The sequence below is a fragment of the Sphaerodactylus townsendi genome, linkage group LG06, assembly GCF_021028975.2.
Source record: "Sphaerodactylus townsendi isolate TG3544 linkage group LG06, MPM_Stown_v2.3, whole genome shotgun sequence".
NCBI lineage: Eukaryota > Metazoa > Chordata > Lepidosauria > Squamata > Sphaerodactylidae > Sphaerodactylus > Sphaerodactylus townsendi.
This window is the reverse complement of record NC_059430.1, coordinates 14,476,873-14,537,820: the sequence shown is the minus strand read 5'-3', so window position 1 is coordinate 14,537,820 and position 60,948 is coordinate 14,476,873. Positions and strand designations below refer to the sequence as shown.

At 47.5% G+C, this 60,948-nt stretch overlaps 1 protein-coding gene across 4 annotated transcripts; it reads left to right on the top strand.

Moving 5' to 3' along the window:
- Positions 1-802: 802 nt before the first annotated feature.
- PROSER2 (proline and serine rich 2) lies at positions 803-55,228 on the top strand. Of its 4 annotated transcripts, none has more exons than XM_048499529.1 (4): positions 803-819; positions 41,146-41,361; positions 51,484-51,724; positions 53,039-55,228. In XM_048499529.1, exons 2-4 carry the CDS (start codon positions 41,227-41,229, stop codon positions 54,064-54,066), a joined length of 1,404 nt encoding a protein of 467 aa, XP_048355486.1. In that variant the 5' UTR covers positions 803-819; positions 41,146-41,226; the 3' UTR covers positions 54,067-55,228. The 4 variants fall into 4 exon arrangements, with proteins under 4 accessions (XP_048355486.1, XP_048355483.1, XP_048355484.1 ...); XM_048499526.1 differs by lacking the exon at positions 803-819 and adding an exon at positions 15,488-15,718; XM_048499527.1 differs by lacking the exon at positions 803-819 and adding an exon at positions 15,976-16,317.
- The last annotated feature ends 5,720 nt before the right edge of the window (positions 55,229-60,948 follow it).

Genomic DNA, 60,948 nt, shown 5'->3' with positions numbered 1-60,948 from the left:
CACTGCTCCTAACCACTACCCAACACCGTCCCCTGATACTTTTCATGAGCCATCTTGAGTCGGGTAGCGCCAGGAAGCAGGGTGCGAGTACTACGGCTGCTGGTTTGATCTGACTAATGTCCCAGGAACAAAAACCGTGGAAAGCAAATTGCTCTACATTGTGAAAGGAGAATCTCGTGAAAATTACACAGTTCATACACCAAAATAATGCAAGATTTGAACAATTATAGGGTTTCTTTTCTCCCTGGTCTCTCTCTGTCTCTCTCTCTCATTTGGTCTCCCTAGCCAGAGGCTCCGCTGGGAAGGGCTTCTTTTACAAAGGCTTTTAATTTGCTGCTGCAGTCTTGTCATCATTTTCCCTCATTCTCCTGACAACTTTCTGACATCTCAGTTGTCATTTCCAGAAAGGGGAGTGGATGCTCTTTAAGAGGGAACCGGGTTACATGTCTCTCGCCCTGGGTCTTGGCCAACCTTCCTGAGCAGATTACCACTGTGCTGCATGCCGTCCTAAAACAAAAAAAAAAAGGACAACAACCCACCCCCACCCCACCCCCCACATAGCTTTCGAGACTGGTTCAGCCGGTTTCTGCAAGCATCTAGAAGTATCTTTTTTCCTGCAATCCGACGGTTTGCCAGCAGGCATTTTGGGGCGATGGTTGGCGGTTGCTTAACCACTCATTATGGGATTTGGCATGTGATGGCGAGCAGGTGGCTCCTTTCAAAAAAAGAAATAAGAAAGCAAGGCGGTTGCTCCAGTTGTCTCAAGGCGGTCCATTCGAGGAAGATGCTGCGATGTGAAAGTGTCTCCCAGGTCTGGAGGTAAGTCGGCTTCGTCTGAGCTGGTCAGTCATAGGTGTTTCGGGAGCGGCATATGGAACTGAAGTTTCTACAGTTCGGGAGGAGGGATATTTTTCTGCAGTTGTCTAAGGCCCCTTCCGCACGCAAATAATAATGTGTTTTCAAACCACTTTCACAACTGTTTGCAAGTGGATTTTTGCTGGCCCGCGACAGCTTCAAAGAGCACTGAAAGCAGTTTGAAAGTGCATTATTCTGCATAGCGGAATGAGGCTAATATTACTGCTTTGTGGAGATCACCCTACACTGCAAATGGAGCAAGAGCTGGATTTATTCACAAGCTCAGAAGTTGCGATTTAGGGCTCTACATTACGATAGAGCTCCAATGCATTTTTTTCGCTAAATTTCAGGGTTAGAAAAATACAATATTGTGATGATGATGCTATGAGATCACAGCCACCAGAGACCAGATATTCAGCTGGGGTTGACCTTCATACGCATCAGGCTCTTCCCAAAATCCTAGGTTGACACTAATGTATCGGCATAATATATGTGTGGATCCGGGCATTTTGTAATTGACAGATGGAGACTTTTATCAACGTGTGGGTAGTTCAAGTGCGTCCCAGGTTTTCAAACCGGATAATCTAGCCTGGCGCTGTAATTACTACTCACCCAGATAGAACTCCACACTCCTGCTACAAAATTTTAATTATTACTGCCACTATTATTTCTATTATTATTAGATTTATAAACCACTCTCCCGTCCACTAAGAGCTCAGAGTGGTGAATGCAAATAAAATGACAAAATTAAAACATAGTTTCTTCCCAAGACATATAGAATAATGCACTTTCAGTCCGCTTCTTCATAATTGTTTGCAAGTGGGATTTTGCTGTCCACACTGTAAAATCCAGCTGCAAAGTGTACTGAAAGTGGATTGAAAAGATACATTATTCTGCATGTATGTACGGAAGGGGCCATATACATTTCTTAAAACTTCGCTTCCTACAGGATAGGCGCCTTTCCTTTGTATCCATGAGGGAAGAGCTGATTACAAACATGGAAGATCTAAAAAGAACAGGAAGGATGTGAACAGGAGCAGCCGTTTTGATGGGCTGTTGCTGTTTAACTCTCAAAGACGGCTGAAGTGGAATGGCAACTCTGTCTTAACCCTTCCGCATTACGCAGAATAATGCACTTTCAATCCACTTTCAATGCACTTTGCAACTGGATCTTCACGGGTGCAGAATAGCAAAATCCACTTTTAAACAATTGTGACAGTGGATTTGCGCATTATTCTGCATGTGCAGAAGAGGCCCTAGTGGCCCTGTGTAACTGTGATAATGTTGAGGGGCAATGTTGGAGGACACTCTAAAATTCTAGTGTAGGAGTAAGGTGACCAACTTTACCTTTTTTTTAATGTGGGGCGCGACGTGCTGCACGCGTGACCATTGAAAGATTGCTTTGGGCGCCTCGTTTCAACCTGTGACTGGGCAGGGAACGCCCCAGAAGGCAGTAATAATGCAGCTTTCCAAAATGCGATAATTAAAAAAAAACCCTCGACGCTGAGACAAATTGCTTCAAAGAGTGACTGTCCCGGGCCAAAAGCGGGACGCTCATCACCTTGGTTTTAGGGTAGAATTGAAGACTGGAGATCTCCCAGAACTACCACTGGGTTTGCAACTGGCATAAGAATCAGGCCCCTTCCAATCCCACTTTCAATGCACTTTGCAGCTGGATTTTACTGTCTTGGGAATAACAAAATCCACTTGCAAACAATTGTGAAAGTGGATTGAAAGTGAGTTATTCTGCATGTGTGGAAGGGACTTCTGTGCCACATGGCCCCTTTTTATTTTATTCCCTCCCTCCCTCGGGCCGCTTCTGAATCCCAATGGGATTTGGGGGTGCGGAATCCCTCATCTTAGCTCGGAAAGTTATAAGTGTCCATTGGCCTGACAATGAAGGTCTCATTTTCTGTCAATCCCATAGAACTGCAGCAAGATCTCTTTAGATCTTGGATGCAGTGGTTGTAAAGGGCCCCACACAGAGGTGGGATCCAGCAGGTTCTCACCAGTTCCCGAGAGTGGGTTACTAACTATTTGTGTGTGCCGAGAGAGGGTTACTAATTGGGTCTGCTTTTCCGTTAGAAATTCCATTAGGTCCAAAAATCATAAAGTCCTGTTGTTTCCTATGTGGCTGGTTAGCGAAGGTAGAAAACCGGATAATTCTCCCTGTGGGGCTGTTTTAAAAACATGTTTTAGAAATATGGTAAAGTTCCTTGTTTAAGGAAAGTATCCTTCTTTTGATTTCTAGAAACAAAATTAAGTATTTGAAAGTATTAAGTATTTGACAGGCAGTCAATTAGAGGAGAAGTAGTTGTTTCTGTTGGCAGTAGACGATAGGACTTGCTATAATGAGTTTAAATTATGGACAGAAAGATACCAGCTGGAAATTAGGAACTTTTTTTTTACAGTAAGAGTTTTTTACAGTAACAGAGAAATTATTAATGCCCCGCCCCTGGAATGTCCGGCCACGCCCCCGTCGTGCCCCGCCCAGCCCCATTGGTACTACGTCACTGTTTGAATCCCACCACCATGGGAACCTGTTACTAAAATTTTTGGATCCCACCACTGGCCCCACATTTATTTTATTTTCTAATATAGTAGACTGCTTTAGTGGCACCCTGCTGAGTTCAGGCTCTCGAGAGCAAGAGATGAGATGCTGCAGACTCCCACAGATGACAATACATGCACTGGCTTTAATGCATATTGAGGGCATTCGGGCATAAAGCACACTGGCCCCCCACCAATGTACAATCACTGGCTCATAAGCATGACATCGATTCACATACAGAACATGTGCGCATAAGCTCCAACCTGTTGATCGTAAACATGGCCTTTTCTTGGGTTCCCAATTATGAGGAGGGAGGCCCCTTCCGCACATGCAGAATAGTGCACATTCAATTCCCAGATGACACCAAATTAGGAGGGGTCGCTAATACCCCAGAGGACAGAGTCAGAATTCAAAATGACCTAGACCAGTGGTGGCAAACCTTTGGCACTCCAGATGTTATGGACTACAATTCCCATCAGCCCCTGTCAGCATGGCCAATTGGCCATGCTGGAAGGGGCTGATGGGAATTGTAGTCCATAACATCTGGAGTGCCAAAGGTTCGCCACCACGGACCTAGACAGATTAGACAGCTGGGCCAAAACAAACAAAATGAGTTTCAACAGAGATAAATGTAAGATACTAGACATCGGCAGAAAAAAAGGAAATGCACAGATATAGATGGGTGACACCTGGCTTGACAAAACTACATGTGAAAGAGATCTGGGAGTCTTAGCAGACCATAAGCTAAATATGAGTCAGCAGTGTGATGTGGCGGCCAAGAAAGCCAATGCGATTCTGGGTTGCATCAATAGGAGTATAGTGTCAAGATCGAGGGATGTAATTGTACCTCTCTATTCTGCATTGGTTAGACCTCCCCTGGAATATTGTGTACAGTTCTGGGCACCGCAGTTCAGGAGGGATATTGAAAGACTGGAGAGGGTCCGGAGGAGGGCAACCAAAATGGTGAAGGGTCTTGAGTCCATGCCCTACGAAGAGAGGTTTAGGGAGCTGGGGAAGTTTAGTCTGGAGAAGCGTAGGTTAGGGGGTGACATGATAGCCACGTTTAAATATTTGAAGGGATGTCATGTCGAAGAGGGAGCAAGCTGGTTTTCTGCTGCCTCAGAGACTGGGACCAGGAGTAATGGATTCAAGGTGAAGGAAAAGAGATTCCACCTAAACATTAGGAAGAACTTCCTGACAGTCAGGGCTGTTCGACAGTGGAATGCACTACCTCAGAGTGTGGTGGAGTCTCCTTCTTTGGAGGTTTTTAAACAAAGGCTGGATCAGCAGATGCCAGGAGTGCTTTGATTGTGTGTCCCTGCATTGCAGGGGGTTGGACTTGATGGCCCTTGGGGTCTCTTCCATCCCTATGATTTTAATCCACTTTCACAATTGTTTGCAAGTGGATCTGGCTATTTCGCACAGTGAAAACCAGCTGCAAAGTGGATTGAAAATGCCTCATTCTGCATGTGCCGAAGGGGCCATAAACAACATGCATACACTTTTAACACGTGTAGACACCATGTTCACAAGCCAAGGATCGCACATAGGCTGGGGGCAACAGCGTGCATGTGCCAGCGTCCCACTCCGCATGATTACAATGCGTACATCGTCGTGTTGTTTGTAGAGGGCTTAAGGCAGTTGCGACTGGGTGCATCCGCTGATTTTTCAATAATCTCTGTGGCACCCTGAATCGGCTCAAGGCCATACAGGTCATGGGGAAAAGGCAGACCTTTTCCTCTCATTATGGCCCCTTCCGCACATGCAAAATAATGCGTTTTCAAACCACTTTCACAACTGTTTGCAAGTGGATTTTGCCATTCCGCACAGCTTCAAAGAGCACTGAAAGCAGTTTGAAAGTGCATTATTCTGCATGTGCGTAATGAGCCTATGTTTGCCAACCCAAATCATCCCCTTTCATGCTTTTATGGTGTGGGGAATGAGCACCACTCTTTTGATCAACTTAATATTGCAGAGAGATCTTAACAGGGCAATTTTCCCAGTTTCAGTTAAAAGGACTCAGGTAGAGGTTATGGGGGGGAGAAGCTTTCTTTGCTCAAGAGTCACTGGAAGGCAAACAAACAAGTAGGGTTACCAACAACTTGCGGGAGCGGGCGGGGTGGGGGGAGATCTGTTTCTTGACAAAGGCTCAATCTATAGAAATGGGCAGTAGAAGCTTTGGAGGTAAATAATATCACCGGACAAATAATATTCAAGTCCGCCTCTGTTAAAGGGACAGGACAATTTTTCTTCTATGGCAACCCTTTAAAATATGGAGCTAAACAGACCAGTGAGTTGACACAGTATAAGGCACCTTTGTTATGTTTAGTTGCTTCTGATATTGCAGGCACCAGAGCTACAAAAAAGTCTAGAGTACCTTTGTACGGCATGACTAAGTATCCCTCTCCTGGCACAAAGAAATCTCCTTTGCATGTTCTTAAAAACTTGGATGTAACTCCCATAAAATTATTTTAATAATGGGGCGGCCAGTCTGTTGTGCCTCTCTGTGGAAACTCTCCAGAAATCCCAAACATTGCTCAGGTACATTCAGATAAATGTAGCAAGGTTTAATGATGTACAGGATATCTTCACATAATGGTATATAGAAATGCTCAGGCCCTTCCGCACATGCAGAATAACGCACTTTCAATCCATTTTCACAATTGTTTGCAAGTGGATTCTGCTATTCTGCACAGTAAAATCCAGCTTCAAAGTGCATTGAAAGTGGATCGATAGTGCATTATTCTGCATGTGTGGAAGGGGCCTTATCCTTCCCGCTCAAATCCCCCATTTCTAAAACTGGCTGTGGTGGGTTTTCTGGGCTGTGTGGCCATGGTCTGGTGGATCCTGGGAATGTTTAGTCTGGAAAAGCGAAGATGGGGGGAGGGGGACATGATAGCTATGTTTAAATATTTGACGGGATGCCATGTCAAAGAGGGAGCAAGCTTGTTTTCTGCTGCCTCAGAGACTAGGACACAAAGTAATGGATTCAAGGTGAAGGAAAAGAGAGTCCACCTAAACATTAGGAAGAACTTCCTGACTGTCAGGGCTGTTAGACAGTGGAATGCACTACCTCAGAGTGTGGTGGAGTCTCCTTCTTTGGAGGTTTTTAAAGAAAGGCTGGATAATCATATGTCAGGAGTGCTTTGATTGTGTGTCCCTGCATTGCAGGGGGTTGGACTCGATGCCCCTTGTGGACTCTTCCAACTCTCTGATTCTATGATTCTAAGACCCCATCCTTAGGATCTTGCCATGCCACCCGGGGGACTCTAAAAGACAGTGGCATCCAAGTATCCCTGCCTGTGATGGAGCTTGGCTTGTTTAGAAACTTGTAGGGCAGTGATGGCGAACCTCTGGCATGGGTGCCAGAGGTGGCACTCGGAGCCCTCTCTGTGGGCACGTGCACACAGAGTTCATCATGTGGGGGGTGGAAAATCACCCCCCTCACACACACACACATCTAGGCTGGCCTGGGCCACTGAACACGACGTGCACGCACCGCGGTGAGCAGGGAGGGCTCGGCTGAAGTGCCTGGTGCCTGTGCTCCAGGTGGCTGCTGCCCAAGGGTAGGGGGGCGCAGAGGAGTCAGAGATGCTAGAGAGCACAGAGTGGTGCACGCGGGACTTGCGGGAGGCTAGAGCAGGCTGGCCCCTGCTCGAGCGGGTGGGGCGGAGGAAGAGGGAGCCAACCGTTTTTTTCTAAATGAAAACCTCAGCTTTTAGGTTAAATTGCCGGGTTGGCACTTTGCGATAAATAAGTGGGGTTTGGGTTGCAATTTGGGCACTCGGTCTCAAAAAGGTTCGCCATCACTGTTGTAGGGAGATTTTCCCTCCCTAGCCGGACAGCTTCTGGCCCTCAATAGGGCTCTAATCTTGGCAGAACTGTACACCCTGTGAACCCTTTTGCTTTCCAGGAAACCATTAGGGGAAGAGGGTGCCTAGTGGGGGATCTAAACAGCTGCTTATTGTGGGAATGTTCAATCCACCAAAAACCTCTTGCATGTACCTGTTGGTTCACTCTGACGCAATAAACTGGTTTCAGTCTGGTTATTGGGAGGAGGTTGACAGCCGGCCATGACAATATCTTAGTCAGAAGGCGAGAGAGATGTCGTAAAGATTCTTGTAAAGGATGCAGAGGTACGGCGCATATTTGATCCCGATTAGCTTGCTGCTCCGTGAGGGAATTGCGCTCGGGGCAGAATGCGCGCTGGAATCTCTGGCCACATTTGGAATGACGGGCTGTGTTTTCTGAGCTGCTACTTGTTGGAATGGTCATCACTCCTTATGCGAACCCAGATGCCAACGAAGTTCTCCTCCTCTGGCCCTTCTGATGAGGCCTTCTCATTTGCAGTAGCTGAGATCATGGATCTTCCCCCAGTCCTTTAGGGAGGGATTCCAGCCTCCAGGTGAGACCCAGGGTTCCCCGGGAACAGTGGTTCTCAACCTTCCTAATGCCGCAACCCTTTAATACAGTTCCTCATGTTGTGGTGACCCCCCACCCTAACATTTATCCATTTTACAGATGGAGAACACTGATGCAGAGAGTCTTAGGCGACCCCTGTGAAAGGGTCGTTCGACCCCCAAAGGGGTCGCGACCAGAGGTGGGATCCAGCAGGTTCTCACAGGTTCCCGAGAGTAGGTTACTAATTGTTTGTGTGTGCCAAGAGGGGGTTACTAATTGGTGATTTTGCCACGTGATTTTGGCCTTAGTTACGCCCCTCCTCTCAGCAGTAGCACGCAGAACTTGAAGCAGCCTAGCAGGAGGTGCACCGGCGTGCGTGACAGCCTGCGCCTGCGTGCATTCGTTTCCTGCCCAAGGACCGGCGCAGCGACTACGTCCATAGCCACAGCCCCACCCAGGAATGCCCCGCCCCCAGATTGCCTGGCCACACCCCCATCATGCCCTGCCCAGCCCCATTGGCGCTACGCCACAGTTTGAATCCCACCACCATGGGAACCTGTTACTAACATTTTTGGATCCCACCACTGCCCCCAACCCTAACATTTATCCATTTTACAGATGGCGAATACTGATGCAGAGAGTCTTAGGCGACCCCTGTGAAAGGGCCGTTTGACCCCCAAAGGGGTCGCGACCCACAGGTTGAGAACCACTGCCCTGGAATGACGGCTCATCTCTAGACTATAGATATCAGTTCCCCTGGAGAAAATGGCACTTTCCCTTCCCACCCGTCTAGAGCCAATTTTATTGCCTCTTAAAAAGGGGCTTTTACTGCTAGTTAAAATACATATATTGAAAAGCAAATAATTGTCACTGAATCAACTCTGTCCTTAAATCTACTTTGGCCGCTGCAGAAAATATGGCAACTCTATATGACAGTGGTGGCGAACCAATTAGCCATGCTGGCAAGGGCTGATGGGAATTGTAGTCCATAACATCTGGAGTGCCAAAGGTTCGCCACCAAGGCTATATGAGGTTTCAGATTGAAGGTCTGCAAGAAGAAAAGAGGTCTGCTATTGGTCCGTGTTTCCCCGGATTTTTTGAGGGATGGGATTTTGAGTAATCGTCAAATTCCAATTTCAACCCGAGCGTTCCTGATTGTGTCTGCATACCCCATTTTGGCCTGTGATGAATATGCTTCAGGGTGTGGGGTTGTAATTGATTACATGACGTTTTTAACTATGGAAAAGGGCTGTCTACATTTTTAACAGGTTTTCCAGGCTGTGTGGCTGTGGTCTGCGTCTATGGCTGGCATTTTCAGGGGCCCCTTCCACACATGCAGAATAACGCACTTTCAATCCACTTTCACAATTGTTTGCAAGTGGGTTTTGCTATTTCGCACAGTAAAATCCAGCTGCAAAGTGGATGGAAATTGCTACCTTCTGAAACTATCTTCGGTCCCTTCCGCACATGCAGAACAATGCACTTTCAGTCCACTTCCAATGCACTTTGCAGCTGTGCGGAACAGCAAAATACACTTGCAAACAATTGTGAAAGTGGATTGAAAGTGCATTATTTTGCATGTACGGAAGGGGCCTTTGAGAGTAGGAGGAGAAGAGTTTGGATTTATACCATTCTTTTCTCAACCGTAAGGAGTCTCAAAGAGGCATACAAACTCCTTCCCTTCCTCTCCCTACAACAGACCACCTGAAGAGGTAGGTGGGGCTGAGAGAGTTCCGAGAGAACTGTGACAGGCCCAACATCACCCAGCAGGCTTCATGTGGAGGAGCGGGGAAACATCCCGATTAGAGTCTGCCGCTCTTAACCACTGCACGATGCTGAACGTTTTGTGGTTCTCAACTGTATTGTCTCCAGCCGTCCCGAAGGCAGGTACATCACAAGAGCTGCCGCAACACCACATCCCTGTGATGTAACACCCTGTGATCCTGACGCCCGCCCTGCCGCAGTGTCCCAGTGACTCACATTGGCAACTCACCTCAGAACAGAGGCCGAATGAATCCTCCCGTCTTTCTTTAACATTAAATGGGAGATTCATCACTCGCGTCTGGCAGCTAGGGCATTCTTCGCCTCTGAGTGGCTAACAACGTTTGCCCTTCTCAAAGGCACTGTGGGGCACATGTGTTCAATGTTCACGCTGCACACACCCACGTGGAATATGCCAAACATTCAGTGGCTACCTTTTTGACTCAGAATCAAATGAGTACACCAGGGATTAAACCAAACGGAGCGTTTCCATTCCAGATGTTAGTTAGGTGAGCCTCATGAGAGGGATTACGAGATTCTAATCCTAAACATGATTGCTTTGGGAGCCAATTCCAACAAAGAATGGACTTCCAGGTAAACATGATTAGGACCACGATGGTAGTTCATTAACTGTCATTACCATTGCTTACTAATAGTCAGGGTTGTCAGATTTTTCCTGCCAGACACAAGTCCTTCGTTGTCATTTAGTGAGCCAGCGTGGTGTCGCAGTTAAGAGCAGTGGACTCTAATCTGGAGGACTCGTTTTGATTCCCCACTCCTCCACATGAGCGGCAGACTCTTATCAGGGGAACAAGATTTGTTTCCCCGCTCCTACACATGAAGCCTGCTGGACGACTTTGGGGCCAGTCGCAGTTCTCTCTGAACTCTCTCAGCCTGATTTACCTCAGCAGTGGCGTAGGAGCAGCAGCGGCGTAGGAGGTTAAGAGCTCGTGTATCTAATCTGGAGGAACCGGGTTTGATTCCCAGCTCTGCCGCCTGAGCTGTGGAGGCTTCTCCGGGGAATTCAGATGAGCCTGTACACTCCCACACACACCAGCTGGGTGACCTTGGGCTAGTCACAGCTTCTCGGAGCTCTCTCAGCCCCACCTACCTCACAGGGTGTTTGTTGTGAGGGGGGAAGGGCAAGGAGATTGTCAGCCCCTTAGAGTCTCCTGCAGGAAAGAAAGGGGGGATATAAATTCAAACTCTTCTTCTCCTCCTCACAGGGCTGTTGTGAGGATACAGAGAGGGGAACGGTGTAATCCAATTGGAGTCCCTGTCAAGGGAAAGGCAAAGTACAAATGAAGTAAATAAATAAACAAGTATGTATAGGACCAGAAGATCATTATGGTTGCCTTCTGGATTGTTGATGTCCCTTTTGCAAAAGGAAAAACAGAGCACGTGTGGGGGAGCGGTTAAGAGTGGTGCACTCTAATCTGAAGAACTGAGTTTGATTCCTTACTCCTCCACATGAGTAGAAGACTCTAATCTGGGGAACCAGATTCGTTTCCCTACTCCTCCACATGAAGCCTGCTGGCTGTTCTTGGGGTAGTCACAGAACTCCCTCATCCCCATCTGCCTCACAAGGTGCCTGTTGTGGGGAGTGGAAGGGAAAGGCGTTCGTAAGCTGCTTTGAGGCTCCTTACAGGTGGAGCAAAAGAAAGAGAAGAGTTTGGATTTATCCTCCGCTTTTTTTCTCCTGTAGGATGAGGCCTTTCGGTGGCATGACCGTCAAAATGCTCTTCCCCCTGGAGACTCACCTGGCACCTTCCTTGCTGCCTTTTAGGCAACAGGCCAAAACGTTTCTTTCTCCCCAGGTTTTTAACCAGAGGCGTATCAAGGGAAAATGTAGCCCAGTGCAAAATCGAAGTTTTCCACCCCAGCCCTATATGGGCAGCTGCCCTCCCGTACCATGGCCAAACAAATTGTTTTGCACCAGGTCTTGAAGTCAGTGTATGGACCTGGGGGGAAGAGGTGTGGGGGCGCCCCCCACATGACTAAATGGCTGCAGCCCGGGGACATTTGACCCCATATGTCCCCCTGGGCGGTACACCCCTGTTTTTAACTGAGAGTGCCATGTTTTTTTCAGCTACTTGGAAGGTCTGCTTCTAGCCTGAGGGCTATTTTAAGGTATCAGTTTAGACTGCTGAATGTCGCTTCATCCCATTTAACAGCTTGTTTTAATGTTATTTTTAACATTTTATTGTACTTTTTTAACTTTGCGAGACACTTGGAATGGGTCTCTGAAGAGGCAGCTTCTACATTTTCCAGGGAAATAAATCCGCCAGTGTTTAGGATTCCACAGGCCTTTTCTCTTAGTTTTCTCCTATTCTCATGGCCTGACAACCCACTGACTCTATTTGTATCCCACCTCTACTCCAAGGAGTTCCGGAATGCCCCTTGGCCCTCCCCTCTTCCTCCCCTCCCAAACAACCCTGCGAGGTAGGCTAGTCTGAGAGTGACAGGCCCAAAGTCGGCCTGCCAACTTGAGGACTGAACAGGGATTCTCCCCTCCTCCACTTGTACCCTCACAACAGCTAAGGCCCCTTCCGCACATGCCGAATAATGCACATTCAATCCACTTTCACGACTGTTTGCAAGTGGATTTTGCTATTCCGCACAGCTGCAAAGTGCATTGAAAGTGGATTGAAAGTGCATAATTCAGCATGTGCGGAAGGGACCCTACTGAAGCATTTATCACATTTACTTTAGATATTTATACCCCTGTCTGTTAGCGAGTAGACCCGTGGCACAGCGGAAGGCCAGTTACTGAGAGCAGGAGTAAGCAGCCTTGGCACTCAACGGCAACACCACAATAGCAAGACACACCACAAGAAGCAGTTATCCTTCAGTGAAGTGCAGTTTATGTATAGTGCAGCTATATACAAGTATTTACAGAAGCAAGGAACAAACGGACAGCCAGACATAGAATTCCCTAACCAGCAGCATTCAGTCACATCTGTTCAGTATATATACAAGCATAGACCAATCAGTGTAAAGGTCACAGAGTCCTCTACAGGCACCCAAAGATACTTATATCATTGTTTTTCTTCACTCCAATGTTTTTATTCACTTTAGGCTCACAGCCTCCACAGTAAAGCGGGGACTGGAATCCAGATCTTTTAACCCAACACTCCAAGCACTGTGCAGAGGGTCGTCAACATCCCGGAGGTGGCTGGGGATCTCCTGGGATCACAAGTGATCTCTGGATGACATAGATCAGTTCCCCTGGAGAAAATGGCTGCTTTGGTGGGTGGACTCTGTGGCCACATAACTCTTCGATCCCCTCCCTCCCCAAACTCCATGCCCAAAATCTCCAGGAATTTCTCAACCTGGAGCTGGCAACCCTATATTATTATTGTTAGTGTTGTTAATAATAATAATAAAAAAATTAAAGGCCAACATCCAGCTAAAGAACTGGCAGCTGTGATACTAAACAAAATTAAATAGTAATATCAACAACGTTAGGCAGTGGTGGGATCCAAAATTTTTAGTAACAGGTTCCCTCGCCAGCCCCCACTCAGCAAAGGGGGCAGAGGCAAATCTGAGCCCTGGGCAAAACCTGAGTTGGATGCCCCTCCCCATGGGCAGCCACCCCACCACAACCCAAAATTTTTTTTTTGCACCAGGTCATTTCTAAATCATCATCACATTATAGAAAATGCCCCAACTCACAAATCTGAACACAGCAATGGTGAAACACACAGGTTCTTTGATAGAGACTGGTGAGATAAAAGGTACGAAAGGCTGAAAATCAATGAATTGCAGGACCTGAAAGGGATTAACCCAGTTCAGGGGGTTACATTATTAGCCGCAATTGCTATATGGAACCTTCACGTTCGAAGGCTGTATGCCTCTCGGGGAGGCGAGGGCGTGGAGGTGGAAGACCGGACCCAATTAGTAACCCCCTCTCGGCACACACAAATAATTAGTAACCCACTCTCGGGAACTGGTGAGAACCTGCTGGATCCCACCTCTGACGTGAGGGCGAAATGTCTTCAAATGGACAAAATCAACATCTGTCAGATTCAGAAGGCAGCCCTGCTGGGATCCGCAGGAATACGATGCCAATACATGGCAACACCCTAGGCCTCTGGGCGAGGCTCGAGTTCTAATGAAAGGCCAACAACCAGCTAAAGAACTGGCAGCTGTGTTAGTAAACAAAATTAAATAATAATAATAATACTTCCCCCTTCCACACCTTACACAGAGGACTCCAGGTGACTCACAATAAAAAATCAGAATGATACAGCATGCCACATAATTACTGTGATGTCCACTGTATTATGTGCCAGTGCTTTGAATCCATATGGACAAAGTGTTGGGCATAATATACCAGACATCACAGTGATTGAGGACGAGAAAGTGGCAGCAGGGTTGTTGAAAAAGAACACGAGAAGGTCACTAAATATCATGATTTGAAAAATGAGATTCAGCGACTATGGCACAAAACAGCTGAGGTCTTTCTGCCTACTACTCCGATACATTACACTTCCTAGACCTCTGAGTGAGGCTTGAATTGTAATGAAAAGCCAATAGCCAGCTAAAGGTTTTTGTGCTTGGAATGCCGAGATTCAGCCCATTGGGTTCATTGGTTGCTTCACTTCCAAGGAAGTGCATTTGGGGATGCCTCACCCTCCAGTCCGGCTGGGAATTTAAGGGCACAGGCGCCGGCTTAAGTGGCAGCTGTGATAGTAAACAAAATTAAATAACGACAACAACAATTTCGAATCCAAATGGACAAAGTGTTGAAACACAATACACCAGACATCACCGTGATCGAGGACAAGAAAGTGATCATCATCGACATAGCAGTCCCCGGTGACAGCTCGCCCCGTCGTTGAAAAAGAACACGAGAAGGTCACTAGATACCGCGATTTGAAAATCGAGCTTCAGCGTCTATGGCACAAACCGGCTGAGGTCGTCCCAGTGGTCATCGGCACGCTGGGCGCCATCCCAAAAACACTAGGGCAGCACTTGAAACATCTTCGAATTGACAACATTAACATCTGTCAAATTCAGAAGGCAGCCCTGCTGGGATCCGCACGAATACTACGCCGATACATTACAACTTCCTAGGCCTCTGGGTGAGGCTCGAATTGCAATGAAGGCCAACAACCAGCTAGAGATCTGGCAGCTGTGAAATCTACAATAATAATAATAATAACAACAACAACAACAACAGTAACCCACCCTAGGGAGGATTTTCAAAAGTGGGGTTGCTGGACGCCTCTTATTATTATCGCTGCTTTAAATTGTTTTAACTAGTGTTTTGGCTGTATTAAATAAATAAATAAATTATTATTATTATTATTATTTATTAAACTTGCTATACCGCCCTATCCCCGGAGGGCTCAGGGCGGTGAACAACATAAAATCATACAAAAAACATAAAAATCTTAAAACAGGTACATTCTACAATAGGGCCCGCGAGACCCATATACCACCCTCTTCCAAAAATGAGGAGGGGTCCCAATAATAATAATAATAATAATAATAATTATTATTATTATTATTATTATTATTATTATTATTATTATTATTATTCCCCCCTCCACACCTTACACTAAGGACTCCAGGTGACTCACAATAAAAAACAGAATAATACAGCATACCAATACAAACAACGCTAAAACCCAACCATAAAAAACATCATAAAGTTAAATCCAACACCCTCTCCTTCCGACCAGCAGCTTATAGGGGGGTTCCCAAGGAGGATAGCTATGCAACCCCCACTGGATGTCGTTGCCAACCGCCAGAAGGGAGGAAAAAGCTGCCCTGTCTCTTTAAGAGCGAACTCCCCGGGATGTTAACTTGGCAGCAGGTGATGTTATTGGAAAAGGTTTCCCCGCCCCTTTTTACGCAGGCAGCCACTATTAAAGGCACAGGACAACTTTGTCGTCCAGGGTACCTGTTGGGGCCGCAGGTGGTCCGACTCCAAGCCGGGGACCCAGCTGGAAGGGCTGGACCGAGAGGGCGGCGGCGGCGGCGGCGGCGAAGGAAACCGGGGCCGGGCCGGCTTGGGCGGGGCGAGCCGGGCTGTTTGGCCGCACCTGTCCCCGCCCTCGCTGGCGCCGGCTCAAGGGGCTCGGGATCCGGCCGCCGCTGCCAGATCGCTCGGCCGGCACCGGAGGGCAGGCGGCCCAGGAGGTGAGTCCCACCGCGGGGGCCTTTTGGGCACGCCGCTCTCCTTCTGCGCGCGCCGAGAAGTTGGCGGGGAGGGAAGAAGGCGCGGCGCGCGGGGTTTGGGGACCGCGAGATGGGGAAGCCCAACTGGGGGTCGGCGGCAAGGACTCCTTGTTGCCGCCGCTCCCCAGTTGGGCTTCCCCGTCGCGCGATCCCCAAACCCCGTGCGCCGTGGCGGGCGGAACCGGTTTAGTCGCTCCAGGCTTTGCGTTTGGGACGGCTCCGTTTAGACGCAGAGATCCAGCTCGTTGGCTGCTTTGCTTCCAAAGAAGCGCATTTGGGGATGCCTCCCCTTTTCCTTCGTCCGGCCGGGAATCTAACAGGCATCGGCTTAAGTGGTTGGGGGACGGCTCGGGGGGTGCATTTTGGGGACAGGCAGCCGCAAACCGGTTTGACTTGGGAGGCTCGTCACTCGGACTGGTTTCGCCTCTTGCGCTTTAGGTTCTGCTCCCCGGTCCGCCTCCCGGTAGATTCCAGTGGATCCCAAGGCGCCGGGGCTGCGTCTGTTTTTTGACACGCGGCGGCACCGCGATCCCTTTCCAGAGCGAGCTCACCCAAGCCAGGTAGAGACTTTTATGGACTTTTCCGGATGGGGTGCTGTGGGATTTACTAATTTGGCGTCGGTGACCGTGGTTGAAATCTGACGAGCCTCAGGCAGGGCATGTTTACTCAGAAGTAAACCTGCCTTCCGTGTGGATGTGAAGTCGATTTGCTGGGCTCAGTTGCTTTACTTGCTGGTTTGGGAGTCAACCCCAATGGCCAGGAACTGTGACTCAGGGGAAGAGCATCCGCTGGCGTGCAGAAGGCCCTGAGTTCGATTTCTGACATCTCCTGAGTTCAATTTCTGGCATCTCCGACTGAAAAGACCAAGCGGTAGCTGGTGCGAAAGGCACTTACCTGAGACTTTTGGAGAGCAGCTGCCAGCCGGAGTAGGCAATACCGACTGCGACAGACCAAGAGATCTGGTTCAGTATGGCCCTTTCCGAACACGCAAAATAATGCGTTTTCAAACCACTTTCACAACTGTTTGCAAGTGGATTTTGCCATTCCGCACAGCTTCAAAGAGAGAAAGTTTGAAAGTGCATTATTCTGCATGTGCGGAATTAGCCTATGAGATAGCGTTCAGCCGGGAATCCAGTAGGAGTCATGTTTAGGTTTTGAAGGGGATTGCTGTAGTTTCAGTCCGGGGGACCCCAGTGACTTAAACGCAGCTAGAAAAAGAAATATGTCCAAAAGGTGGTTAAGGCGAATTTCCGTCCTGAGAGGAGATTTGCTGGAAACGTCCCCAGGGTTTGAAGATCTGCGCATCCCATTAGCCTCTCCCAAGGATGCTGTGGGCTGATGCGCAAAAAGCTATTGAGGAGCTGGAAAAAACGCTTTATGTTATGGGTGTATTTGTGTGTGAGGTGGAAAAGAACTCCTACCGGACGTACATAGCCAGTCCTTTAAGGGTAGCCCTATCAGACTTCGTTTAGCCACCGTGGGGCTTTTATAGGCACCATGAGAAGAGGGCAGTTTAAAATCAAACCTGCGTTATAAATCAAACCTGCAAACAGTTTTATTATTGTCGAAGGCTTTCATGGCTGGAATCACTAGTGGGTTTTCCAGGCTGTATGGCCGTGTTCCAGTAGCATTTTCTCCTGACGTTTCGCCTGCATCTGTGGCTGGCATCTTCAGAGGAGCGAAGATCTGGGCCAGCCACAGATGCAGGTGAAACGTCAGGAGAAAACGCTACTGGAACACGGCCATACAACCCGGAAAACCTGCAACACACTAAAGTTTTATTATTGTTAATAATATTTCCAGCAATATTGGCAAGTCTGCGGATAAACTTCTATAGAAGGTTTCCAAATATCTAAAAAAAAGGTCAGCGGGCAACTGTCGTTCATATGCCGTATGTGAAAATGTCGATAAGGTTATAAGGTCCTTCTGTTACCTTACTGAAGGTGTGTCTCTTTCCAGTATTGCGATGTAAGTCTTTTACCAACAATAATGGCTTGGAGGGCTCATTTTAGTTGCCTGTTAGACTCTAGAAAGCAGCCCAGTAGCTTAAACGTACACAATTATCCTCAAAGATCAACGAATATTCTAATACAAAATTGATACAGGTAATTAATTCTTCCCCCGAAAGACCGCGTAGCCGGGCAGAGCCGAAATGTATGCTTCAGAGATGTGTCACGTGAGTTACAAGCCAGCATATAGACACAGGTAGCCCAGTCCAAAGTGGTGTGTGTGAATGGGCTGACAGAGTTGGCACAGGGCCGTGCCAACGTGTTTGCCAACCGCACCACACTTATGCCATCAGGGGGGGCAGTCTGGGAGGTGGGCTTGCACTGTAGAGCTTAGCAGCGCCCAACCTGGAAATGCCGGCCCCCTGAAGAGCTGCACGTGTGTAAACCTGGCGGCTGGCGCAGCTGGGGGCGGACTAGGAGCATTCCTGGGGGTGGAGCCGACTTTAGACGGTTTCCACCGACCTTTCAGGCTGGAAACACCCCCAGCGTAGCCCTCAGACTTGTGTTGTCCTTCGGAGGACTTTCTAGGCTGCCAGGTTTTGTTCGTTTGTTTGTTTGCTGCCGCCCTGCCACCCCTAGCCACTGTGGCCTCTGAATTGGGTCATTAGGCTTTTATTAAAAAGGCACTGTGCTTTCTAGTATATCCTAAACTTTTTTGTTGTAGTTGAATAACTCTCAGCCTCTAGTCCCGTGGTGGCGAACCTTTGGCACTCCAGATGTTATGGACTACAGTTACCATCAGCCCCTGCCAGCATGGCCAATTGGCCATGCCAGCATGGGCTGATGGGAATTGTAGTCCATAACATCTGGAGTGCCAAAGGTTCGCCACCACTGCACAGCAGGGATAAAAAGAGTTTGAAGAAGAAGAGTTTGGATTTATATCCCCCTTTCTCTCCTGTAGGAGACTCAAAGGGGCTTACAATCTCCTTGCCCTTCCCCACTCACAACAAACACCCTGTGAGGTAGGTGGGGCTGAGAGAGCTCCGAGAAGCTGTGACTAGCCCAAGGTCACCCAGCTGGCGTGTGTGGGAGTGTACAGGCTAATCTGAACTCAAGTGGCAGAGCTGGGAATCAAACCCGGTTCCTCCAGATCAGAGTGCACCTGCTCTTAGCCACTACGCCACTGCTGCTCTTTAGAGTCATATCCCATATCCCATTGTATTGTCGAAGGCTTTCACGGCCAAAATCAATGGGCTGTTGTGGGTTGTTAAGGCTGTGAGGCTGTGGTCTGGTCGTTATTGCTGCCAACGTTTCGCCTGCATCTACGGCTGGCATCTTCGGAGGCTTGTCACAGTAAAATGCGTGTTTCTCCATGGTGTGTTCCTCTCCAGTGCCACGGAGAGAAAGTCATTTCACCGGGCCATGCCTTTGAAGATGCCAGCCACAGATGCGGGTCAAACTTTGGGAGGAAAAACTACCAGACCACGGCCACCCAGCCCAGAAATCCCATAACATCCACATCCCATAGCTTTCGCAAAACAGACGACATGGCCCTTTATACGTTCACTTCTCAGTCTGTGTGAAGAGTGCAGTTGAACCAACAAATATATCTTTTTAAAATTTGCATCATTTTTATCCTGTATTTCCCTGAGTTGCTCAAGGCTGGGAACATCTGTTCTCCCTTCCTGTGTTTTGTCCCGCACAACACGCCTTCGAGGTAGGTCCCTCCGAGAGAGAGTGACTGGCTAAAGCTCGGTGGCAGAGAGGGATTCGAACCCGGTTCTCCTGGTCACAGTCGAACACAATAATCGCTGTGCCCAGCTGATCGTTTCGCTCTTTTGCTGCAGGGAATGTTTCAGCCAACCAGGAAACTGGGTTTTCAAACTTAGTGCTCCGCTCTTAAAACAATTATTTCTTTGTGCTGGATTGATTTCACTTCTGGCTGCAGCTGCAGTCTTTATGCACGGTAGATCTTTGCTGGATGGAGGAAGGGGTGGCTATTAATTGATGCCCTGGATCTACCCTCTAGCATTCCTTTACGGATTGTCCTTCTAGCTGGTGTAACCTCTGCTGCGGTTGGCGACCTGTTTACCTTCTGCCGCACTTGGGGCTTTTTGAGAAAGATTATTGAAATTCCAGCATAAAACATGTAATTTGTTGCCCTGCCTCTGAGATCTGTAGTTGGATCTAGCAATTTGGGCTGCTCAGAGCACTTCCTGCAAAGTATTGGTGACCTTAGCGACAAGCCTGGAAGGTAGGCCAGATTCTGACATCCACCTGCTATTATTTTTTATTCCGACCAGTCAGAGGAACGCAAGTCAGCCTGCCAGCTGTCAAGTTCGGCTGAACTCTTCGTAGGTTGGATGTTAAGAAAGGAGAAAGGGGAGCTGTGTGTGGCTCACTGGAAGAGGTTCTGCTCTGCGTACTGAAGATTCCAGGTTTGATCCCTGATACCTCCAGTTAAAAGGTGAAGTAGCAGGTGACGCGAAAGGCAGCTGCCAATCAGAGTAGACAATGCTTGATGGACCAATGGCCGGATTTAGTTTAAGGCTACTTCAGAAGAAGAAGAAGAGTTTGGATTTATATCCCCCCTTTTCTCTCCTGTAGGAGACTCAAAGGGGCTTACAATCTCCTTGCCCTTCCCCCCTCACAACAAACACCCTGTGAGGTAGGTGGGGCTGAGAGAGCTCCGAGAAGCTGTGACTAGCCCAAGGTCACCCAGCTGGCGTGTGTGGGAGTGCACAGGCTAATCTGAATTCCCCAGATAAGCCTCCACAGCTCAGGCGGCAGAGCTGGGAATCAAACCCGGTTCCTCCAGATTAGATACACGAGCTCTTAACCTCCTACGCCACTGCTGCTTAGGATATCAAAAAGATTCTTTAGCCCTGATCTGGGGGTCTGATCTCTCCGACCTGCATTGAGCGCCAGACAGTCCAGTATAGATCTGTCGATGCTGGGGTGGAGATGGTGCCAGGGTGCGCCATTGGCCTTCTGGGATGAAGATGCCACCAACTGCAACTTCCAGTGGAAAAATAAAATCCCGGCAATCGCGGAACAGTAGGAAGAATTTGAAATAGAGTTGCCAAGAGCAGTTTATGTACGAACGGAGAAAATTATAAGGATCTAGAATAAGCCCTGTTAGAAATTGCACACGATGAAAATGTGAGACTTAGTAGGAAGTGAACGAGATGTGTGTGGTTTTTTGTTCATTTTGTTGTTTTTTCGTGGTTGTGTCAATTGTGTATAATGGTTTTATGAGTGGTATACAGGGTTGCTTGGTGTTTGGTAATGGATCTGGGATATATTGTGATATGTTGGTGGAAATTTAATAAAGATTTATTACTAAAAAATTTTTTTAAATCCTGGCAATGGATCAAATGTCCCTTTAGCACTGAATGAAATACAGATGGTCGGCGTGTGGGGTAAGGGTTAAGAGCAGTGGATTCTAATCTGAAGAACCGGGTTTGATTCCTCATTCCTCCACTTGAGCGGTGGACTCTTATCTGGTGAACTGGATTTGTTGCCCCACTCCTCCACGTGAAGCCTGCTGAGTGACCTTGGGCCAGTCCCAGTTCTCTCAGAACTCTCTCAGCCCCACCTACCTCACAAGGTGTCTGTTGTAGGGACAGGAAGGGAAAGGAGTTTGTAAACCTCTTTGAGATTCCTTACAGTTGAGAACAGCAGGGTATCAATCCAAACTTTTAAAATAAACCCTTCTTTTTAAATGTCCCCATAATGCAAATGTTGGGCATCAGTCGAGAGTTCGTGGCTGAGGTGAGATTCGAACTGGGGATTTTCCAGCTTACTGTTAAAATGGCCATAGCTGATTGGGAGAGAGCAGCCTTTGAATTGAGGAAGGTCTTAGTTTCAGTTCCTGACATCCTCAGTCACGGGGATAGTGAGGCTAGGAAGGTTTGTGGCTTGTGGAGTGTTAAATTCCAGTCAGAATGGGCAATATAGAATAGTGATCAAAACTGGCAAAAGGCAGTTTTATATGTTTTGCTTTACGTCTATTGTTAATTTAGTCTGTGTTTATGGAAAGGACAGTGACCCAAATACTAATGCAAGTAATACAAGTTGTCAAAGACAGAAGTTGGTTTAGAAGCATGCAAGGTTGTGAATGCTACAGAACTCTTGATCAGGCAGGGAAATCACATTTACCTGATGAAGAGTTCTGTGTAGCACACGTGCTTGTACAGTTTTTCTTTCAAAGGTGCAGCTTTTCTTTCCCACCTCTTTCCTTTTGGTGCGGGGAGCTCTCGCGAATGCTGTTCAGATTGTCAGACTTGTGTCTATTCAGCATTCACAAGTTGCAAAAGGGAGGCATAACTGGCGCAACGGTGAATGCAAACATCCGTTGAGGACACCGTCTCTACAACTTGCAAACAAGACTCTGTTTCTCTTCTGCGGTCAATAAATATTAAGCTCGTGAGATATTTGCGTTAGAGCTTCCTGTGTGAAAGATTTCACACAAAGGGGGCTTTTGGGAGCTCAGTTTCCCACAGTCTCTCTGGACTGGCATGTTATCTTGACGGAATGTTTTTGTGCCTATAGTTTTTCTGGATTTTTCATACTGCTGATGGCTATGATGGGCCAATCCAGGGCCGATCCATCTAATTACCTTCTGCCCATCCCCTCTTTTTGAATGTCTTAGGCTGCTGTTTTGGAAAAAGGTTTAACCCTTGCTGCTCTGGAAAGGTCCAGTACAGAATTGTGTACAAGTGCTAGGTACCAAAGGGAATTGGATTCTACCCATGCAAACATGTGTTTCCAAACTCATAGTTGCTAATAGAAAATTGGGAGGAGGGGGGCATTTGTAAGGAAAGAATTAGTGTGCATCCTTTGCCAAGGTGCCTGACGAATTCATACACAAACGCACAACCTTCGGATCTTATGGGCATCTGGCCTGAACAAAAAAAACCGCCCTAAAAACAGATGGCTACATGGGATGGAAAGGGTTAAACAAACTATTGATTTCCCACCGCATTACAAGCAGACGTGGCGTCTTGCAGCGCCTTCCTAACATGTAATACTGTTTTGTGACGTAAAGGTTAGAATTGTAGGCTAGCGTCGGAGAGTCCTGGGTTCAAGTTCTGGCATCCCATTTTATTTAGACCATTAAGGCATCTGTATGCTGCGTTTCGCCCCAACGAGACTGATGGAGGCTTCGAGACATTTCCAAAACAAACCAAATTGAGCCGTATAATTTATACAAGCCGAGCCCCGAACAAAACAAACAGCTTCTGGGCCAGTTGTCTTGGCCTCGGGCTGGAAGCCAAATGTTCGTGCCTCTGCTCGGGCTTTTATACCGGCGGACAGTAAGGAAACAGAAGGTTGGCCAGATGTTCTGCAGTTAAGAACATAAGAAACAAAAGTTCACAAGATGTTCCCCCCAAACTCTCTCCCTCTGGTTCTGGAAGCTCCCTTCTCTTGGCCCAATTATTATTTCTCTGCAGCACCCACCTCGCAGGGTTGTCGGGAGGAAAGATTGAGAAAAGGAGGACCGTGTGTGCTACCTTGAGCTTTGTGGAGGAAAAGTGAGATTTCCTTGCCTGAACACTGAGGGCTAGCAGCTTATTTGAAAGTAGCACCGAGTCAAATAGCTGCCCTTTCTCCCCTCTTCTGGGCATCTCATTACGGTAATGGGCTAGGGAAGTGGGACAGGCAGGGAATCTGCCCTCTGTCCGCAACCTGTTATTGACTGAATGCTTTCCTTTCCGCACTTGATCTGTTTTCTCTTAAGAATGCCTCGGGCTTGTGCTGCGCGGCGTGGCTCACTTCCTTGAAAGAGCTGATTTTGTTTTGCTGGAACCGATTCTCATCTCCGGGCAGCTATTCATGCCCTAATTTCCCCCCCTTTCTTTCCTCTCTTTCCACTCTGACCCCATAATTGTGCTTCGAAGGACTGTAAATAGTACGTGCTTCTGTTGACTAGGCTAATATTTGGGCAGGGAGTGTCCATGGCATTGCTGAAACCGATCCTGGCGTAAAATTGATTGCTGCCTTTGTGTTAGATACTACACTCTGAGGCTGGGTGGAAGTTTGGACCCAGGTCTCTGTGGTCATAGACCTATACTCTTAACTGTGATTGGTGTTTGGAATATGCTGCCACAGGAGGTGGTGATGGCCACTAACCTGGATAGCTTTAAAAAGGGCTTGGACAGATTTATGGAGGAGAAGTCAATCTATATCTACCAATCTTGATCCTCCTTGATCTGAGATTGCAAATGCCTTAGCAGACCAGGTGCTCAGGAGCAGCAGCAGCAGCAGGCCCTTGCTTTCACATCCTGCATGTGAGCTTCCAAAGGCACCTGGTGGGCCATTGCGAGTAGCAGAATGCTGGACTAGATGGACTCTGGTCTGATCCAGCAGGCTAGTTCTTATGTTCTTATGCCTTCCCACAGATATGCTAGAGCAGTGGTGGTGAACCTCTGGCACGGGTGCCAGAGGTGGCACTCAGAGCCCTCTCTGTGGACACATGCAAACAGAGTCCCCCCCACGCACACACATATCTAGGCTGGTCTGGGCTGCTGGGCTCAATTATTAGCATTAAACCTAGGACCTAGTTTTGGGGAAGCAGTGTAGGTAACCCTGCTAAGTGCTGTTAAACCCCACTGTTTTTATGCGAAGAACTAAAGCGTGATCCTTTACCTGGGAGTAAGCTTGGTTGCTGGCAATGGGGCTTGTTCTGAGTAAACGCTCCTAGGGTTGTGATTCACCCGTTGGAAGAGTTGCACGGTTGCTTCAAAGCAAAGCCACCAACTACCACCAAGCTTACTCTTGAGTAACACACGCCTCTGAGCCAACCGTTTTTTCTAAACTAAAACCTCAGTATTCAGGTTAAATTGCCATGTTGGCACTTTGCAATAAATAAGTGGGTTTTGGGTTGCAATTTGGGCACTCGGTCTTGAAAAGGTTCGCCATCACTGTGCTAGAGTAGAGAAGCATGTCCTATCCGTGTCCCGCTGGGTTCCAGAGTATTTATACCTCCCACAGTGTTGCCACTCTCTATACAAGTACAACAGAAGGTCCAGCTAGGACTTAATGCTGTTCGTGGGTAGCCACCCTGAGTCCCACTTTTGAGGAAAGGGTGGAGTAAAAAGCAAATAAACATCTTTTGCAAACCGCCATTTCCCATTTGTTCATCATTTGCTTCGATCCTCAGTGCCATCATGCCAAGAACTAACACTTTGTTTATAACAGAACTTGGCTGATTAAACACAATGCTTCTTAGAGATGCCTTATTTCAGGTAGTATTTCACAAAATATTTTGCACGTTCTCTCTTTCTGCCCAGGTTCATGTCTTTCTTGTGCATGCCCACTTCTTCAGTTGGCTATCTGGGTGTTCAAGGGAGTGTTTCAAATCAACAGAGGTTGCCGAATAGCTGTATGAAGCAAAGGGCTTCGCTTTAGGCTCTTGCCCAGTGATTCTCAACCTTCCTAATGCCACGACCCTTTAATACAGTTCCTCATGTTGTGGTGACTCCCAACCATAAAATTATTTGCATCTCAGTTCCTAAGTTCATCGGAAATATGTGTTTTCCAATGGTCTTAGGCGACCCCTGTGAAAGGGTCGTTCAACCCCCAAAGGGGTCACAACCCACAGGTTGAGAACCGCTGCTCTTGCCCGTTTAGGTAACGTGCAGAAAATGGGTTCCACACCTTGTCAGTGGTCTCTTTTGTGTGGAGCCATCGGTGTATGTAGCAGCTAGTGAATTTACTCTCTGATTTTCACAGGAACACTTGAGCCCCTGAGTTTAACGTGCCCATGATAAAGGGAGGGAAAAGATCAAAACCTGGCGAGGCTGAAATATTTGTGAAATGGGTGTTAGAAGAACCAAGGTGGGGCAGTTTGACAACGGTCACATCAGTTGCAGCGGATTGTTTTGGTGCTGTTAAACAGCGTGTAAGGCCAAGGGGCTCCTAGAATGCTTGTGTAACCCCCATGCTCAGAATGGGTTGACCCAGTAAGGGGTGGAGACTCAAAGCACAAGAGGCTGCAGAGCTCATGTAGTTTGGAGGAGACAAGGCTACCAGACTTGGACCTTGGTTTGTATAAGCCCTTAACACCTTGTTAAGAGTTTCTATGTTTGTAATGGGTGCGAGTTCTCCTGGAAACCTTCATCAGGTTGAATCCTGTTCACCAAGCCCTTGGAGTCTTCAGGAGCCAACCCACTTGCAAAGAAGAATTGGACTTGGCAGTATCAGTAGACTGTAAATATAAGGACTTGAAAATGCAACCTGAACAGGACCTTGAAGTGTGATGTTAAATGTTGATGTTATATGTTAAGAAAGTAAACCATTTTGTGTTTTTTTTTTAATTTGTTGTTGCAAACTCATTCCAAGTTCTGCCCCACAGAACCCACAGAAAGAGGTTACACTTGCATCTAGATTTTGGGAAAAATTTGCCTCTTGGCCGTCTGGAACTCTGGGTTAGTAATGTGACAAGCTCACTGACTTTAAAAAGGCTGTAACAGGTTAGGCTTCTGTCTGCTTTTCATTACTTTTGTGCATTTTGATATTTCTTAAGGGGTTAGCTGATGGCAGAATTCCACTTGGTCACATAACAGCGCTCCAATGTTTCCCCGAAATGCAATTCAAATGGGCATCTTTAAAAAAAAATAAATCAACTTTTGTGTTTTGACAGCAGTAAAAGCCGTAACATGTTGGGCTAAAGGGAAATTACATGTGATTAGCCCATTGTAGATGTCATAAAAGTAATGGTAGGGAGTTTGTGCAGCACAATCCCAGCGAAGTATTGCTGCTGGATTTGCAAAAGAAATGTAGACCCTGTTCGCTTGCCAGACTGTAGATCTGAGCTTTCTACCTGGCAGTTATAAACCCGTTGCCCGGGACTTGCAGTGAGATTTTCCTACTATCTGAAAAGCTCGCTTTTTGGCAAGGGGAGGTTTGCCTTAACTGCCAACAACCACATCGTTTCATGACTTCAATGGAAAGAAAATGGAGTTGAAGAAATGCTATGATTTCATTGTGGCCTTAAAACTTGTGGGGTAGCAGTATCTTCGGGGAGGGGGGAATCTGCTCAGTGGTGGGATCCAAAAATTTTAGTAACAGTTCCCATGGTGGTAGGATTCAAACTGTGGCATAGTGCCAATGGGGCTGGGTGGGGCACGGAGGGGGCGTGGCCGGGCATTCCAGGGGCGGGGCATTCCTGGGCGGGGCTGTGGCAAGGACGCAGCCATTGCACCGGTCCTTAGGTGGGAAACGAATGCACGCAGGCGCAGGCTGCCACGCACGCTGGTGCACCTCCTGCTAGACTGCTTCGTTCTGCGCGCTACTGCTGAGAGGAGGGGCGTAACTAAGGCAAAAATCACGTGGCAAAATCACCAATTAGTAACCCCCTCTCGGCACACACCAATAATTAGTAACCTACTCTCGGGAACCTGTGAGAACCTGCTGGATCCCACCTCTGGATTTAGGGTTGGAGTTTGGGGAGCGGGTTGAGCCTTTTTAAGAAAAAAATTATCTTTATTCATTTTATATAAATTGACAACATAAACAATCATTACCGCCCATCTAACCCTAACACCGTTCCCACCACGATTTGTGAGACGGTTTCCTCCCCCTTTGTGTTGTATTAACTAACCTATACTATTTACTTTAAAAAAAACCTTCTCACCTTCTGCCTTTATTCTATCTTATTTTCACTACTCATTTAAATTCACAAATATTTTCCTCTAACCTTTCCTCTCCTTCTTCCCTTCCGGGAGGGGGTTGAGCTCTGAAGGGTATAGTGCCGTAGCAAAATACTTTCAGACAGTTGTGAAAGTGAATTGGATGTGCATTATTCTGCCTGTGCGGAAGAAGCCTAAGATCATGGAGAGCTAATGAAGTGGATCTGGCATCCCATGAAAGGGTGCAATTGACAAGCAATAGCATTCTCCCGCTCCTGTTTTATAAAGTTGGATGCTATTATTCCAGACTGAAATTGACACATAATATGGGCTATAGCAGTGATGGCGAACCTTTTCGAGGCCGAGTGCCCCAATTGCAACCCAAAACCCACTTATTTATCGCAAAGTGCCAACATGGCAATTTAACCTGAATACTTAGGTTTTAGTTTAGAAAAAATGGTTGGCTCAGAGGCGTGTGTTACTCGGGAGTAAGCTTGGTAGTAGTCAGTGGCTTTGCTTTGAAGCAACCGTGCAACTCTTCCAACGGGTGAATCACGACCCTAGGAGGGTTTACTCAGAAGCAACCCACATTGCCAGCAACCGAGCTTACTCCCAGGTAAAGGATCGCGCTTTAGTTCTTGCCATGAAAATCAGTGGGGTTTAACAGCACTTAACAGGGTTACCTACACTACTTTCCCAAAACTAGGTCTTAGGTTTAATGCTAATAATTAAGCCCAGCGGCCCAGGCCAGCCTAGATGTGTGGAGGGGGGGCACACTGTTTGCGTCTGCCCACAGAGAGGGCTCTGAGTGCCACCTCTGGAACCCGTGCCATAGGTTCGCCACCACTGGGATATAGTGTACCTTGCCTTCTGTGTTTGCGGTTCTAACGTGCACATACAAGAGATTGTTTGTATGTTGTATCACAGCACAGATGCTTTGTGTATATCAAATATTTCGATTCCCTCTAGCTAAGATTGTACTTGAGGTAAACTTGGTTGCATTTCCTGTAGAGTTCATGCTTTGATGCTTGTACGGTTTGTTTGCACCTGAACTCTACTATTGTGGTATTTGTACCGATCTTCAAGAGGCATGTCGTGAGAAAATGTGTTTCACTCTGTGGCAAAGCCCGGAAAACGCACAACAGCCGGTTGATTCTGGCCATGTAAGCCTTCGACAATACACAGCTAAAGGAATGTCCTAAGATCTGTGCCAGTAGGCCTGGGGCAGAGAATACCCTGGCAGAAGCCGAGCTTGCCTTTTGCAAAAAATGGAATGTGAAGTGGAGCCTTATTAGATGTCGGATTCCAGGGGATTGATTGATTGATTTTTATTGTATTAAATTTGATGCCCTGCCCTATCCCAGCACAAGGCCTGGCTCGGGGCAGCTTGTGATAAAATCATATCAGTACAAGTATCAGGTATCACAACGATAAAATCATTCCATGCAAATATCCAGCATATGATACAAATCTTACTAAAACTCACGCACCAAAATGGCGCTCCTCAGACAGACCAAGCAATTCTGAGTTCCTAAGATCTCTGTCCCAATTTAGATTTATCTTAATGAAAGGGAAGGAAGAACAGTAAAAAGAACTCAGTCCAAGTGGAGTAGAAGGATTGGGGGGGAGCAGAGGCGGAGCTACAAGGGGCAGGGGGTGCGCGGTACACCGGGCGCATGCCTGGGAGCATGGAAAATTGCCCCAGGCCCCTCCCCCAACCCCCTGCAGCACTCCCGTGGCGCCCCCTTGCGGCACCCCCATCCCCCTTCCCACACTTACCTTAGTTCCTTTCCTTTTCCTAGAACTTTTTCAAGCTGAAAAAAAGGCCTGTTGACAGTACAGGCTAAAAACGGCCTGAGGAACTACAGTTCCCAGGAGACCTTGGGGCTCACAAGGTCTCCTGGGAAGTATAGTTCCCATCAGGCTGTTTTAAGCCTGAACTGTGAATAGGCATTTTTTTCAGCCTGAAAAAGTTCTAGGAAAAGGAAAGGAACTAAGGTAAGTGTGGGAAGGGGAGGCACCACGGGCGGGCCATGGGGTGGCGGAAAATATAGACTGCGCACCGGATGCAGGTTGGCCCAGCTACACCTCTGGGGGGGGAGCAATGTTTGAACTTGTTGCTGGATCAGACCGAAGCTTATTTCATCCGACCTTCTGTCTGAATGGGAAGATGTTTCAGAACTCCATGAATTTGTATAATCCCTTGTTGAAAGAAATCCTCAAAAGCAAGAGGTGATCTTCTGATGTCCTTCTTATGCTTCACTCCACAAATCTCCAGGAATTCTCCAACCTGGAGTTGGCAACTCTGGCATTAAGCCCTTCCTTTCTGCACGAGTTGCTTAGCAGATGTTATTGGGTGGATAATGTGAACTGGCATGCTGGGAAGCAGCAGCAAGTATTGTAGCCAACCGGTTGAAAATATGATGACTTACAGTTGGTCGAATGCCGAACGAATACATGGCTTGCTTTGAAAAACTTAGAACCGTGGTGGCTAACCTATGGCAGTCCAGATGTTGATGGACTACAATTCCCATCAGCCCCTGCCAGCATGGCCAATTGGCTGATGGAGATTGTAGTTCGTGAACATCTGGACTGCCATAGGTTCGCCACCACTGACCTAGAACAAAGAGAAATGCAGCCGCCTTTATATTAACAGCGCTGGAGAATGTTTTTAGTTCGTAAAAAAGCTACCACCTCTGCCCTGAAGCTAAGCAGGGTTGCCTGTGGTGAATGTTTGGATGGGAGACCACCAAGGAAGTGTTATACAGAGGCAGGCAATGGCAAACCATCTCTTAGGATCTCTTCGGCCCCTTCCGCACACGCAGAATAATGCACTTTCAATCCACTTTCAATGCACTTTGCAGCTGGATTTCCACGACTGTCGCGGGAATAAGCGAAACAATCCACTTGCAAATGTAACGCCTCTATCGCTGTGGTTCTGTGGGGCAAGAACTTGGAAGGAGTTACCGCAAAGAACTAAAATTTAAAAACAAAATGGTTGGACTTCCTCTTAACAAATAACTTACTTTTAACCATTAACATTTAACATTAACAATTTACAGTCCTTTTAGGTTGCATTTCAAGTCCTTATATTTACAATCTACTGATAATGCCAAGTCCAATTCTTCCTGCTGGGGGTTGGCTTTATGTGAAGACTTCAGGAGGCTTGGTGTGAGCGGGATCCAAGATGATGAAGCGTCCCCAAAAGCGGAACTCCCATCAACTTCACATAGCATAGCAAACCCTGAAACAAATAAATTCTAACATTTACAATATAGCAAAATAAACAACTCCCTTCCCACTCAGTTCCCAACAACTTTGCAGTTAATATCACCTTAAACAAGGTGTGTTAAGAGCTTATAAAGAGAATTGAATCAAGGTTAGCGGCTTTGTTCGGTAGCCTTGCTTCCTCCAACTTCACCAGTTTTTGCAGCCTTCTGCTGCTTTGAGTCTCCACCCCTTTCTGGTTCAGCCCATTCTGAACATAGGGGTTACACAAACAATTTTGAAAGTGCATTATTCTGCATGTGCGGAAGGGGCCTTGGCCTTGCAGATCTTTGGGGTATAAGCCATAAGTCAGCTACGACTTGTCAGCACTTTGCTATCACTAAAGAGCTACTGTAAGCATAATCGTGCTGGTATTCCCTATTGCGGGTTCCCGAACCCTTTTCCTTCCCAGTGGAACGTCCCCTTCTTCTGTGACTAAATTCCGGTGTTCTCAAAGTAGTAGTAAAAATGGGCCGCTACTATTGGTCCGCCGCAAACTCCATGCCGTGTCTTTTTATGAGGGCCAGCCAAACTAACACAGGATCCCGCGCTCTCCCAGACCGTGTTGAGGGTGGCAGTTCTGTCTCCCTGCAGGAACGCCCTTGTCCGTGCACCTGTGCCTGAACCGCATATTTGCAAAGAAAGGAAATGCTGTAAAGACGCCACCATCCTCCCGTGCCATCTCTTCGGTGCTCGCCCCTGGAGGTTTTCACCACCTGGAGAAATGGGACGCCTGGGACAATATATGTCATTTCCTCCCTTAATGGAAGAGCTGGGTTGATTTCCTGGCTTCTCCCAGGAAGAGTGAAGAGTTGCTAAACCAGGCGGCTTCCCTGTTATCCTGCCGTAAATGGCCGCCTCTGAGGAACCCGAGAGGCCTGCCAGCTCAATTTCCTCTGAGGGCTACGTTGATACTCTCCCCGAGGGGTTCGGAAAAGTTTGTGCATTCTGGTTTGCTGAAATGAATATCTGGTGCATGTTCTTGACCCGAGCAGTGTGGATTATGTGTTTTGCGGTGACGCCTAGTGTGCTTGTTTTTCTCTTGAAATAATGATCAGGCAGTACAGAGAGAGCTGGGAGTCTCCTCGCAAACCACGTTGCGTGGGGGGAATTTAAAGGATTCTTTTTGGGGGGGGGAAGGAATGCAGCTTGTCCATATTGCTCCTTTGGCTCCTGCATAATCCACTTTTCAAATCAGAGCTGCTTGTTTTAAAGCTGCAAGAGCCATAAAAATGTCAGCGAAGGCCTTTGGGGCACGGGGCAATCACTGGGGCCAAGCCAGGCCCCGTCGGGTCAGAAGGGTATTCATAAATTGGATATTTTTTTTAAAAAAAAGAAAAAAACAACAATAACAACCTGGTATTTATATCCTGTGCTGGAGAGTTCAAGGCGCTTCGCGTGCCTTCTCAAAAGAAAAGTTGCATAATAAAATTCCTCTTCTTTTTTTACAGACCAGCCAAAATATCCCTGAGCAATGTTGCAAGCAAAAAGTTTTCTGAGTTTCTCTTTCCACCATGAGCCGCGACAGGTGGATTCTGCGCAGGGCAAAATATAGCAGGTGTAGGTGGCTTTTTAAACTTGGTCCTGTCCCCAAAACGAGTTTGCCCCATTTGATTTCCCTCAACTCGGGATTTTAGACTGGAGGCGCTTTATTTCCCTCCCTTTCACTGCGCTGTCCACAGTCTGGGAGAATCCGCCTGCCATTGCAGGGAACCCTTATTTTCTTGATCGTATTGATCGTATTGTGGGACGATTGGCACGGCTGCGGGGATTTAGTTCTGCATGCCTGCGTAGCTACGCTTGTGTTACCGGAAATTTTTAAAAAGAGAAGCATCTCAGTGCAAAACTGTGAAAGTAAACCAGATTGTGGCCAGGGGCTCTGGTCGCTGCCTGTGCAGCACCCATGTGGATGGGAAGTAGGAAAATGGGCTCCTTTATACCGACCGCAACCCGTGATCCATTTGCTGTGCGGAATTGACCACAGAGTTTTCCTGTGACTCACTATGTGTAAGTCAAGATGAGGAAGAGACGGGATGGATCACTCAGCATGTGTCTCAGTGCGTGTGAGAGCGTGCTGGCGTTGCTGACCTTGAGATCTGGTCAGTGGTGGGATCCAAAAATTTTAGTAACAGGTTCCCATGGTGGGGGATTCAAACAGTGGCGTAGCGCCAATGGGGCTGGGCAGGGCACAACGGGAGCGTGGCCGGGCATTCCTGCGCAGGGCATTAATAATTTCTCTGTTACTGTAAAAAACTCTTACTGTGAAAAAAAAAGTTCCTAATTTCCAGCTGGTATCTTTCTGTCCATAATTTAAACTCATTCTAGCAAGTCCTATCGTCTACTGCCAACAGAAACAACTACTTCTCCTCTAATTGACTGCCTGTCAAATACTTAATACTTTCAAATACTTAATTTTGTTTCGAGAAATCAAAAGAAGGATACTTTCCTTAAACAAGGAACTTTACCATATTTCTAAAACATGTTTTTAAAACAGCCCAACAGGGAGAATTATCCCGTTTTCTACCTTCGCTAACCAGCCACATAGGAAACAACAGGACTTTATGATTTTTGGATCTGATGGAATTTCTAACAGAAAAGCAGACCCAATTAGTAACCCCCTCTCGGCACACACAAATAATTAGTAACCCACTCTCGGGAACTGGTGAGAACCTGCTGGATCCCACCTCTGGATCTGGTGTGATGTAATGGTTAGGGTGTTGGTGTGAAGTCAGGGTAATCCAAGTTCAAGTTCCCGTTAGCAGATGCTCCTGAAGGGCCTGCCACTTCTCTTAGTCTAATCTACTTCACAGAGCTGTTGTGAGGGTAGACTGTGGGCGTAGAGAGCCGTGTGCACCTCCCGCAGCTCCTTGGAGAAAGAGAAGGATTTTAAGAAATCATTTATTTATCTCTAGTCTGGTTTTTTTCAAAAACACACAAACAACAATCTCTTACCCTGTGTCCAAATGCCAGCCAGCTAGGGTTGTCATGCCACAATTGGCAACGATGGAAACCTTTAGTGGGCAGGAACTAGCACTGATGTCACTTCCGTCGAAAAGTGGAAGTGATGTCATGATGTCCGGGGGGGGGGGGCGGGGAGGAGGAATGATCTAAGATTTGCAAAGAACGTGTGATAAAACACCATTTCTCCCCAGTTTTCTCCCAGCGGCACTTCAGCTAGCGAGCAACAAAGGAATTTGCCAGAAGGTCTTCCGCTTTTCGTTTAGAAAAGATTCACTGGAACAGGCATTTGATAGCCTCTTTGACCTATTGGGAAGAAGGAAAAACGAAAGTTGATCAAGAATCTCCCTGGGATCCAATGGAATGTGCACGCCTCCAAGTATAGAGGAAAAACCTGAGTTTTATTTATTCATTTACTTTATTCATAGGCCCCTTCCGCACACGCAGAATAATGCACTTTCAATCCACTTTTGCCATTGTTTGCAAGTGGATTTTGCTATCCCGCACAGTAAAATCCAGCTGCAAAGTACACTGAAAGTGGATTGAAAGTGCATTATTCTGCATGTGCGGAAGGGGCCATAGCTCACCTTTCTCTCTGAGACTCACGGCGGGTCCCAGAATAAAAAGCAATCTACTCATACAGCGGAATAACATACAAAGAGCCTTGCTTGTGGTCCATCTAGTCTAGCATCCAATCTCACACACTGGCCAACGGGTAACCCTAGAGCAGTGGTGGCGAACCTTTGGCACTCCAGATGTTATGGACTACAATTCCCATCAGCCCCTGCCAGCATGGCCAATTGGCCATGCTGTCAGGGGCTGATGGGAATCGTAGTCCATAACATCTGGAGTGCCAAAGGTTCGCCACCATGGCCCTAGAGGGCCAACATACCAGAAACAGAGGGGGACCCTTCTACTGATGTAGCATCCTGGGGTAAGTACTCAAAGGCTTAAGTTCTCATTATTCACCACAACTCCTAGCCACTAATAGAGCCGTCCCCCACAAATCTATATAATCCCCTTTTAAAACAATCCATGCTTCTGGCCATCGCTACCTCCAACAAACAGGGCTGTAGTACAGTATTAAAAGACGCTGTGAACAACCAGCTGCCTGAGGCCAAGTATGCTATAAACAACGTAGTGAGTGGAATTACAAAGGAAGACGACAGTGCGGCAAAAAAGCCGGGCGATAACTGGAATAATCGCTTCCATCGCCTGCAATCCTATTGTTTTATGATGTGGCTGTCCCAGACAGTCACATTCGGCTAGGATTCGAGCACAGTGACAGCGAACGTTTTGGGCTCGGCGGGTCAAAAATCTGGAAAAGTGCCGAACTTGACTCTGCTGGCCCCCCAAACAATCTTTCCACATTTGTTTATTTTTAAAATATTGTCCAATTATGTGTGGTGCCGTGTATTATAAAGGAATGTCAAAGACGAAAATGACTCAAACTGGAAGAGTAGTGGTTGTTGGGCGTGGGTGAATACTAGCACGTCACCTGATGGTCATGGCGTGTCACCTTTGAGACGTGTGTCGCAGGTTCGGCATTGCTGTTCTAATCCCTTTATGGGGGGGGGATGCCTGCATAAACATTTCTAGGGTTTGCCACAGGCAAGGGATGGGGGGTAGGGTGGCTGGATACAGGTTAGGAAACTTCTGTAGATTTGGGTTTGGGGCCTAGAAAGGACAGGGGCCTCAGTGGGATGGAATGCCATAAACCAGGGGTGGTGAACTTTTGGCACTCCAGATGTTATGGACTACAATTCCCATCAGCCCCTGACAGCATGGCCAATTGGCCATGCTGGTGGGGCTGATGGGAATTGTAGTCCATAACATCTAGAGTGCCAAATGTTCGCCACCATGGCTAGACTCCACCCCTTCAAAGCACAGGTGTCAAACTCGTGGCCCTCCAGATGTTATGAACTACAGTTCCCATCACCCCCTGCCAGGGGATAATGGGAACTGTAGTCCACAACATCTGGAGGGCCACGAGTTTGACACCTATGTCTCAAAGCATCAATTTTCTCCAGGGAAACTGATATCTAGTCTGGAGATGGGCTGTAATTCTGGGGGATCCCAAGGCCCCCCCTCTTGTGTAGGTTGCCTGGAATGATAGAAGTGTGGGGGCTTTTCTGGCATCCTCAAGCAGGCCATGCCACAAGGTGGGAGCCCCCAGAGAATGCACAGTGGCCGGTCTCATGGTAGAGAATAGCAAAAGAGGTAGCCCTACAGCTGTTTGGAGCCGTAATCATGAAGACTTTATAGGTGATAGTTAGTACCCGGAACTGAATTGAAAGGTGTCATTTATGTCAACAAAACTGGAGATTAAGTTGAAACGATCCCCTCGATATTCAGCGGAAGCCCAGCTGGGCAGCGTTGCCTAGCAGAGGGAGCGGGTGTCGAAACCCCACAAAACACAGTTTGTTTTCATCTGAAAGCCAGTAACAAGGATCCGGGAGACCTACGTTCGAACCCCCACTGTGCCGTGGAAGCTTACTGGGTGAATTTGGGCCAGTCATGTTCTTTCACCTTAGCCTACCTCGCAGGGCCGTTGTGAGCATAAAATGGAGGAACAGAGAAGGATGTAACCCCCCCCCCTCCGTATCCCCGCTGAGGAGAAAGGCGGGATGTAAACATGGTAAACAAAGAAATTACTTCATCTGTCAGGTGCCACCCCAAAGATTCACCATCACATCCTTTTGTGGTTTTGCTACAAGAGAATAACACGGTTACACCCAATATGGTGCGGAGATGTAAACAAAATTCAAAACAAACACATCTGGGTTGTAATTTTGAGAGTGCCAAGAGCCTTCTCTCTCTCCTTTTCTCTTGAAGGGAAGGGAAGTCTTAATTGCCATCCGGGATCTGTTTCTTCTAGATGGAGCAGGGGTGGGAAAAAAAAACTATTTTTGTTTGACGTGACAGCTGTCAGTCATAGTAATAAGCCTCTTCACAGTCTGGATGCCAGCACACCGAGCCCTCAGGTGCTTCTCCCTGGGATGGATTGAAGTGTTTTCGTAAGGCACTCAAGAGTGAGTGGGAGGGAGCTTGTGAGAGGGAGTACCGGCTCACCTGGACAGCGACGTTAGACATAAATTTTGTCAATTGGAAGTCCTCGTTCAGTGGGATTTCTGCTGATGTTTCCAGATAAACTTCCACCATCCACGATCTTAGGAAAGTGCCATTGGGAAGCCTGGTTTTATTGCAAAATTGTCTGAGAAATACGTTGGACCCGTTCAGCAGACAAATATACAAAGGCAACCCGAGCGCTGATCTGTTGGGACTTACAGAACTTTGGCCCCTTCTGCACCTGCAGAATAATGCACTTTCAATCCACTTTCAATGCGCTTTGCAGCTGGATTTTACTGTGCGGAATAGCAAAATCCACTTGCAAACCATTGTGAAAATGGATTGAATGTGCATTATTCTGCATGTGCGGAAGGGGCCTTTGTTTCTGTATATGATGGCAGCTTCAAGAATACTTTGTGCACGGAAATGGAAAACTCCGCCTACTCCCACAATTGAAGAATGGTGGGTGAAGGTATTAGAGAAGGCAGCGTGGCATTGTACCCTCTGAGGTCTCTCTGCTTCCCCAAACCTCCAGGAATTTCCCAAAATGCATTTGCCAACTTTAAACTCTTATCCCTTTCCACCTATCCTTTGTTATATTCTATCTCAGAAAAAGATGTCAGTACAGTCAGTTGAGGTGCAGCGGCTGAGAAAATTGTATGCTTTCGCGTTAGAATGTAATCATAAGAACATAAGAACAAGCCAGCTGGATCAGACCAGAGTCCATCTAGTCCAGCTCTCTGCTACTCGCAGTGGCCCACCAGGTGCCTTTGGGAGCTCACATGCAGGATTCTGGGGCAGAGGAATTGGTCTGTGATTTCCCGGGTCCCCCCTAGATCCTTTCTTAAAGATTGGTGTGACATTGGCCATCTTCCAGTCTTCAGGGATGGAGCCTGATTTCAGGGATAAGTTGCATATTAAAGTGAGAAGATCAGCAATTTCATGCTTGAGCTCTATAAGAACTCTTGGGTGAATGCAATCTGGGCCAGGGGATTTGGTAGCATTTAGTTTATCAATGGCTGTCAGAACTTCTTCCTTGTCTACCGCTATCTTCGCTAGTTCCTCGGATTCGCCTCCTAAGAAGCTTGGTTCAGGTGCAGGAATTTTCCTCACCTCCTCTTGGGTGAAGACAAATGCAAATCCCGAACGAATATGAGAATTATCATTCATTTTTACTTGCTGCCTTTGACAAAACCATTATTTTTGTGCATTAGTAAACATGGTACTTCGACAAGAATATAGTTTATTAAGGTTACTTTCAAACAGATGTGGGGGGAGAAGGGCTAGGTAGGTACTAGGACGCACATTTATTTATTTTATTTATATTTTAGGCTTTTATACCGCCCCATCCCCGGAGGGCTCTGGGCGGTGGAGCATTCCACAACAGAGAAGGTCCGGTATGTTGAATTCTGGGGCAGAGGAATATACAACGCTACTAACATCTTTTTCTGAGACAAAGTATAGCAAGCAAACGAGGGAAAGACCCCAGAGGTGCTAGTGGAACTGCCTATTGTACAAAGATGATTTATTTCAAGGCATCCGGATCATTCCCTGGGGAATTTCTGAAGCTCCCCAGGACAGATTCGGAGCGGGCTGGGGTGGGTATCTGCATTGGCTAGCCCACAGCGGGGTTGGATCCGGTTCCTGAACTACATGTTTGACACCTCTGACCTAAAATATACCAGAGAGAATAGCATGGAAGGGAAGCGTACAGTCATGTTGAAGGTTTAAGCAGACGGGAATGTTCCTGGCTCAGGGGAAGTTCTTGGTCAATCAAGGGCACATTCTGCAGATAAGAAAAGTGTTTGTGGAATGGGTGCCCTCTTTTGACTTCTCGTGGATGTATGGTATTCATTTGATGAACCAGGGGGCATCCATTGAAAATGCTGGGGGGAAGAATTAGGACTAATAAAAGGAAACACTTCTTCACGCAACGTGTGATTGGTGTTTGGAATATGCTGCCACAGGAGGTGGTGATGGCCACTAACCTGGATAGCTTTAAAAAGGCCTTGGACAGATTTATGGAGGAGAAGTCAATCTATGGCTACCAATCTTGATCCTCCTTGATCTGAGATTGCAAATGCCTTAACAGACCAGGTGCTCAGGAGCAGCAGCAGCAGCAGGCCCTTGCTTTCACCTCCTGCATGTGAGCTCCCAAAGGCACCTGGTGGGCCACTGCGAGTAGCAGAGTGCTGGACTAGATGGACTCTGGTCTGATCAAGCAGGCTAGTACTTATGTTCTTATGATGATTTAGGGCTACCAACTCCAAGATGGGAAATTCCTGGTGTTTTAGGGGGGGAAACTGCGGAGGGTGAAGTTTGGGGAGCGGAGGTGGCCGGTCCCGGCTGCAATGCCGTGGGGTCTACCGTCCAGAGCAGCCGTTTCTCACAAAGGGACTTATCTCTGTTATCTGGAGATCAGTTGTAATTCCGGGAGATCTTCAAACTGCCTACTTCTGCGATCTCTGAGCATCCAGATTTTTCAAGGGTTCCGTTGCCTGTTCCAATATGTTAAGAGCTCGTGTATCTAATCTGGAGGAACCGGGTTTGATTCCCAGCTCTGCCGCCTGAGCTGTGGAGGCTTCTCTGGGGAATTCAGACTAGCCTGTGCACTCCCACACACGCCAGCTGGGTGACCTTGGGCTAGTCACAGCTTCTCGGAGCTCTCTCAGCCCCACCCACCTCACAGGGTGTTTGTTGTGAGGGGGGAAGGGCAAGGAGATTGTAAGCCCCTTTGAGTCTCCTACAGGAGAGAAAGGGGGGATATAAATCCAAGCTCCTCCTCCTCCTCCTTCTCCTTCTTCTTCTCCTCCTTCTCCTTCTCCTTCTCCTTCTCCTTCTCCTTCTCCTTCTTCTTCTTCTTCTTCTTCTTCTTCTTCTTCTTCTTCTTCTTCTTCTTCTTCTTCTTCTTCTTCTTCTTCTTCTTCTTCTTCTCCTTCTTCTTCTTCTTCCTCCTCCTCCTCCTCCTCCTCCTCCTCCTCCTCCTCCTCCTCCTCCTCCTCCAAACCCACTGGTGTGTGTCTGAGCATGTTTTGCCACTACACGTGGGCATTCCTTGCATCCCGCTGCCACACAGAAGTCCGTCTTTTCTTAGAACTTGATCTTCTCTCCCTTCTGTTTCTAAAAATGCAACTCTTGAAACAGCTTTTTGAGGAAAAAGTTTCGCCCCAGAGACCCCCTTCCAAAACATGCAGAATAGTACACTTTCCGTCCACTTTCAATTCACTTTGAAGCTGTCCGGGATAGCCAAATCCGGAATGTGGATTGAAATTGCATTATTCTGCATGTGCGGAAGGGGCCAGAGAAAACTCGTCGAACCTGGTTGCCGCCCGTAGATAATTGTGGTACAAAATGGTTTCCGTGTTGCTCCGAAAACCTATGTGCGGGGACAGTGCCTTTCTGTGCTTGGTTTACTGTGAGCTCTGTTTGCAGAGACCTTCTTGCTACCTGTGGCTCAAGCCCTGTCGAGCGGGGGTTTAATATTTAATGCGACTGAAGGTCGAGGGGAGAGCTTCTTACAAACCTGCTGTTCCATCTCAGAGAAATGCTAACGCCAGCTGGTGCGGGTTACCTTGGCAATCTCAGAGGCACCCCGCAGGGGGAAGAACATCGTAGGAGCGTTGTTTGCTCATTTTGAGATTTCCGGAAGTTTTAGCCAAGGGGAACGTGGTTGTAACGTGGGGAACGGTCAGGCCCATAACACTCTCAAAAAGGGGAGTGTCCTGCCACACTGGGAAGGGAGAAGTGAAAGTTCTCTCCCTGCTCTGAAGGTAACCTGAAACCCAGAAACTGAGGGCTTTTGCTGGGTAGGTTTCCCCCAGAGATCTCTGGGAGTTGTAGTTTGGGATGACCCCAAGGGTTCTACGTTGCTCAATTACCTTTCTGCCAAACTACAATTCTTGGATTTGTTGATTTGGCCGTGGGACACTCTGAGATGGCTCAGTCAGGGTGTTGGACGTATTTGTTGGGAGGAATGGATATGACGTGAATGTGACTTGGCCGGACCAGGCCGGGGAGGGGAAGCTGGCTCAGATCAGCGCTGGGGGTGGGGGACTGCCTTGGCTCTCCAGCCTAAACAGTGGGCTCACTGGCTCAGAATGGCACTGGGGGAGGTGGTCACCATGGGTGTGTGTGTGTGTGTGTCTCAACTGGTGAGCCCGCAGCAGCCTTGCCAGCCCAGATCAGCATTGGGGGAGGTTTTTTGCACCAGGGGGTTGGGCCAAACTAACTCTTTTTCACATTCATTGGGAAATAGGGAGGGGGGGTTCACTTCGGGATAAAACGGGTAACCAAAGCCAGGTTCCCCAGAACTGGCTTTGCCCCACTGGGTGCATGGACGCCTTTCAATCAACACTACCGATCAACGCTTCAGAGTCAGTTTATTGTTTTAAGGTTCGAGACCGAGGGTCCAAGAAAACGGGGCATCGGAGCAGTCCCTAATCTGCTTTCAGAGCTGGCGAAAGCTCTGCTTTCAACCCCAATAACATCCCCGCCCCCTGATCTTTTACAGAAATGCTCCAGAGCTTTGCGTGAAGAGTCAGAAGTGCTTCCGCAAGACTCCCTTCAGAAGGAGCCCCCTCTTTCGGGTGGGATGCCGAGGAACATGATGTCGGACTTTGGAATGGTGTGCGAACTTCCTCCCAAGTGTCAGTTTGGGAACTTTGGGAAAAATGGCAGCCCGCTGGAAAACGGGAAGGGCCACCTGAGGCACAGCAATTCCACTGTGGTAAGTGCAGGACTTTGCTGACATCTCCCTTGCTTTGTTTTTGTTTTTTTCGTCACAGAACTACGGAGTGAAATGGCTGCATTGTTGGTTTTGATAAGAGCCTCATTGCGAGCCCCCAGTTTTGCCAGGGGAGGTCAAAATCCACCCTTCTGAAGTGGCTTGCCACGGAGTGTCTTTGCCACAGCGAGGTCTCTTTCCACATCCTTAGGAGCAGCAGTGGCGTAGGAGGTTAAGAGCTCGTGTATCTAATCTGGAGGAACCGGGTTTGATTCCCAGCTCTGCTGCCTGAGCTGTGGAGGCTTATCTGGGGAATTCAGATTAGCCTGTGCACTCCCACACACACCAGCTGGGTGACCTTGGCACTCCAGATGTTATGGACTACAATTCCCATCAGCCCCTGACAGCATGACCAATTGGCCATGCTGGCAAGGGCTGATGGGAATTGTAGTCCATAACATCTGGAGTGCCAAAGGTTCGCCACCACTGGCTAGTATCTGTCTGTGAGAAGCCATATTTGGTCCCTGAATTTTTAGTAGCTGTGTTCCAAGATAAGGTTACTTCAGTCATTGCTCTGTGAGTGACTTCACCCATTATCACATTAACAGCAAAAAAGTAGACCTTTGTCATGACGTGCAAGTTCTCCAGGTGCCACATGTGGAAGGGGAATTTGTTTATTTATTCAATTTATACCGTGCCTATATACGAGATCTCTAGGCGGCTACAACATTAAAACATCCCCATACATAATTAATCTCTAAAAACACCACAATGAAAGAGGCTTGAGACTTAATTTGAAAAAAAAAAAGAATGCTGGAAATTCGTAGGAATTAGAACACAGATCATTGTAATGACCCGTCAGTTGCAGATTTTGAAAAACAAACAAACTTGGTAGCACAGTGGCGTAGGAGGTTAAGAGCTCGTATATCTAATCTGGAGGAACCAGGTTTGATTCCCAGCTCTGCCGCCTGAGCTGTGGAGGCTTCTCTGGGGAATTCAGATTAGCCTGTGCACCCCCACACACGCCAGCTGGGTGACCTTGGGCTAGTCACAGCTCTATGGAACTCTCTCAGCCCCACCTACCTCACAGGGTATTTGTTGTGAGGTGGGAAGGGCAAGGAGATTGTAAGCCCCTTTGAGTCTCCTACAGGAGAGAAAGGGGGGATATAAATCCAAACTCTTCTTCTTCTTCTTCTTCTGTCGGGCTGTCCCTACACACAAATATGCTCACACATTTCTCGCACAGGCAACATATTCCAGACAAGTCAACTCAGCACAGGAAGTTTCTCAGATTCAACCCAGACTTTACACCACAACATCCATCATTGCAACGCTAAGTGGGCAAGGATGTCGTTCCCCCGCTCACCTCAACACTACTCTACAAAGCTTCTCACAGCTGTTCAAAAACCACAGAGCTGGAACGGTGGCATAATTACAGGATCAGGAATCTGGAAGAACAGCCTTCTTCACCTCAGTCCTGGACAGTGTTTCGTCAGCTAGCTTGCAGACCAAAAAGCTCGGAAGCGCTGGAGATGGTCCCTGCGACAACTCGACTGTGGTTACAAGGAGCTCCCTCAGACTTTAATTGCTTCTTGTTACAGCTGATTCATAGAAGGCACAACTGCCAAAAGAGTAGGAAGACGTTTATCCTCAACAAGCATCAGGGAGGTAAAATTCACCTCAGGAATTCTGGCTCACAAATCTCTTTGGATTTGTGTTTTGGAAATAGGTGTTTCATTCTTGTCCGGCTGCCAGGGTTTGCATTCGTCCAAACAACTCCAGCTTTTAATTTTTTTGACTGTCGAGGAAGAAAGTGGTTGTTTACAGTCTTTTTAAAAAAGGCAGCTCTTTCTACAGCTTTAATTGAGGGGCAGGAGGTTGCCTTGTTCATGACCCAGCCATGCCAAGAAGGACCAAATGTTCGCCATGCTGGATGACTGATTTCTCCGTACACTTAAAGGAATGAATGCGCTTTCTTCACACATAGGCACACCTAGGGTGCCAGTAACAGAATGTGTGTGTGTGGTTTTGTCAGTAGAGAGCTTTCTCAGCTGGGATGCTTTGCCCGGGCTCTGCCTGTACACTGGCTCTGTGTTGTGAAATTGCTGGAGATTTGGGGACAAAGTTTAGCAACTCCACAACAGCCATTTTCTCTGGAGGAAGTGACCTCTCTAGTCTAGACATGTAACTCCTCAAGACCTCCAGCCCTTTTCTGGAGGTTGGCCACCTACGGCTGTGTTACTGTGCTGAATAAACTGGCCAGAGGAAAGAAACAGATTGTACCATCTGATTGTTTCTGATCGCAGGGAGATCTCACAAGGGAGGGCTGGTTTACTCAGACAGTGATGTTGGCTGCAAATCTTTGCAACAGGAAGTCCCTCTTCAGTTAGATTTTCCTATTGAGCTTAGGGCCAAAAATATACAAACTGTATCTTGCAAGTTGGGTCATGGGTGCTCAATCTGACCTGTAGTCAAAATATTCCCTTTGCTGCTAAGAGAGAGGGAAGGCTTTGGCTGTTTCCATTGGTGAAAACAGTGCGGGAGGGAAGGCTTTGGCTGTTTCCATTGGTGAAAACAGTGCAGGAGGGAAGTTGGGAAATCCCGTTCCTCTCTCGCAGCATTCTGGAGCACAAACGGACCAAGGGAATGTTTGGAAAGTAAGTTCCCCCAGTCCCGCCCCAATCCTGCATGTAACTATAAGAGCGGTCAAGGTATCCATGACCCGGCTCATCTCGCAGGTACTGTAGATTTGGCCCTTCCAGCCCGTGATTTTTGGGCAGCAACTGTTGCTGTCTTGCCAAACAGGTTGTGCCTTTAGTATTGACAGGTTGTGATGAGGTTGAGATGAGAACCTTTGTGCAGACGAAACCCATTCCAGTTGGCCCATGACCTGTCTTTTGGGCAGCGTGAGGAATTGAACAGCTGATCAACCCAGGGCTATACAGGAGGGAGAAACACTGCTGCGTATTAGCCCAGTTGGGATTGAATTGCAGTTTGCTGCGTCGGCCCAGCTCTGCAGGAAACATCTTGCTTTCTTGTTGTGGTGGGTTTCACGGGCTGTGTGGCCGTGGTCTGGTGGATCTTGTTCCTGACGTTTCGCCTGCATCTATGGCTGGCATCTTCAGAGGGGTATCACAGAGGGAAGTTACACAGTGTGTACCAGACTTCCCTCTGTGATACACCTCTGAAGATGCCAGCCACAGATGCAGGCGGAATGTTAGGAACAAGATCCACCAGACCACGGCCACACAGCCCGTGAAACCCACCAGAACCAGTTGAATCCGGCCGTGAAAGCCTTCGACGATACATCTTGCTTTCTTGTTGACTTTCCGGCAGTTTCTGATGCTGATAGTTCATTTATGTTTTGTTTTGTTTGCAGCTCAAGCTGAGATTTTGACCTACGGGGTCTCCATTCGCAGCGCATCATCCTGAGGGCGCCCCAAAGCTAACTGGGGTGTGTTTGGGGGCGGGGAGGGGCGCTACAGTGGGATGCAGCCAGCGAGACTCTGGGAGGCCTGTTGCTCTTTGCCAAGTTTAATTACAGTGGAAATTGTTTCATAATGTCAGGCGTTGCTTATTGTCGCCAGCCGGTCCTGCAAACATCTCCCCATTTACCAAAGAGCCTTCAGGATAATTTCTGATTAGACGTTCAGTTTTCTTTTAAAAGATATTACTACCTCAGTGGTTCGAGTGTAAAATTATGAAGACGGATGGCATTCCCCAGAGATTCGAGGCTTCTATTTGGCAATTGGATCTTCCTTCCTTCCTTCCTTCCTTCCTTCCTTCCTTCCTTCCTTCCTTCCTTCCTTCCTTCCTTCCTTCCGAACCGGGTTTGATTCCCCACTCTGCCGCCTGAGCTGTGGAGGCTTATCTGGGGAACTAGATTAGCCTGTGTACTCCAACACATGTCAGCTGGGTGACGAAGAACTAGTCACAGTTCTTCGGAGCTCTCTCAGCCCCACCCACCTCACAGGGTGGGGGGTAGGGAAGGGAAAGGAGATTGTAAGCCTCTTTGAGTCTCCTTTTAGGAGAGAAAGGGGGAGATATACATCCAAAATCTTCTTCTTCTGCCTGCTTGCTTGCTTTCCAAACATGAATCTTCTTAGCTGAATTTCTATTTATTTCCAGTTGTTGCCTGCCCTATACCACAGAATTAAAAATTAGAAAAAAATCTCAGGTGCCTCTTTTTTAAGGCATCTTTCAATTACATCGTTCCAATCCTAAACACATATCGTTCAAGCATAATGGCAAACCGCAGCTTGTTGCTAAAGGAGCCAACCAAGTGGATCCTGGAGGCACAAAGACCTCCTCCCTCCTGTCGGCCTGGTTAATGAAAAACCTCTGCGTTTGTGGCACCTTTTAATTTGTTTTTTCCTCTGGCTGGCTAGGTTCCCTGCAAACTGGGATTCCAAACCCAGGTTTAATTTTAGACCTAGGGAAAAGCACAGCGCTCCGCTGGCCAGTTTGGAAGAGGCTAATTGTCCACTTCCTGGAGCAGAAGTAAACAATTATTTGGGGTGGGTGAGAAGAGTGGCATTCATAGGGTTGCCATCCTCGAGGTGGGGCCTGCAGATTTACAGCAGATCTCCAAACTACAGAGAGTGAATCCACTGGAGAATATGGCTACTTTGGAGGTTGACTCTGTCGTTATAGCCTGCTAAGGTCCATCTCCCCAAACCTCACCATCTAGCATGATGTAGATCCAGCGGGGTGTCGTGATTAACAGTGGTGGACTCTAATGGAGAGAACCAGGTTTGATTCCCCACTCCTCCACATAATCTAGTGAACTGGATTTGTTCTCTCGTTCCTACACATGAAGCCTGCTGGGTGACCTTGGGCTAGTCACAGTTCTCTCTGAACTCTCTCAGCCCCACCTACTTCACAGGGTACTTGTTGTGGAGAGAGGAAGTGAAGGAGTTTGTAAGGTTCTCTGAGACTCCTTGCAGTTTGAGAAGAGCAAGGTATAAATCCAAACTCTTCTTCTTCATCTCCAGGTTCCATCCTCAAATATCCAGAAATTTCTCAACTCGGAGGTGGCCACCCTTAGTATTCACCTGAGCAGAATAAAAGCTTTTTTAAAAATGACTTCACCTGGTGAAGAGCCACGGTTTCCCATGCTGTTAGAATCAGGCCTTTTGTTTGATGTTGGTGGTAAAACTTTTAAGCTTGATTTCAGGCCATGGTGGTTAGTTGTGTCCAAAAAGGATGTGGGTTCAAGTCCCCATTCCGCCAGCTATGGTGGAGTGGCAGGAGCTGGCAGGAGCCAGCTGTGGCGGAGTGGCAGGAGCAGCAGTGGCTTAGGAGGTTAAGAGCTCATGTATCTAATCTGGAGGAACCGGGTTTGATTCTCCGCTCTGCCGCCTAAGCTGTGGAGGCTTATCTGGGGAATTCAGATTAGCCTGTACACTCCCACACAAACGCCAGCTGGGTGACCTTGGGCTAGTCACAGCTTCTCGGAGCTCTCTCAGCCCCACCTACCTCACAGGGTGTTTGTTGTGAGGGGGGAAGGGCAAGGAGATTGTCAGCCCCTTTGAGTATCCTACAGGAGAGAAAGGGGGGATATAAATCCAAACTCCTCCTCCTCTTCTTCTTTTTTTTGCAGCTTCTTCTTCTTCTTGCAGCTTCTTCTTCTTCTTCTTCTTCTTCTTCTTCTTCTTCTTCTTCTTCTTCTTCTTCTTCTTCTTCTTCTTCTTCTTCTTCTTCTTCTTGCAGCTTGCCCCTACCTCACAGGATCGTTGTGAGGACAAAATGTAGAATTGGGCATCCTGCTTGTAACTATTTATTTATTTGTTTGTTTGTTTATTACATTTCTATGCTGTCGTTCCCCTGACGGGCTCAGGGTAACTTTCCATCATATGAAAACAAAGAAAAAAAACACACACAATCCATCTAAATTTTAAACCAGTAATTCCTAGTCCTAAAACCACAATCAAAATTCGGTACAACAATAGGACAGTAGGGGCAGTGGGAAGTCAAGATGGATGTGCGTCGTTGGTTTTTACCTTTGCAGCCTCCACCGTAAGCCTGGCGGAACAGTTCTGCCTTGCCAGAATGCATAGATAACAAACATGAAGAACAGAGTATTACATTTCTCCAGACCTGATTTGCTGGTTTGTGTGATGTAGAATAACCCAGACGGGGTTGTGGCAAGGGCAGTGTGGCTTTCTATTTGTGTTTGGTATTCTTTTACGAGAGTCCAGGGAGAGGAGGGCGGGATTCTTGGGAAACTGCCGTCGTTTAGCTGCCAAGGTTGCAAATCTGGAATGTTTGGGTAGGTGTATGATTTACTAGGTTGTGATGGATAGATACGCTGTACTCAGTCAAGGCAGTTTTTTAAAAAAATCCTATATATGTTGCTAGGGACCACCAGGCTCGAACCGAGGGACAGAACCCCCCAGGATGGAACCCGAGGTACCGAGGAGAGCGGTGAGGATGATTAGGATAAGAATGTTTCCGATTAAGTGTAGTATCTTACATTTATCTCTGTTGGGGGAAAAAAACTAACCAAATGAATTTCAGTGGAGAGAAATGTAAAATACTATACTTAGGCAGAAGAAATGAAATGTAGATATATAGGATGGGTGAAACCTGGCTTCACCACAGTACATGAGAAGCTTTGGATTTCGTGCACGGATCAGGGGTTGGCCTAGAGCAGAGGTCTGCAACCTGCGGCTCTCCAGATGTTCATGGACTACAAACCCATCAGCCCCTGCCAGCATTGGCCATGCTGGCAGGGGCTGATGGGTTTGTAGTCCATGAACATCTGGAGAGCCACAGGTTGAAGACCCGGATTTGTAGTCCATGAACATCTGGAGAGCCGCAGGTCGCAGACCCGGATGTGTAGTCCAGGAACATCTGGAGAGCCGCAGGTCGCAGACCCGGATTTTGCTCAGTCCACTTAACATCTGAGAGCCGAGGCCTAGACCCGATTTGTAGTCCATGAACATCTGAGCCGTGCAGGTCGCGACCGATTTGTGTCCAATTGAACATCTGGAGAGCCGCAGGTCGCAGACCCGGATTTGTAGTCCACGAACATCTGGAGAGCCGCAGGTCGCAGACCCGGATTTGTAGTCCACGAACATCTGGAGAGCCGCAGGTCGCAGACCCGGATTTGTAGTCCACGAACATCTGGAGAGCCGCAGGTCGCAGACCCGGATTTGTAGTCCATGAACATCTGGAGATGCAGGTCAGAGACCCGGATGTAGTCCAGGAACATCTGAGAGCCGCAGGTCGCAGACCCGATTTGTAGTCCACTTAACATCTGGAGAGCCAGGTCGTGATCCGATTTGTAGTCTGTTTAACATCTGGAGAGCCGCCCAGGTGCGCAGGATCCGGATTTTTTTTTGTAGTCCACGAACATCTGGAGAGCCGCAGGTCGCAGATCCGGATTTGTAGTCCACGAACATCTGGAGAGCCGCAGGTCGCAGACCCGGATTTGTAGTCCACGAACATCTGGAGAGCCGCAGGTCGCAGACCCGGATTTGTAGTCCACGAACATCTGGAGAGCCGCAGGTCACAGACCTGGATTTGTAGTCCATGAACATCTGGAGAGCCGCAGGTTGCAGACCCCTGGCCTAGAGGTCCCATACGGCCCTGGCAAACTCCAGAATTCGAACTGAGTACAAGCTGGATGCGGGCTGGTACCTAGCTACATGAGAGCTGTACAGGTCTGGCTTTTGAAATAAAAATACCTGGTGGGTGGAATTCTCTGAAAAGCTGGCTGGAATTCCCAGTGATGGAGCCAGCGGGGAAGGGAGGTTGTTATTGAGCGGGACTGAAAGCCTAGTTCAAAAGTACGGCCAGGTCAGGAGTGCTCAGCTATGAGACGGCACAATTCCTCATGTGACTCACCTGCATATTCTGGTACCTTCTGTCACCCCTGTGTACACAGTGGAATTTAGTTTGTCGGTGCAATTCTTTGAATAGCTCCCCGTGCTGCAGAGGCATTTTTTTTAAAATCCCTCTATTATGTCCACAGAGCAATGTTTACCATTCCGATTGTAATTCTTTTCTCTGGAAAGGCCGTGGCCGAGACCTTTCGCCTGGCACCAGAAATAGTTTCAGGTGCTGGTGGAACACGCTCGCCTCTGGCGTTCCGGCCATGAACGAACCCAGGAATATGACGGATTGAATCTGTTTAAGGAGCAGCAGTGGCTTAGGAGGTTAAGAGCTCGTATATTTCATCTGGAGGAACCGGGTTTGATTCCCAGCTCTGCCTCCTGAGCTGTGGAGGCTTATCTGGGGAATTCAGATAAGCCTGTGCACTCCCACACACGCCAGCTGGGTGACCTTGGGCTAGTCACAGCTTCTCGGAGCTCTCTCAGCCCCATCTACCTCAAAGGGTGTTTGTTGTGAGGGGGGAAGGGCAAGGAGATTGTAAGCCCCTGTGAGTCTCCTGCAGGAGAGAAAGGGGGGATATAAATCCAAAGTACTACTACTACTACTACTACTACTACTACTACTACTACTACTACTACTACTACTACTACTACTCTTCTTCTTCTTCTTCTTCTTCTTCTTCTTCTTCTTCTTCTTCTTCTTCTTCTTCAAGCCATAAAAGAATTACGCCCATCTATGGGAAGAAGCTTCATGAGATGGAATTAGGGTTAGCAGACCTGGTCATTGTCTGATCTGATGTGATAAGTTGACCAGTCGTGGTCAAATAGTCCCTTGGAGTGTTCTCCTTGCAATTTAATTCTTAAATGTGTGGCGCTGTCTTTGGATGGGGACCCTCTCCCCCTAGCCTTCCCCTTGGATGGCTGCTCATAAACTTCCTCAGCAGGGCAAACAGCACCTCATTGGTCTTCACCACGAAAATGGCACAGGGGGAAGATTTACCTTCTCTCTTTCATGTGCTTCTGACCTGATCCGAATTGGGCCCGTGTGTGTCTGGAAAGCAATGGCCATTGGCCACGGTGGAGAAATGGAACTTCCATGTTCAGAGGCAGTGTGCCTCTGGGTAGTAAACCTGGGATCAAATAACCAGCAAGAGAATCCCCGAGACCTTTGGCTGGCTAGTGATGAAAATGGATCCCTCGATTAAACGGTTTGATCCGGTCAAGGCACTATGTGTGATCTTAAATTTTTGGTAAATGCACAGTGTCGAGCTGTAGCTGATGCTTCTGTTGTATCCATGAAGACATTAGGATACTTCTAAAAAAAGTACTTTCTTCTGCTTTTAAAAAGACCTTAAAGAGGCTTGATGACCACTCTTGGAGGTTTCTTTGCCATGGGTGGATGCCTCTGTGTTTAATCTGGGCCACAGTCTGCAAACTTTGGGATCGAGCCAAGGGCCCTTTGAGCCCAGGCTTAAATTGCCTATAAAGAAGAAGAGTTTGAATTTGTACCCCACCTTTCCCCTGGAGATGACTTAGGGCATCTTGGATGGGTGATTTCCAACCCTTCTCCAGGGAGGCAGGATGTTGATTTTTTTCCACTTCCTGTTGAGGTTTTGGCATCCATCTTTTCCCCAGTATTTTTCCTGCCTAAGCAAGGAGAGCAGGTTTTCACTGGCCTGGAGCCAGTTTTAGGTTTTGTACTTCAAATTTAGCAGTTTTTTCCTAGTTTGGTGCTTTAGCAGCAAGGGGCTTGGTGCAGCTTGCTCGCCTCTGGCTCAGCTGCACCGGATTGCATGGGATTCCCCAGCCAGAGCGCGAGGACTCTCCTTGCTTCTGAGAGAACTGTGACTGGCCCAAGGTCACCCAGCAGGAATGTAGGAGTGCGGTAACACATCTGCTTCACCAGATAAGCTTTTGCCACCCAGGTGGAGGAGTGGGGAATCAAACCCAGTTCTCCAGATTAGAATCCACCTGCTCTTAACCACTACACCACGCTGGCTCTCATGGGGAAGGAAGGGATGCTGAGTTGTGGGTCTGGTTCAGATGCTCTCAGTTCCTCCCTCTCTCTTTGCCTTCATACAAGCCCAGGTTTGGTCTGCGAGAAAAGATGCTGGACTAGATGGACCCCTGGTCTGGCCCAGCAGGCTCTTCTTATGTCTGCCTGAATTCCAGCCAGCGCCGCTGTGTCCATTACTTCAAGGGCTGACCACGAACAATGGATGGGGGGCAGGTCCATCTGAATCGCCTTTATAAACAAGCCATCTTGTTTTGTGTTTAAAAATCTTAGGACGACGATGAGGCCCTGAGATACCTGAGTCATGAGGAGAAAGATGTCCTCCTCTTCTTTGAAAAAACGATCGATGCTCTGGAAGACGATTTGGAGGAGCAAGCTCTTCGCCGCCACTCTCCGAGGTCAGCGCAAGAAAATGCATCCAAGCATCCAGAGCCGGAGGATATCATTGACTTGGTCCGGTCAGCGCCTGAGAAAAGCAGTCGAGACTTTGTTCATAGTCGACACCCAGAAGCAGGTAAGTTGGCACAGCCTGGTAGCTTAGAGGGCCTTCTCTACAGTGGCCCCTGCACTGTGCAATGCCTTCCTTCTAGAGATTCACCGGTCACCTACTCTCTTTTTTTTCAACAACACAAGCCTTTATTGGCATATAAAACAGGACAAAATTTTAAAACAAAACAAGGTTAAGAAATACAGTTAAAATTACTAATTTCCAGTATAAAATTTGCAACAGTTTCACAAAAGAGCACATCAGAGCTGTTCAGGAGATTGGGTATCTTATAACACTCATGCCACTGAGAACATTGCAAGAAAATGGAATTCATGTATTTCATACGTATCTTATTGTATTTAGGGCATAGAAACAGAGAATGGTCAAGTGTTTCAACCGTAGTCATATCACATGAACAAACTCTTTTAGAACGTTCCATACTCTTAAATCTTCCCTCCAGCAGAGCTGATGGCAGCACATTACATCTTGCAGTAGCCAAGGCTCTCCTCTGGGTGGGATTAATCAGCAGACAAAGATATGCTGCCCTAATTCCACGCTCACATGGGATTAATAATGTAGTCGGAGAACAGGTTGTCTTGGCTGCAAGAGTCAAATTATGAAAATCAAGATCCAAGAGCCTATTCTTAACTAGTCTGAAGGCTTCCACCTTTGTGAGCATAAGGAGTGATTCCAAGGGGAAACCCACCTACTCTCTTGGAGATTCGGCACCTGGCAAAGACCATCCTTGTCACCCAGGCATTTGGCTGACTAGAGGGCCCCCCGACTTGTCCGAGCTCCACTCCCTTTCTGTGGGTGGGTGCTTGAGATTTTAGATTGTTTGGGGGTTTTAGGATGGGGTTTTATTTTTTTTTGCCCCTGTCATGAGATATTTTTATGGTTTTGATTGTAATGCACCCTGAGACTGTGGTGAAGGGTGGGGAATAAATAAATGCTCCCCCCTCTTCTGTCTTTGACTAATGCCTGATTCACACATGCCAAAGAACAAGGTGGGGAAAGGGACTGGAATCCTTCGGCTTGCTGAGGGAGGATCACAGTTTGGAATACTTTGTGGAAAACTCTCTGCAGAAAAGAAAATCGGGACCAAAAGGCACATGAATGGCAAGCAGACCGTGGGACAGTGAAAGGAAGGAATCAGTGTTGGTTGCTGATGAGTTTTAGTCTGTTATTGGTCTTTCTGGTGGGGTTTCTGGTGGGGGAACGAATGATAAAATAGATTAGCTTCCACTCCAAAGGCAATGCTAGCTAAGACGTGCCTGGTGCCGTGTAAAGATCGCTCTCTGATTCTTGCATTTCTGTCTCTCTCTTTTTCCCCCTCTCCAGGTTTAGAGGAGGTTTGGAAACTAGATAAACATCGGCTGGAGTGCCACAGCATCCCTGATGGAATCGTTCATGCCACCGTCATCGTCCCTCCTCCGGCTATCCCGTCAGCCCCTCCTATATCCATCTATGAGGTGTATCCTTCTTCAGTCCCCGCGCAGCATCCCAGACTGCTTCGTTCTGTCCCTACTCCGCTTGTGATTGCTCAGAGGATATCTGAAAAGGGGGAGGTCATCCCCTTCTGTCCTGCTTCGCCCATGGAGAAGAAATCCACAGAGAAGAGACCACCCTCTACTTCCCCGAAGCAGAACGGAGGGCGATTCATGGCCTTCAAGCCGCCCGTTCCCCCTCCGACCCTACCCAAGCCCCAGAAGTTTCCCAGCAACATCAACATCACCAACGCGAGCGAAAGAGAGTTCAACAAAACTATCTCTAGGGCTGCAGTGAACGTCCAGGAACGCAAAGCCCAGGTGTTAGCCAACGTCAACGGTTCGGCCTTCATAATCTGTGAGCTGGAAGAGAGACTTCAGAAGCATGAATTCTTAGGTCCCGGTAGAAATATGTCTTTGAGGGACTTGTCTTCGGAGCACACGAGGAATGAGACGTTGAATAAACTAGGCCTCGCCGAAGAAACTTTGGTTCAGGCTGAGTCTCAGCAGGAGAAGCCTCCAAGCGTTCCAGCACTAAAGGATGAAAGGCCCGAAGAAGCCCAGGCCCTGACGAATGGCTACCGAAACACCCACGAAACCTTAAAGCGGGAGCCAGACCCGTTCCCCATCGCGAGCAAAACTGTAACGTTCAAACCGGAGGCCGCTCTTCCCGAGAGTAAGCTTGCTCGGCAGAATGCCGCCAAAAGCTTTCACGACCACCGGCAGCCGGATTTCACCCTGGAGTTGAGGAGGAGGTCTGGCTCGCTCCCCAGACCCTCTGGACTGAGACCCCAAGGCGTGACCGTACAGTTCTCTGGCCGTGGCTCGTCGGAAGAAGCGAGGAGGGAGGCTCTGCGGAAACTCGGACTCCTGAAAGAGTAACCAAAAGATGTCAACGAAATGAGGGTGAACTTCATGCCCTGATGGACTGCTTCCAATGAGAGCCAAGAACAATTCACTTTCTAGCGCAGGAAATCTTACAGTACAGGGGTGGATCGGCCCTTTGATGTGATGGGAAAGTTCCCGATGGTCCACTGCCACGGAACGTGGCTGGTGGTGTCAACAGAGTCTCTGGAGCCCTTTGGTTTGGGCCTAGTCAGGATTGACAATATGTCACTGTGTTCGGCCATCCGCTGGATGGGCCCAAACTGAGCAGCCCCTTCCAAGTCCGAGTGGCTGCAAGGGGGGGGGGTCCACTCAGGTTACTTTGGGGGCATTCCAGCTTTGTTAAGATGGCCAGATGCAAGAAGGTGCCCCTATTAATGAAGTTTATTATTGCAGTATTTGCTTTGGAGCGTTTGCGGTTGGCAAATGCGTCCTGATGCAAATGGATTTATTTCCTGGGATGACTAAAATGACGAAGCTGAGGTCGGACTCGTAGGGTTAAATATGGACCGAAGGGGGGTCAGCATAATGAAGCTGCTGTCTTCGATGGTCGCATCCCGCCTCTTCCCTTCTGCTGTAGACCCGTTGGCAGGAACGCGGCTGTCTTTCTGGTGACACATAATGCATTGTTAAGAATCGGTGCCAACCATTTGCCATTTGGGGTCTGTCTGGAGAGTTGTTCCGTGCAGCGGTTTTACAACTTGGAAGTGGGTCGTTCTTTCGAGTTATTCTCTGCACAGTCGTGTTGAAGCAGCATCGCGCACCACTTAATGGTTCGGCAGCATTTTGCCTCTGACCCTGAGAGCCATCCTTCCCCCTCGCCACCACAGGGTGCGGATTATCTTAAGTGATGCCTCATTCCCGCCCCGTGGTGCTTCAGTGCCAACCATGACTCTGCTCTGCCATGGATCATGCCCAAGGCATTCACTTCCTACCCTTCACCTTGAAGCACGTAATGACACACTGGCTTTGTGTGGAAGTGTGGTGGTGGGGATCATGTGTTGAGTAATGATAAGTGAAGTTGAGGAAGGAAATGTTCGAAGCACAACGCTGTGTGTCCAGCAGAGCAGCAGTGGCGTGGTAGGTTAAGACCAGGTGCATTCTAATCAGGAGGAACCGGGTTTGATTCCCCGCTCTGCCGCCTGAGCTGTGGAGGCTTATCTGGAAAATTCAGATTAGCCTGTGCACTCCCACACACGCCAGCTGGGTGACCTTGGGCTAGTCACAGTTCTCCGGATCTCTCTCAGCCCCACGCCCCTCACAAGGTGTTTGTTGTGAGGGGGGAAGGGCAAGGAGATTGTAAGCCCCCTTGAGTCTCCTACAGGAGAGAAAGGGGAGGATATAAATCCAAACTCTTCTTCTTCTCTTCTGAAATCAGGTTGGCACAGAGCGTGAAAAAAAAAGCCGGACATCTTGGTCCCTGTGAATGTAGATTAAAGCCCAGGGGAAAGTCTATTTTTTTTAAGAGCTTCTAAGAATTGCTCCCCTATTTCAAAATTTTAATACGAGGATTGGAATTGTATCAGTAGGGACTAGCATTTGGACCCAGTTCCAAAGTAGGGCTCTGAACTTTGCAATGGAACAAAGGTTTCATTTTGTTGCAAACCCGGTGTTCTTTCCTGTCCAATGGGAGACTTCTGGAAGGTTTCAAGAGAGATCGGGGCTACAAAGTAGTGTGCGGTTCGCTTGTGGTCAACGCGTGCACGGTGGTGGACGCTGCTAGTCTAGAGGGGGCTGCTAGGATTGGTGCAGGGGGGGGCGCAGCTTCTGTGGTTTCAAGGCAAACTATCGCGTCTAATAATGCAAGATCTTCGGTTAGCCCTTTTCAGTTCATACTGTAGAAGACGGCGTCTGGATGAATGCTCAGCCTTGTCCAGCGAAAGTCACTTTCAGGAATTTTGCCATGACTTTCATAATCATGGCCTAATTAAGTTTGCGTAAATCAGTAGGAACTTATTATCCGCGTTCCCTACAGTCAATATGCTCATTTCCACCATTCCTAATGTTGAGAAAACTCTTGTGATGGAGTTCTAAAAAAAAACACCTGTTGGCTGATTTATAGGTAGGGCTGGGCTGTCAACTTCTAGGTCCGTGGTGGCGAACCTTTGGCACTCCAGATGTTATGGACTGCAATTCCCATCAGCCCCAGCCAGCATGGCCAATTGGTGGAGAACCTTTGGCACTCCAGATGTTGTGGACTGCAATTCCCATCAGCCCCAGCCAGCATGGCCAATTGGTGGAGAACCTTTGGCACTCCAGATGTTGTGGACTGCAATTCCCATCAGCCTCTACCAGCATGGCCAATTGGCTGATGGGAATTGTAGTCCATAATATCTGGAGTGCCAAAGGTTCGCCACCACTGCTCTAGGTGGTGTCCGGAGATATCGAGGTGACGGAGATCAGTTTCTTTGGAGAAAATGGCCGCTCTGGAAGGCGAACTCTATGGCATTATAGAAGTTCCTCTCCGCCCCAAACCCTCCCCTCCTCGGGACCCGCCCCCAAAATCTCCGGGTCTTTCCCAATCCAGAGCTGCCAACCCTATTTATTGGCCACTTAGGGAGCGTGAAAAGCACCATGAATTCAGGGGCGTGGCCTTGTGTTTGTGTTGATCATATCTAGCTCAGTATAGTCTACCGTGTCGGGCAGAGCCCTTTCCCAGCCCCTGCTCCAGAAACCCTTTCTTGGGAGATGCTAGACCAGGGGTGTCCAACTCTGGTGCTTCAGATGTTCATGGACTACAATTCCCACCAGCCCCTGCTGGCATGGCCAATTGGCCATGCCAGCAGGGGCTGATGGGAATTGAAGTCCATGAACATCTGAAGCACCAGAGTTGGACACTTCTGTGCTAGACATTAAACCTGGTAGCTTCTACATGCCATGGCCAATTGGCCATGCCAGCAGGGGCTGATGGGAATTGAAGTCCATGAACATCTGAAGCACCAGAGTTGAACACCTCTGTGCTAGACATTAAACCTGGTAGCTTCTACATGCCAAGGGTAGCTTCTACATGCCTGGTAGCTTCTACATACACTCCCAACATCTGTGAGTGCTGGTGGGGTGAAAACCCCTGGCAAAGGATCCAACGGATGAAGAATTCTTTCATCGAGACCCGTTCAGGCTCCGTGCGGTGTCCGTGCTTTGATATCAATCAGCTCCTGCTTTTATGAGCTCTCCAGTCAGGACTCTGTAAATTAACCGCAGATCTGTTTTTCCCCACTTGAGGGGCATTCTCCAAGCTGCCCTTGGCACACGTTGACTCGAAGCCTATTGACTCAAAGCCAAAGCATCTGCAACTGGACATACCTTCTCTCCCTGTTTACACCTACCTTTTTCCTGTTACAGGCTTCCCTAGGTCAGTTTTTAGTCTGTAAATTCCTTTGGGCAGAGAATTGACTTAACACTCTGCAAGTATACTCATCTTATTCTCTGCAAGTATACTCTCTGGAGATTCTTTTTTAATTGGCGATTTTTGAAAATCCCGGGATGCGGGATGCGGGAAATGTCACAGAAGAAAACCTGCTTTAGGACCGGGAACCATGCGAACTTCTAGGCCAGACAACCCTCGCTCAACCCAGGATATTTGGACTGTGCAGAAATGACCTAGTATGGCCCACAGTTTCTTTTGAACATTCTTAGACAGAATTAAAGAGCAGTAGAAATAAGATCTCCCACTAAAAACAGTTTGGAGAGAAGGCCACAGATTAGTTTTGGGGAGTGGGGGGGTGTTAATAAAGTCACACCTTCTGTTGTGTTTCCGAAGCTTTGATCGCCACTGTGAATTCTCATATCTTCTGCTAAAAAATGCATTGCTTGAACCTTTACAGGTAAACCTTGTACATACAAAAAATGTTGTGAAGGAACTTCTTATTTTATGGCTAACAAGTCTCTTTAGTTCATTATTATTATAATATTATTATTATTATTTGACAAGAATAGTATTTAACCTGCTTACCTCGTTTAAAATGGAATATACTCAGTCTTATTTACATGAAGGGATCTTCTGATGAGAATGATAAAAACATGTTTGTTGTATTTTTCCCATGCGCGCCCGGAGGAGCTGTTGCATCCACCAATTTAAATAAAGTATGACCTGCCTTCTCTTGAGATTGAACTTTTGATTAAACTTTTAAGCAAGCTTCGTTTATGTTGTGATTCCTCAACCAGGTGGGTTAGAGCTTTATGAGAATCCCAATTTCTTTTCTTCTCCCTCTTTTTATAAAAAGCAGGTTTCTAGTCCATTTGCGTTGTGAACTTCCAAAGATGAAACCCAAACAAAAATCCTTTTGAGGCAAAGAGTTATGTATGTATGTTTGGACTCAAAGTGGATTGCATGGATTGAGGCAATATAATCTGTGCTGTCCCCAAAAGGGTTTCAGTTATTTTAGACGTAGCAAAATGTATGTATTAGCTATTGACAATGTAAGAGGAGCTATCCTTTTAAGATATAGCAGGATGGAGCATGTAGTTTTTTAAGGCCCCTTCCGCACACGCAAAATAATGCGTTTTCAAACCACTTTCACAACTGTTTACAAGTGGATTTTGCCATTCCGCACAGCTTCAAAGAGCATTGAAAACAGTTTGAAAGTGCATTATTCTGCATGTGCGCAATGAGCCTTAAGCTACTAGGGTCATGGGTCTCATACAATCCACGGATGGAACATTTAATAAACAGAGCAATAGTATTAGGGTTGTAGCCTCAACCAGAAGTCTTGAAAGAATGAATGAAGAACTTTTATTGTCGAGGCCATAGGCCATAACAACATAATCAAAACAAATGCAGGTTAAAATAACTACAAAATTAAACATGCAGTAAAATATCTGCAACTAATAGGGAAAACCAGGCATTATTAAAATAATTAAACAGGTGGCCTAGTTGGTACATCGAGATAGTTACATTATTTCCCCCCCTAATGTTAACTGATTAAAAAATAATAATAAAGGTAGCAACCGTATAAGTCATGAATGGAAAGAAATCTGCCAACAAAAATTGAATTCAATCTCACCTGAACCAGAACAGTTTAACAAAACAGAATTCATCTTGGGCCAAATAGAAGCATACAGAACTGAAACAAAGCAGAAGTCTTAACATGACATACTAAATGATGCAAAATTCCATCACGTTCCCCCCCCCCCCCGCCCCAAATATGCATTGTTAAAAACAGAGTTAAAATACATACAAAGACATTGGCAATAGTGGCTCAGCTCACCCTTTGGAATTAGGTTCACTGAAGCAATTGGAAGGCAGAAACCCACCAGGAATCTGGGTCGTGGTGTAAGTTAAAGTTGACCCTCGTGTCTGAGTATCCCAATTGGAAATGACTCTGGCCTCTTCCGCACATGCAGAATAATGCACTTTCAATCCACTTTCACAATTTATTGTCGAAGGCTTTCATGGCTGGAATCACTGGGGAGCTGTGTGGTTTCTGGGCTGTATGGCCGGGTTCTAGCAGCATTCTCTCCTGACATTTCGCCTGCATCTGTGGCTGGCATCTTCGCCGGCATGTGTGGCTGGCATCAGATCCTCTGAAGATGCCAGCCACAGATGCAGGCGAAACGTCAGGAGAGAATGCTGCTAGAACACGGCCATACAGCCCGGAAACCACACAGCACCCCACTTCCACAATTGTTTGCAAGTGGATTTTGCTATTCTACACAGTAAAATCCCGCTGTGAAGTGCGTTGAAAGTGCATTATTCTGCATGTGCGGAAGGGGTCTCTGGCCGATTACCCATTGTCAGCATCTCCCGGCCTTGCCCCACTCTATGAAAAGTCACACCAGAAGTGCCCTTGCTTTCCTTGGGAACAAGATTTCTTGCCCTGGGAATGCTTCCTGTCCCACCATGCACCAAAGTGCCAGTGGGTAATCGGGCTCTTATGAGCTATTTTAAGTCCCATGATGGGGAAAAAGATGGGTCGGCTGCAGGTTCTTTTTCCTCACCTGGGCAGGAACATTCACACTCCCCAGAGTCACAGCCATTATCCCTAACATGTTCACCGTTCCCAGTGCCTGCTTTTGTGGTCTAAATGTCAGTAGTTTCAGTCAATATATCTTGGCCCCTGAGGTTAGTAAAATGATAAGTAGTGGGAAGAGGGGCATTCGTTGAAAATGCTGGGGGGAAGAATTAGGACTAATAAAAGGAAACACTTCTTCACACAACGTGTGATTGGTGTTTGGAATATGCTGCCACAGGAGGTGGTGATGGCCACTAACCTGGATAGCTTTAAAAGGGGCTTGGACAGATTTATGGAGGAGAAGTCGATCTATGGCTACCAATCTTGACCCCCTTTGATCTGAGATTGCAAATGCCTTAGCAGACCAGGTGCTCGGGAGCAGCAGCACCAGAGGGCCATTGCTTTCACATCCTGCACGTGAGCTCCCAAAGGCACCTGGTGGGCCACTGCGAGTAGCAGAGTGCTGGACTAGATGGACTCCGGTTTGATCCAGCAGGCTATTTCTTATGTTCTTAAGAGAAAAAAAAACACAAAACCTTTCCCCTATTTCAAATGCCGGGAACTGTGGCTGGAGCAGGATAGTAGATATTTCTAAACATACTTTTTATTTTTATTATTTTTTTTACAAAACATGATAACCTCAACAAAGAATAGAAAAAACACGAGAAAAAGAAGAATAGTACACAAACACATAAAATGGATTAATTGTTGATAAAACTGAAGGGATTGTAAGAAAAAAACAATTTGGGATCAGAAATAATATTTTGATATAAAAGTCGAGAAGTCTTTTTTCTACAATCTTATAAGTTGATTTTAGATTGGTTCTGGGGGTTTTCCGGGCTGTGTGGCCGTGGTCTGGTGGATCTTGTTCCTGACGTTTCACCTGCATCTGTGGCTGCCATCTTCAGAGGTGTATCACGGAGGGAAG

Excerpts from the sequence above, each read along its gene's own strand:
- PROSER2 (XM_048499529.1), top strand. The coding sequence starts at position 41,227 with ATGCCGAGGAACATGATGTCGGACTTTGGAATGGTGTGCGAACTTCCT. Across the intron at positions 41,362-51,483 it reads GGCACAGCAATTCCACTGTG|GACGACGATGAGGCCCTGAG; the intron begins GTAAGTGCAGGA and ends TAAAAATCTTAG. Across the intron at positions 51,725-53,038 it reads TAGTCGACACCCAGAAGCAG|GTTTAGAGGAGGTTTGGAAA; the intron begins GTAAGTTGGCAC and ends CCCCCTCTCCAG.